At 39.1% G+C, this 71098-nt stretch overlaps 3 protein-coding genes and 1 long non-coding RNA gene across 5 annotated transcripts in view; 3 read left to right on the top strand and 1 right to left on the bottom strand.

Annotated features, from left to right (window-relative positions):
• Positions 1–14766, top strand: part of LRP12 (LDL receptor related protein 12) — a 52747-nt gene extending 37981 nt beyond the window's left edge. Inside the window, exons 5-7 of the mRNA XM_035317394.1 lie at positions 5222–6323; positions 6912–7044; positions 11547–14766. Coding sequence (XP_035173285.1) covers positions 5222–6323; positions 6912–7044; positions 11547–12410 — 2099 coding nt within the window. The 3' untranslated portion in view covers positions 12411–14766. The remainder of the gene's footprint in view (positions 1–5221; positions 6324–6911; positions 7045–11546) is intronic.
• A 6652-nt stretch (positions 14767–21418) lies between these two features.
• On the top strand, positions 21419–53281 carry DPYS (dihydropyrimidinase). The gene is made up of 10 exons (XM_035319036.1): positions 21419–21794; positions 25635–25793; positions 29375–29554; positions 30679–30868; positions 35781–35937; positions 36913–37054; positions 38971–39113; positions 48699–48906; positions 51549–51653; positions 53144–53281. Exons 1-9 carry the CDS (start codon positions 21540–21542, stop codon positions 51621–51623), a joined length of 1509 nt encoding a protein of 502 aa, XP_035174927.1. The 5' UTR covers positions 21419–21539; the 3' UTR covers positions 51624–51653; positions 53144–53281.
• A 6718-nt stretch (positions 53282–59999) lies between these two features.
• Positions 60000–71098, bottom strand: part of DCSTAMP (dendrocyte expressed seven transmembrane protein) — a 13247-nt gene continuing 2148 nt past the window's right edge. The window contains exons 2-4 of one of the 2 annotated variants that reach the window (XM_035319037.1): positions 66436–67498; positions 62516–62836; positions 60000–61782 (exon numbers count right to left, since the gene is read on the bottom strand). In XM_035319037.1, the coding sequence (XP_035174928.1) occupies positions 61699–61782; positions 62516–62836; positions 66436–67461 (1431 nt within the window). In that variant the 5' untranslated portion in view covers positions 67462–67498 and the 3' untranslated portion in view covers positions 60000–61698. Of the gene's footprint in view, positions 61783–62515; positions 62837–66435; positions 68305–71098 lie in introns of those variants that run through there. The other variant, XM_035319038.1, reaches the window with a different exon arrangement.
• Positions 64775–71098, top strand: part of LOC118162689 — an 11608-nt gene continuing 5284 nt past the window's right edge. Inside the window, exon 1 of the long non-coding RNA XR_004748565.1 lies at positions 64775–64788. This is a non-coding gene — a long non-coding RNA (uncharacterized LOC118162689). The remainder of the gene's footprint in view (positions 64789–71098) is intronic.

Raw genomic sequence — 71098 nt, 5'->3', positions numbered from 1 at the left:
TGTTTCCCCACATAGCCTAAGATTTGATTTTTATTTTTTTCTCCATCAGAATAAAATCAGTTTGTTAAATAGTTGGGTAGACTTCTGAGTAGCATGAGTATGGCAAGAGAGGGAAGAAATAGTGTGGTTGGTTATGTATTTTTTTGATTTATTTACATTTCGCACAGAAATTGTATCTTTTTTTTTCCTATCTCTGGTATAATCTCTTTAAATATAAAAATAAATCCTATATTTGTGATAACTTTAGCCAAGTACAGACATGGTTTTGTACAAGTGACTTTTCTCTTGAATAATCCAAGCATGCAACGTGAGTTAGTTACCAACAGTAATACCTTGAGACTGTTTTGTGTGCAATTTTTGCTCTCATAGCTGTTGACCAGAGAGAGAGGAGGAAGCCAGTCATGAATAAAGACTAGTTCAAAACTGTTTTCTGGCCTTATGGGGTTCTAGGATTTTATAATAGAATAATCATGGTGTTCTGAGTCTTCCTCATCAAAAACACCAGATTAGATTCTTCTTTGCTTTGGTAATGGTTTTGCGTTCTCTTACTCATATATGTTTATGCTCCATTCTCTGGCGTGCTCCAGATCTCTGCACACCTGCATTGAATTCCTGTCCTACATAAAACAATTCATATTCTCTTATACCTATCCACTGCCACCCATGTTCAAAACTACTCCACCAAGCCTCGGTAAAAGCACTGATCTTTTGTTCTCTAACCCAGCTTTGCTCCTGTTCTGTATTCTGCACTTTTCCTAATGGCTTTTTTCACTGTCAGAGCTCTTTTTCAAAACTAAAGTTCCCAGGAGGGCTTATCCCTGTATCATATATTTTGAAGCCTATGAAAAAAGTTCCCTCTATGCTTCAGCTCCTTGCAGTTTAGCAAGGCTGGGGCGAAGTAATGCAGCCATGCTTTAGATGCTGACTCAGCTTTCAGGACAATATTCCACCAGGATTTTTTCCTTACTGTCTCATCAAAAAACATGACTGGAAGAAACAGTTAGTGCCTAATCAGTAATCCTTCACTGCTGTTTCTGCTAACTGCCCACAGACGCCCTATGCTGGGCATTGGCTTCTGCCCCACTTATCTCACTGGCTCAGAGGAAAGGTAGAGTTCCTGCCTGGGGGGCTAGCAACAAGAAGAATGTTTTGGATAGGGATGTGGATTGGGTGGGGGAGGCAAGCCACAGGCTTAATAAAGTTATTTGAAAATCCTTTTCTGTCTTTTCCTCTAATCTTGAAACAGTTTCATTATGTAACCCCCCTTTTGGAAGAAGCTGTAACATTTCAACAACAAGTATCTTTTTTGTTTATGTTACTTGATTTCTTCTTGCTAGCATCATGCAATATACTCAGCTTAACACCTCAATAGATAATTTAGTCCACTGTTTCTGAATGTATTTCCAATAGTTTAAATGTATATTTTTAAAAATTATCCTTCTGAAACTGGCTTCATCTTGGTCCGTATGCTTGATATGATACTTGGTAAGTATTTTATATTTGAGGTGGTAGTATTGTGTTTCAGAGATCAGGGCGGTCCTCTAAAATTGTGAAGTGTCCTGTGAGACAACAGTTGAAAAATCTGCTTGAGTAATTGTGGTGGTTTTACCGTGCTAGGCGGCTGAACACCACAACCACTCTCTCACTGCCCCTCCTCAGATGAGGAGGGGAAGAAGTGAAGGAAAGAACAACTCACGGGTTGAGATAAGGATAATTTAATTAAAGGAAAAAATATTATTAAGGAAATATTATTATTAATTAAACAATTCAACTAAAGGGAAAAAAGGGAAAGGGGAAGAGGGAGGGGGAAAGGGAATAACTAAACAAAACAAGTAAAGGCTATGTGGAAGTGCAGAGGAAAGAAATTACTCTCTACTTCCCACAAATGAGCGATGCTTGACCACGTCCTTGAAGCAGGGCCTCAACGCACGTAGCCGGTGTTCGGGAGGAGGACAGACGTCTTCACAACGAGAGCCCACCCCTCCCCTCTTCTTCCTTTTTCCACCTTTTATTGCTGAGTGTGACATCATATGGTATGGACTATCCCTTTGGTTGGTTCAGGTCAGCTGCCCTGGTGATGTTTCCTTCTCACTTTTTGGCCCACCCCCTAGGAGGGTCCGAGAGAGTCCTGATACTGTGCCAGCACTTCTCAGCAGCAGACACAACACCGGTGTGATACCAGTTCTGTCCTAGCTACAAGTGCAGAGCGCAGCACTGTGTGGGCTGCTGCAGGGAAGGTTCACATCCCAGCCAGGCCCAGTACAGTAATATTTTAATTGCCTCTGCTTTGCAGTGTGAAAAGGAGGCTCCTGAAATGCCAGCTATGTTTTTGCTATATGTTCTGTTGTGCCATTGTGGTTTTCGATTTCTCCTCACTATTGTTATGCAGTAGTGCTCAGTTTAGCACCTGAGGCAGACTATCTATTTCAATGTTTCTAAGGCACTTCTTAAAGGTGGCATGTGATTGAAGAAAAAGGGGGTAAAAAAGTATTCCTTGTGTTGCGCAGATGCTATTTAGGTTTATTTTTACTGAAATGATAGAAACAGTAGAGATCACTGGCCTAAAAAGGACCATTAGGGAGCCTTGCATTTAAAATCTGTGTGGAAGTAGATAATGTCTTTAAGGAAAATATCCGTATTTCATTTTAAACAAAACCAAAACAACAACAAAAAATTCCATGCTCCAATTGTGGAAACATAGTTGACCATAAGGTGAAATTTTGTGATCGCTTTATTTGTCTTCCCTCTGTCTTCATTATGTGTACCCTAATGGGTCAGAGATTACTAATAGTCATTGATGTATAGTGAAAATAGAGTTAATAAAGGTAAAGAAGTTTATGTTCCTTCACACATGGAAGAATTGCATTAGTCCTTTGGCTACAACTGCAGTTGAGTTTTTGCTGATTATCTTGTCGTATCCCAAAGTCTTTTGAGGTATAACTTGCAAGGATAGTCTTAATTTGTACATATTCCTAGTTATTTTGTCACTCAATATTTGATTCGTAAATAAGATTTCCTGTTGTGATGACTCAAGGATCATTGGTTAAAAATGCTGACTCAGGGTCAAGAAGGCAGCTCTTTTCTGGAAAGTTTAAAAGACTACAGAAGAAGTGTTCGGGTTGAAATTGTATCTTGTTTCATTACTACAATATTGCCATGAATATTTACAGCTTCATGTTATATCTTTCTATTTAACATTTTTCAGATTCTGCAAGGTAGGAACGGTCAACTAGACTATAATCAGTACTTGAGCAAGTTTCACCAGGTCTTACACATATGATACTATATTGCCCTCCACCTATGGCCCACAATGATAGGACTGTCATGATCAGTCTAGGAGTGAATTCATGCGTACAAGTTTCACATTCAAAGCCCAGGATCATCCTAAGTATTTGCCATGCTAATATTACATATGCTGTGTGTGTATCAGAACAAGATCTAGTCATTTATACTAGATCTGTTCTTGTGTGGTTTTGTTGTTTTTTTATGAAATAAGAATTTTCTAAAATTTAATCACTGGCAGTGCCTGCTTTTCTATTTCACACTCAGTAAATTTGTTGACTTATATTCTCTTGAGCATTGATCTTAACATTTATCACCCTTGTTGGTTCCATATTTTCCTGTATTCTTTTTTTTAAAGCCTTAGGATTTGTGAGATGTTTCAAATGCTGTTATTGTTCTTGCATCTTTTTTTTTAAAGTTGATTCTTTCAAGGTCGCATATTTCTTTTTAATGCTTTTCAAGATACTGAAATTTAAAAAAAAAAAAAACTGATGTGACTTGACCCATCACAGCAGATCAGTTGCAGCAAGGGAAATCTGGACTTAGGTATGAGGAGTCTTATCACTTTGAGTGGTTCAGCATTGGAACGTTTAAAATACTTGATTGGATAAGACCCTGAACAACCCAATCATAAAATCATAGAATATCTGGAGTTGGAAGGGACCCATAAGGATCATCAAGTCCAACTCCTAAACGTTAACAAGTCCAACTCCTCAAACTTCACTTAGTGTTGTTATGAGCAGATTATTTGATTAGGTGGCGTCCAGAGATCCCTTCCAATCTGAATTGTTTTGTTGTAAAGCAAGATAGAACCTGCTTCTCCTGGGAAAGTTTGCATTTCAGTAAGTTCATCGTTGTCCCTGTCCTGTTTCTTTTTTAAAACCATAAGTACACTGTTATTTAGATTCAGTATGTATTTGTCTAAATTATTTATTGAATTACTGCTGTGTAGGACCATCTGCATTGCAGATTTTTTTTAATGCTTTTTGGAGGATTGACCATGGCAGTTTGTTTTATAGCCTATTTTACAGTCTGTACCATCATCTTTAGAAGTTTAGTGATTTTTAAATGATACGGGGTGTTTGACTCAGCTAAGTTGTTACAGAGATTAAATAAATTGCTTCTGAGGTATGCTTCAGTGTTCAACACGGATGGAACCTTAATAAATGAATCTTGGGAAAAAAAATATTGGTTACAAATGTGGTAGTAACCACTAGACAGCATTTGCATAAATAAAGGTGTCTTATTTTTTTTCAGAATTAAAAAAAAAAATCCATACTTTCTGGACCACTGCTTGCATCCTTAATGTTTAAAGCATAATTGTGTGCTTAGCCAAGTATGCTGGTGCTTTTCAGTACAGTCTTCTCTCTTGATTGCTGGGGGAGAGCCAAGAGGAGACAATGGGAGGAGAGTGAGGAGAGAAATTTCTGTCTTAGGTTGGGGGTAATAAGTGACCTTCAACTGTCAGCTTCTCTCTTGCTATAGATCCTTATGTACAAGGGTAAGGTAGGAACCTGTGAAGATGGGGGAGAGAACTAACTGCTTTTAGGAGAAGGAATTTGAGGAGGTAACTACAGGACAAAATGTTTCTATATTTAGCATGAATGAGAAGAGAAACAGTTTTTTTCCTGATTTATTTTTTGCACCTTAGAAGCTGGGTTTTTCAATCACTATAAAAGAGCATTGTTTTCTTACATAGGTTAAAGTTATTTAACTGAACGTAGCTAAGAATGGCGCTTATGCTGATGTCCTCACAGAACTTAGACTTGAAAAGCTGCTTTATCTTGAAACGTTGAAAGCTATGATGATTTACAGAGATTTTAAATAGTTGTTTTGCCATTGTCATCTACTTGATGCAGCAAATAAATATGCAACACAAACCATAAATCTTTTTTTTTTTTTTTTTAGTTTTTTTTATAACTCTTCCCTTCTTCCCCAGGAAAGTCTGATGAACCAAATTGTGATTGTGACCAGTTCCATTGTGCTAATGGGAAGTGTATTCCAGAAGCTTGGAAGTGTAATAATATGGATGAATGTGGAGACAACTCTGATGAAGAAATCTGTGCCAAAGCTAATCCTCCAACAGCTTCTTCCTTTCAACCTTGTGCTAACAATCAGTTCCAGTGTCTTTCTCGCTTCACCAAGCTTTACACTTGCCTTCCAGAATCTTTAAAATGTGATGGTAACATCGATTGTCTTGACCTAGGAGACGAAATAGACTGTGACGTGCCAACATGTGGGCAGTGGTTAAAATACTTTTATGGTACTTTCAGTTCTCCCAACTACCCTGACTTCTATCCGCCTGGAAGCAACTGCACCTGGCTGATAGACACTGGTGACCATCGCAAAGTAATTTTGCGATTCACGGATTTTAAACTTGATGGTACAGGCTATGGAGACTATGTCAAAATATACGATGGATTAGAAGAGAATCCACGGAGGCTGTTGCGTGTGCTAACAGCATTTGACTCTCATGCTCCCCTCACGGTTGTTTCATCCTCAGGACAGATAAGAGTGCATTTTTGTGCTGACAAAGTAAATGCTGCAAGAGGATTCAATGCCACCTATCAAGTGGATGGCTTCTGTTTGCCCTGGGAAATTCCATGTGGTGGAAATTGGGGTTGCTACACGGAGCAGCAACGCTGTGATGGCTACTGGCACTGTCCGAACGGAAGGGATGAAACCAACTGCACCATGTGCCAAAGAGATGAGTTTCCCTGTTCTCGAAATGGTGTTTGCTACCCTCGTTCGGATCGCTGCAACTACCAGAATCATTGCCCTAATGGTTCAGATGAAAAAAATTGTTTCTTCTGTCAGCCAGGAAACTTTCATTGTAAAAATAACCGCTGTGTGTTTGAGAGCTGGGTTTGTGATTCTCAAGATGACTGTGGTGATGGCAGTGATGAAGAGAATTGCCCAGTCATTGTGCCCACTAGAGTAATAACTGCAGCTGTCATTGGGAGTCTTATTTGTGGACTGCTGCTTGTCATTGCACTGGGATGTACTTGTAAATTGTACTCACTCAGGATGTTTGAGCGAAGGTAAGTAGAACAGATGGACTCAGGTACTTAAATTTTAAAAATGCTTTCATATCTGTTGTTGAAACATTACTCAAACCACTTCTATTCACATACAATTATTTTTTCATGTGATTTCTAAAGGTTCGTTTGAAAGGGAATAGAAGTATTCTGATCACTTAACTGTTTTCACATTATTACCCAAAAGCTTCATTTTTGTAGTTAATATTTAAATTCTGTCTAACAATTTTTCTTTTATTGTAGACTCTGTCATGCCATGATTACTCACTCTTCACTTTTTAAAAATATTTTTAGCATCTATAATGGTGTCTTTTATATTTAGCCAATGCTTTTTTGTAGGGATTTATTGTTGCAGGGGTGTTTTTTTGTTTTTGTTTTTTATGATCTGGACAGACCCATGGGACTGACTGCAAGGACTTACTGTATTTTGAACAAATTATACTGACATTTTAACAATTAAATTTCAATTAAAGTAATAAAATTTAATCTGCTGAAAGCTGTTGTTTTAGAATAGTCTGATGTAGTTCTACGCTCAGATTTAAATCTTTATTGTAGTTGTATGTATTATGAATTTTTTTTTCTCTTTGAAAGATCATTTGAAACTCACTTGTCACGGGTTGAGGCTGAACTGTTAAGAAGAGAAGCTCCTCCGTCTTATGGACAGTTAATTGCCCAGGGTTTAATACCACCAGTTGAAGATTTTCCTGTTTGTTCACCAAACCAGGTAAGACTCCAAAAATCAGGCAGACTAGTCAAAATTTAAAGATACTAAAATCTATTTTGCATTCCTTGTCCTTTTTTGTTTGTTTTATAGCATTTATTCTTCTTCCTTTCGTGCCGATAAGTATTATATTAAAGATGAGCTGTTGGACAACTCATAATAAGGGTAGCACCACACAGTTTAATTTCCAGATTTTTTTTTATTGTTGAAAGCCAGTAATGCACAGTATAGAATCATTCTTGCTGGAAAAGATAGTATAGAGTGATAGACCCAGCTGTATGCTCTGTATTATGTTGTGGAAGTTAAGATTGCAAGCTAGCACTTTAAAATTTGGGAAAGATTAGAGCATGCAAAACCATTTTACACACATCCATTGTGCATATGTGTTTAGGTATGATCAAGCCTACTATGCATGGAAAAAACGATGGTAAAGGCAAGGCTATAATATAAAATTAATGGCAAAGTAACAAAGTAAAAGTGAGTAAATAGGAGTTAATCGTATCTGGCCATCTTGATACTCACAGGTAGCATTAGCACAAATTTATTTGGCTAAGGAAAATATCTATCAAAACAGCTTTTTCCATAAAAAATATTTTGGCTTTTGGTTAAAATATTCTACTGCGTGAAATAGAAGAAAAGTCTAGGAATCTTGCTGTAGTGCTGTGCTAGTATTGGTATTAAGCTGTGTTGTGTTGCATTTAATACAGCAAAGTTTACTGTTAGCTAGTGTTGGTGAGCTGGTAAGAAAAATCATTACAATACCGTAAGGGGAGAGTTTTCTGTATTTTAAGTGGAACTGATTTCATTACACTTACTCTGCCATAGATTTCACTTATTATTTCATGCATGCATGTTCACAAGAAGCAGGACGTTTGAAACCTAGTAGTCTTGCTAGGATTACTTATGGTGATACAGAGCTAACACCAGTTATTGTGTCCTCATCACGTCCTGTGTTCTTTCTGAGTGGTGACCATGTGCTGTTCTGTGCACCTTCTGTCAACTTTGGGATGCGGCGATCATAGTCTTTTGCTTCCTTACTCTCTCACCTCTGTTTTTTCTCACTTGACTGACTTCTTTGTTTTGTGTTGCAATCCTTGTAGTCTGTTCTTTTTATGAAGTAGGTGTCTAGAGAAGCTGTATGTGATTGTACTGATTTCCCACTGATGAAGATACATGCTATTCTTTTATCTTTTCTACTGTTATCACAGAACTTCTTCATTTCACTTATCTTCATTTCATGCCTACATTTCTCTTCTTACTCCATCTATATGATCTTAATGTTTTAATTAAAAATTTCTTCAAAGGTAGATTGCATTACCCTATAGCACATTTGCTTACTCCACTGCTTAGGTAAATGGTACAAATTGGGGATTGTGATCCGTCACAAATGATTTTATACAGTAAAAGAAGAAAAAATGTTGCGGTTGGTATGAGAGACCTTGAAAGCAGACCCAAAACAAGATACTGTGAAAACTTCTCAGTAGATAAATTAGCAATAGAAAGGTCATTTGAATGGAAAACAAGATCTTTTTTCTAGGGCTAACTGAAATATTTTTGTAAGTACGTGAGCTTTGTAAAGAATGCTAATAATGCATGCTATAGAAGCATTGAATCTCACTGGATGGGTTATCATGTTTAAGCTTAAAAATAATCCCGTACCCCTACGGGTTTGGCTTGCTGTCCTCTTTCTGAAATTAAGGGTGTCCCTCAGATGTCTGTTTTGGGACCAGTACTGTTTTATATCTTTATCAATGTCAAAGACAGTGGAATTGAGTGCACTCTCAGCAAGTTTGCAGATGACACTAAGCTGAATGATGCAGTTGGCATCATTCAGCTTAGTGAATGATGGAAGGGGTGCCATCCAGAAGGAAGGGGTGCCATCCAAAGGGACCTGGGCAAGCTTGAGAAGTGGGCCCATGTGAACCTCATGAGGTTCAACAGGGCCAAGTGCAAGGTGCTGCAAATGGGGCAGGGCAATCCCAGAAATGAGCACAAACTGGGAAAAGAACTCAGTGAGATAGTTGCGGTGGACAAAAAGCTTGACACAAGCCAGCAGTGTGCACTTGCAGCCCAGAAGGCCGACTGCACCGTGGGCTTCATCAACAGAGGAGTGGCCAGCAGATTGCGGGAGGTGATTGTCCTATCTGCTCTGCCCTTGTGAGGCCCCACCTGGGGTGCTGTGTTCAGCTCTGGGACCCTCAGAACAAGAAAGCTGTGGGCATTAAAGGAAAATGAAAGTGGTCCAGAGGAGGGGCAGGAAGATGCTCAGAGAGCTGGAGCACCTCTCCTGTGGAGAAAGCTGAGAGAGCTACGGATGTTCAGCCTGGAGAAGAGAAGGCTCTGGACAGACTTCTTGCAGCCTTTCAGTACTTAAAAGTGACTTTAAATAAATAAATAATGGAGAGCAACTTTTCAAAGATTTTTTTTTCAAAAGAAATTAAACTTCACCAGTTTGTGATGCAGCTATTTTCACAAGTTTCTTGAAGTAGGGCTAGGTCAAGGAAGTTTGTTAAGACAGTGCAATTGCTATGCCCAGATATCTAATTCCTCTGGTACAGGCAACTTGAAGCAAAACAATGTTTCCTACACATGCCTACCCTGTATAGGTTTTTCAGATTTGGTGCATGTGAACATATTTAGGAATAACCAAGACTTTTGGATGAACTTGGTTTGCTCAGTCCTGTTTTTCATCATGAAACTCCACAAAGATTGCCTAAAGATCTTGATTTTTACTAAAAATCAAATTGCTTGATAGGACAATTCTGAAAAACCCAGCTATGTATTGGCTGTAAGTCAGAGGTTGTTACCAAGCCTTTTACAAAGCTATGCAATTATGGAAATTTTCTTTTATCTTCAGTCAAGTTAAGTTGAATTATCTAGTTATAATTGTTTTGGGTATAGTTTTGTTTTGTTTTATTTTAATTGAAATATAATGGAATTAGTGGCCATCTTCCATAGTAACACATAGCATGTAGATGCTTCTTAGTTGTTCAATGTAACCGTAATTTCATACTCAATTAAAAATACTGATGCAAATATTGATGCATATACAATAGTTTTGAAGAGTGAAAGAAAGTAAGTTCCTTGGTTGTTTTGATTTGTATATAATGCTTTGTGCATAAAGCTGATGCGTGCCTTCAGTACTAGATTTTCAAGCGTGGGGAGCGGTCTCTCCTGTACCTTTTGAAAGTAAGGCTACTGAACATACGTATTTATATGCTTGAATTCAAATGTCATTCTATGAATTACTGGAAGGGAAGAGGTAGATCAAAGTACATCAAAGTGTTATTTGGATGCTGTTGTGTATGCCCTGTGGCATCTGAAGGACTATGGAAGGGAGTTGAAGATGATGTCCAATCACTAAAGTTCATTGTAAGCAAAGTGAAATGTATACATATGTTACGTTAATCTTAGTTTGAAAAAAAAAAAAAAAAGGCTGTTCTGAAGAATATTCTATTTTGTTTTTACAATAATCTTCATTAAAAGGATGTGAATATGGATTTTATCCTGTAATTCAATGCAGCAATGAGTACTTCCAGAGCTGTGGCCATCTGGCAGATTTTCTACCCTAATGTTGCTGAGAACTGAGCTACTTAGCTGAGGTGGCATTTTCTCTAATTCTGAATAAGGGAACACCAAGTCAAAGGTGTTAGTACGATCATGTTACCTTACAACTTAGAGGTTGCACAAGATTTTAAGCAGAAAAATTCAGGCACATATTATTCTGTAACTGACTAGAAAATTCATACCAAAATTGAGAAACGTATGATTTAGAACACACAAGATAATTTTAATTAAACGGAAGCATGAAAGCATCTTGAATCTGGAATTAAATGATTATGCAAGAATGGGGGAAAAAAAACTACAAGCATCTCTGCTGGAGAGGTTATTTAATTTAATTTCTACTTTAAGCAGCCCCATGATAGTTGGCAACAAATGGTCACGTCTGTTAAATCTTGAGGAGTTTCTGGAGGATTTCTTCTTTAAATCCCAAACTTTTTGAGGCATGTTAATATGTACTTTCTCTGAAGTCCACAGAGACTACTTTATCTTCTTGATAAGACTATGTAAAAGATCTTGCATACCTGCTGTATCATACTTTCTGCACTGGATTTTTGGCTCTACTGTTCCATAATCAGTGTTCCATATTCAGGTTATAGTGCATCTTTTTTCACTTTGCCTTTCTTGGAGATCATTGATTTGGACAAAAATGTACCTTATATACTTCATTGCTTTTTTATTTCCCTTTTTCTTCTGTACATATTTCCTCTTAATTTCCCTGGTCATAACGTTTTCTTCTCAAGAGAATCCAGGCTTCTTTCAAACCTGCTTTATGTTTCAAATAACTTACTGTTACATATACCAGATCTTTAATATTAAAGACTGATTTTTTAAAAATATTTAAGACTCTAACCTTTGTGATTATATGCTGTTGGGCACAATAGTTGTCATTTTTCTTGCCAGCATATTGTCAACACTTCATTGTTGTTTGTCTTCTCATTCAGGCTTCGGTTCTGGAAAACCTGAGACTGGCAGTGCGATCTCAACTTGGATTTACCTCCATCAGACTTCCTATTGCTGGCAGATCAAGTAACATTTGGAATCGAATTTTTAATTTTGCAAGGTCGCGTCATTCTGGATCACTGGCATTGGTCTCAGCAGATGGAGATGATGTTGCCAGTCAAAGTACTAGTAGAGAAGCTGAAAGAAGTAATACTCACAGAAGCCTGTTTTCTGTTGAATCTGATGATACAGATACAGAAAATGAAAGAAGAGACACAGCAGGAGCAGTCGGTGGTGTTGCTGCCACCTTGCCTCAGAAAGTCCCGCCTGCAACGGCAATAGAAGCAACAGTAGGAGCATGTGGAAGCTCCTCTGCTCAGAGTGGCAGTAGTGGAAACACGGATAGTGGAAGAGAAGCAGCAAGCGTAGAGCCCCCAAGCACAAGTCCTGCACGTCACCAGCTCACTAGTGCGCTAAGTCGTATGACTCAAGGCTTACGCTGGGTACGCTTTACGTTAGGGAGATCAAGCTCAGTGAATCAGAACCAAAGTCCTTTGAGACAGCTTGATAATGGGGTAAGTGGAAGAGAAGAGGATGATGATGTTGAAATGTTAATTCCAGTCTCTGATGTAGCATCAGACTTTGACATGAATGACTGTTCAAGACCTCTACTTGATCTCAGCTCAGATCAAGGACCAGGGCTTAGACAGCCTTACAGTGCAACACATCACGGTGTAAGGTCATGCAATCGAGATGGCCCCTGTGAGAGCTGTGGCATCGTACACACTGCCCAGATACCTGACACTTGCTTAGAAGCAACAGTGAAAAATGAAACTAGTGACGATGAGGCATTATTACTCTGCTAGGTACGGATTGTTTAGGAAAGATTGTGTACAAGTTGGAGCAATATCTGTCATTGTTTTGTACTTCACAGTTAAAACTAGTTTTTAGTTTAAAAAATCCAGGACGTTATGTTAAAACTATTTTAGCAACTGTGTGGTTGATTAAACATTTCTTATACTGGATGACTTTATGGAACTATTAGAGTGAACGTTTAATAGCTCTGAATACACAGTATGTGTATCCAGTATAATCTGATTACTCTTTAAACTGAAGTTATCCCAGTTAGTTTCAAATTTAGTTTATCCTGGTACTTTAGTTCAAAACAGAAACATGGCCGCACAAGACTTAAATGGCTGCCTGTTTAACCCCATATTAACAGGTGAATTTGTACAGAATTATTTTCCTTTAGGAATTGACTCTGTTGTATTATTGCCAACATACTTGTAACTTAATATACTAAATGCTGGTAAGGATTGTTAATGTAAAATATGTACTTTTATTTGAGTTTATACATTTTGTCTAAATATTCTTGAATTTCATTATAATGTGAACTTATTTAAAGGGAGGAGAAACTTTCTCCAGGAGCATTTTTTTCAGAAGTACAAAATGCAATGATTTGTGAAATTTAGATACAATAGATAAACTGATGGCAAAAGCTTTTATAGCAGTGACTTTCCTAAACTGCAATCTAATATGGTACAGTCAATTAGTATGTAAAATCCCCAGTTGTTAGTCTTTCCATTTTGAAGTAAAAAAGGGCCGAAGATATTACAATATGTGTTAGTTCTTTAAATATCCGATATGTACAAATACACTACAGAGTAAGTTCCAACTGGTAATAGATCTTTCCCTAATACTGTAGGGTATAAAGCTTGTTTGGACTCAAGGGATTTGCACTAAAATCATATTAAGGTCTCTAAATGAGCTTAGTGCACAAGCACTATCACTTTAAGTACTATTATTGTCTAATATTGCAATGGCTATATATTTCCCATGGCTCTTTTCTTGGGGTGTTGCATTTTTGTTGCAATTGAATTTGCTTTACTAATTCCCTATTTATTCATTGTATTTAAAAACTGGTTTACTTGGTTGCAGACTGGTTGTTTTTTTTTAAAAAAAAAAAAAATCCCTTTCAATGTATTTTTTTATGATACTACATGTTGGAGCGAAACAGATCAATGGAGAAAGCTCATAACTTCCAATTTTGTGATAAGCAGGTTAATACATGGCTACTGGCTTGACAACAAGAATCTACACCTTTTAAAAACAAAAATGTCAACTACTGTTTTATTTATTCTTTGCCAGTCTGTTTTTATGAGGCTTAAAGATCCAGTATGAAATGTATTTGTGTGTGATTGTATGCTATTTATTAAATTTTAAATACTTTGTTGAATGTCATTTTAAAGCATGTTTAAAGTCTTGTGCATTTCTGTCGTGTTATGCTGTCAGGCAGAACTGACTAAAATGTTTTAATACGTATCAAAATTAAATTGAATTTTTGTTATGTTTTTGAGGTACTTTTAAAGATAAATCCAAGGTCTGTCTGGCTTTTTATTTTACTTTTTAAAAATCCTCATCTCTGAAGTACAAATCACATGCAGAAAAAACAAATAACTGAATGGATTCCAAAGTGTATATATCTTCTCCCTCTTCTCTTCATTCACAGACACTGGGATGAGAAAAATAAGTAATTTTACCATCTGGTTGATTTAATTCACAAGAGTTAGTAGGTAAAATCTGAGTTCAGGACACAGTTATGTAGATTTGTGCTTTTGAGGAGCTTATGTGCAATACAGTTGTAAAAGATTTTATTATAATAACCCATGCGGTTTCAAGTTTCAGAACAGATCACATCACGCTGGTACCAGTTCAGGTACAGATTGGCCCATAATTCCACATACCCAAGTAAAAGTCATCAATGGCCATTTTTATTCACATTGAATAATATCTAAATCTGTGGGTAATCTTTAGTCTGATTTCAGTGGCATTGCTTATGGAGCAGGCGATGTTGCAATATGAACATGGTAACACACCCTGAAATATATGTGAACAGTATGTCCTGGTATAAAATACTGGGTTTTTAAACCTTCCTAACGAATTATCATTAGAAAGTGGTTACAGACATGTTTGTCACTGAGGCAGATGCATTTTGAAGAGGTCGTCTTCACAGAATACCTTACATACATATGTAAAGTGATCTAAAGTGGTTCCATTAGATACCCCAAATAGCATGTACCTATGGACTCCATATTGCAGATGTAAAAAGAATACAATGTTTGATTTGTTTTAAAGGATAAATGCTACACATTAAACTGAGAAGTTGGATTTGATTGAGAATTTCGAAAATTGTAAATAAAATCCATATTTGTATGAGGCTAATTTGTCGCAGTGATTTTTTTCGTAGTGATTTTAAAGGGAATAATCAAATCTCCTCTGATTAATAAAGTACTTGATTGGTTTTACTTTTTTAAAAAAAAAAAACTGAGTTGTTTAAGTCCTGTTACTTACTTTCATTTTATTTTGGAGCTGCTTGAACTAACATTTTGTTTAAATGATTCTTGGTTTGGCTCTGCATCAGTGCTAGTAATATTTTGAAGAAAAGTTAATGATTCACTGTGGAATTATTTTCTGTAATAAATCACTTTCATCTGAAAGCTTTAAAGAATGTAGGTTGTTGTGAGGTAAATTTTTTTTCCTCGTGTAAAGTTTTCTCCTCATGGAAAGCTTTCTAGACATTGAAGGAGTTGATCATTGTTCCTTTTCACTTATCACACCTTTGTGGCACACCTTTGTGGTCATCCGATTTGCATTGAAGTATTAAGGGGGCTGACCGAGCCTCTGCCACAAGAGTTTGTTTTATTTCCAAAACCAAGTCCATTTTCATTACAGTTCAGCAAGTATTACTGATAAATCTTCTTTCAAAATGATTCCCAGGAGATAACACTGGGATTAGTTACATTATCTGTTGTTCTGATTCCTGTCCAAATGCCAAAGCAGGAACTTGTGGCAGAGTTTGGTTTCAACCTAGGCAAATCCCAGTTCAGATTTGGAACACAGAATTTTTCAGTGCGCCTTCACATTACATTCTTGCTGTAGGTCAATGTTAATAACAGGTTTTCCTGTTAAGATGAGTTTTTCCTTGATTTGTGAAATGTGGATGTTTACTGTCCTGTTTCATTCCCCTAGTACTCTTCAACTGCTGCAGTCATCTTCTGGAAGTACTGCACATTTTCCGTAAATCTTGTTTTAAGTCAACGGCTTTAATCTTTCTGCAGCTGTGATGAGTGAGGTTGGGGTTGCGGGGCTGTTATTTGTTTTGTTTTGGCTGTCTCTCTCTTCCTCTCATGTAAGTTTCTGAAACTAAGTAGTTGGTATCTAAATTCCTCCAGGATATTACCTACAACTGAATTGCACGAAGTGAAGTATGTTCTGAAAGCATGAGGAGTAAGTCTGTCCTTTTGCTAAGTCACTAAAAGTTTGGGTAAGCAAATCAATTCTTAAAATTGTTTTCCTTCTTTCCCTTTTTCCTTTCCCTGTTCTGATATTTATATGACTACTGTTGTTAGCTATCCCTTATCCAAGTAAATTGAGTTCTAACATTTTAAATATAAGGCTTGTCTGCATATTGGAACATCATACAGAGATGTTTTATGGCACAACATTCCTTTCATGTCAATATATTCGTCCAGTTTAGGCTTCCATTCACAATCAGTACCGCACTGTTGTGTATGTGATGAAGAGTAGGCTGGGGAAGAGAATGGAGTATTCACTAATTTGAAGTTGTATCTAACAAGGCAGATACACAAGACTTCCTACACAACTGATGGGGTTAATGACACAAGCAGTGTCATAGAAGCAATTTAAGTTAGTGATTCCTAATTAATCTCACTTGAAGAAAGGGCATTTGGAGAAAGCCAACATTAACAATACATAGCTGAACTTTGTAAATATCCTGGCACTGATTATTCTGTTTCTAATATCTTCGCCTGTGAAATTTTGGAGAACTTAGCTCTCAGCATTAGGTCCTCCTTGTGACCACGTTGCATGAAATTGTCAAAGTCAACAGAAAAAATAATAGGAAAGAACTTTTCTTCACTTGCCTTGTTTGAAAGGTAATTCTACATTATAGCCACCCTGTATGCTGCTTCTGTGAGAAGTAAAGGGGTGGAAGACAGGAGGTAAAAAAACAAAGAGGTAACTCACTGTATTTTGAATTACCAGAAGGCATAAAGGAATAATTAAAATCGGTAACATGTGACTCGTTTGTATTTGGAGATGAGCAATGGTGGAAGGCGCACACAGACCAGCCCAAAATAAATGAGAATTAACTGTTCTGGTTCAGGGGGACCCTCCTAGCAATTTTTTTTAAATGCAAAATGTAAAGGACAAATGAAGAAGCTAGTTTAAGAGTGAGATCCACAAAATAAGGATATGTTGTAGATGCTATCCAGCAGGATTAGGTGTCTGAGTTCATAGCAATCTCAGATTTTGTCACAGTGTTGTTGACTTGTGATATTAGAGGTATGGCAGAAAAATTAGCAGAATTCCGTTCATACTTTTGTGGCAAAACAATCGTGCTTCTGAAAGTCTGGCTTCTGAAAGTCTGTCAACAGAAATGCAGAAATAATTTTTTGGTGTTTCTCGAAGTGTAGAAGATTAAGTTCACTGAAAGTGGTATCCTTTCTGTTAATTTTCTTGCATTGAAAATCTGGTTCATAATGCAGTTTGCTGTCAATGGAGGGAACTTGCCAAAATGGAAAATACAATCAATAACACATCTTCATTAGCTGTGCTTCTCCACTGCTCAACATCAGTCTCTAGTTTCTTTAACCAAGCATCTTCACTATTTGTCCTGAATTCTATTTGTATCTCTTCTATTTTGAGAAACACCTCTGCTTTGCCATCTCTTATTTGAAGCTCAATGCCAGTAAAAATTTTTGGGTTAAGAAAGATCAAGAGCGCATGAGGATAAGAGCACTTTTCAGACATAGGGCATCATAGGAAGAATGTGAAAACGGAAACAGAGGGGATAAAAGTAAGAGGGGGTAATTACACCAGAAGACAGAAATGAATAACTAATGCTGGGAGGTAGAAGTTAAAGGCTCCATGGGAAGAAGGGTGAGTGTATGTCTCAGAAGACTCACAATAGATTGTCTTTATCATAATGACTTGTAGGTGACGTCCTGTAAGTCTTCTGGAAGTTTACAACCTCAGTTGTCTGTTTCTTGCAAACCTATTCTTTAATTTGCTGAATTATTTGGTAAATAATAGACAAGTCTATAATAATAGACTGGATTTTCTTCAGGGTTCTTTATCTTAAATCAATTAAACTATTAGGTTACTTAGAAGCCTCTTTGATCATACTTCTATGATAGCCACACTAATCAAGACGTTCCCCTGTAGAGATTTACAGGATTATTTGCTTTGCTGAAGACCACAAAAACATTAGCCTAAGATGCAAGTTCAAGGTTGCAATGGATGGCTTTCTGCAATGACTTTCTCTCAAATGACTGAACTACTATGATATTTTAGGATGAGTAAACATTACTTAACAGGAAACTCCTCTGCGTAGTGCAGAGTTGGGCACTGACTACAAAATAGATATTTGTATTGAACTGTGCAAAGTGAAGGGCAGAAAGAGTAAAATGTTTTGTGGGTGGGTGAAGGTTGCAGTACCAATCAGGGGCCAAAGTCCCTGTTGGAGCAGCAAGTACTCAATGATAACTAAGAATACACAGCCAGTTGTCTTCTCACAATATTACAGGAATTATTTCTATCCCACAAGTGGTATTTCAGGCCATTCTGTCCAGGGACAGATGAGCTCTGAAATACCAAATATTTACCAAATTTACATAAATGCAGCTGAAGCAAGATTATCTTGTTTGTCCAAATGGACAAAATAAAAGGACTGCTTAGACAGAATGTCATTATCTATTTAATGTGTTCAAGCCAGCTATGGGATAGATTCAGTTTTCTTATGCACAACAGTATAAGGTCTTGACTCAATTTCCTTGCTAGTTTGTGTGATCAGCAGCTCTGAGCTAGGCTTGGAGTTCAGGTAGGAAGATTTTTGCACTTAAGAGCAGAATCCACAAAGCCTAAATTAGCCACGGGTAAATTTCAGGAGAGGAAGTGGAGCTCAAGCTCAATGCCTTTTAGAACCTCTAGAGATGAGTAGAATTTTGAGCCATGCCTCTAGGTGTCCTCAGCTCTTTCCTGCACAACATAGAAAAGGGAACTGAATATCCTGGAAGCTTACCACAGTGTGCTGTGATGTGGTTGGTGGGCCTGTCTTCAAATTTCCCTCTGCTCTGTCTGAAAGAAAGATTCAGGCTCACCACTACCCTATGAGCAGACTTGGAGGTGATGAACCAGTTCTGTCATGTAGAAATTCATTTTGTATAAATAACTAAATATTCATTGGCCACGAAGAAATACTAAGAAAATTGACCATTTTCAATTGGTTGTTTGGGCACTGAGTGGGGACGTTCTGCATGAAGTCTATGCCAATAAATGCTTAACTTGTTGACACTGTTCCACTCAAAATCATTAACTATTCAGTGGAGCAGGCCTGTGATCTTGACTGCTGCACCCCATGGGCATCCAAGGAATGGACCTCTGTCTTTGCAACCCTCTGTCCTTGGTTAACAAATGTCACTACATTTACATAAAGTGAAACTTTTGTATCTGAAAGTTACCCATCCCAGATCCCCTGCAGCCCAGTTATTCAGGTGCCCATCTGCACATTGGGAGAAGTGGGTTTGCTGTCTCAGCAGTAGCAGAGATTCAAATTATACCCATTATTCCATTTCAGTGCCCACCTGGACATATTTTCTTTCCTTACTCTCTAGTAGTCACAGCTCCTGCTTTAGAGAGCCATAACTTAACTTCTTCCTGGGCCTTTCTTCCCTTGTTCTTCATCTGACTAATTGTATAGCAGAAACTCAGATGTTCCTGGCTCATCAGTACCAGTATAATTATTAAGCCAGTGTTGCTGTCTGAATTCTCATCACTGCCATTTTACCAGCTTTAAATACAGATGACGTGGTTGGTGCACGTTACCTTTCCTGCCCATTCAGTGCTCTGCAGGTAGCCCCAGGAGTCTTGGGGAATTTCACTTTCTGTTGTTCTTATTCTCTGCTCTTCTTTTCCGAATGAGTTTTAGCCTTTCCTATTGCTGTGTGATGCAGTGAACCCCCATGGGTCTCTGTCCTGAAAATACAAAGGTGGAGCACAAGAGGAGCCATTTGCAGACAAACAGATACAAAAGCTAACTTCTGGTACTGCTCTCCTACCCACTTGAGAGAAGGAAGGTGGCATGCTGATGTGAAGGTGAGCACTGTGTAGTGTGCCACATCGCATTTCATTTGTCTAAAAGTCTTTTTGGTAGCATATGGGTGCGTGGCCCTCGTAGACAATATTCTGTCTTTTGAAGACATTGTTGGCCTGAAGGAGGTCGAGGGGATGAAGATGCTCGTGTTCAGCAGGCTCAGGGACACAGTGAAGCAGTGTTGCTGCTAAGTAAGCCACCCCCATGTTACTGGAGAAGAGGGAAGACCCATACAGCAGGTGTCCCTGGGGTGGTGCAGGACAGGCCATGCTAGAGACGAGCTCCTGCCCTCTTCCAAAGGGAGGCTGTCCCCAGGACTGCGCCTCTCCCATGGTGTACATTCATATTTATCCTGTGCTGAGGACAGAAGGAAAGATGCAAGCTAAGACCGAAGGACAGAGAAAGCTAAGGTGTGGGGAGGACACTGCATCCAGAGCAGTAAGGGCGAGGCAGTGTTGTGTCCATGGGGAACGTGAAATTAAAAACAAAATAAACGTGAGATGCAAACCAATTGTAGGGCAGTAAGAGTATTTCTAAATAGGTACAGTGTGGTTGTTTCCTTTTGTTTGTCCAAGTTTTCAGATCATTTTCTCTCCACTTTACTTTTACTTTCCCACCTCTCCCTCTGGGCCAAGGCATAAGCTGCCCTTCCAGCTGGGCTCATGACAGCCCCTTTCCCAAAAGCCCTCTGCCAAAGTCTCGTTCCTCCTCCCACGACCCTCCTGGCCCAAGGGGCCACCACCTCCCCCGTGCCCTGGCCAAGGTGCAGCGGAATGGGGCCATGGGCCGTGACCGGGCGGGGCCTGCCAGCGGTTGTGTGGGCAACAAGGCGGGGCCGGCGGGGGCAGAGCACGGAGCAGCTGCCCTGAGCACAGCTAGTGGGGACAGCGGGGGCAGCGGGGGAAGCAGGGACGATGGCGCAAGGCAACAGCTGCCGGAAGATGGTTTTCATGTGGTCCTTTGATAATAGCCATGTGCCCCCAGCGATCGAGGACAAGGTGAGGAGAGGCATCGGTGGTGCCCACAACTCCCTGAGGGGCTGCCCTCTGCCCCCTGCCAATGGCCGTTGTGTTTCTCTGAGTACTGGCATTTGGGGGGGCAGCTGCGCTTGGGTCCCCAGGGTTGTGGGCCTGTCCCCTAAAATATCTTCTAAAACATGACTTGGGAATGGCTGCTGATGGCTTGTGCCCTCTGGAGGGTACTTAGGAGGCCCCCAGCACACTGGGCTGTGGTGACTCAAGTGAAGCTTGGTCCCTGCTGCCCTGGGCTCTCAAGGCCCCTCTGCTTGGTCCCACAGGCTCCTCAGCCACCTCCGTGGAGAGCTCAAGTCACCCTTGGGCTCCCGAGCCAGAGAGCTCCTGTTACCCTTGGGTGGTCAAACACAACTGCATAGAGCTACGGTCACCTTTGGGCATCGCAAATCCATGAACAGCCAGATTTCCCAAATGGCCGTCATGTTTCAAACGGGCACAGGGCAGGACTGCAAGCAAGTGCCACGAGAATCTAGCCGGACTGTCCCAAAAGCCTGCCTCCCCCTTCCCTAGGTAAAGAGAACTACAGCAGAAATGGCCAGAAGCAGGTTGTCTGCTTCAGCTCACTGCACGCCCTTGGTCACTGGTGCCTCCCCAAAGGCAGTAGGTAGGTGGAGCTGCCAAAGGCCAAGGGGGCAAATCCTCTGATTTCTGTTTAAATAACCCTGTGTGTTGTGTGCTTAGGGCCACTTTCAGATAGCACACGGCTCTGCGAGAAGGGTGGGCAGTGAGGTACTCTCCGGCAAGAGCAATTTTCTGAGCTGAGTCTTATCATCGCCTTCTAGGCTCCCATGCCAAAGCAGAGACTTCTCATCAAAGGGGGAAAAGTTGTGAATGATGACCAGTCTGTGGAGGCTGATGTGTATGTGGAGGACGGAATTGTGCAGGAAGTGGGACCAAACCTAAACCCCGAGCCCGCCACTGGACTCACCGTGCTGGATGCGACTGACAAGCTGGTGATCCCTGGAGGCATCGATACTCATACGCACATGCAGTTCCCTTTTATGGGTAGCAAGTCAAAAGATGACTTCTATACAGGAACAAAGGTGGGTGTGTGCAACTATGTCAGTGCACATGTGCATGTCTATGTGTGCAGCTGGGCTTCCTTGGAGATGTATCTGCTGATTATGTATATTAATGCTAACAGAGAGAAGAGAGTATCCATCAAGTACAGGCAATTGTTGCTGTCCCTTGGTTGGGCTGTTGTAATAAGCAGTCAGGGTACACAAAGGTCCACCTTCTACCAGCATGTTATTTTGGGTTCCTTCAGAGACCTTACTATCTGCAGGTAGCAAGTGTAAAGAACAGTCATTTACCTTGGCTGTCGCCATGCCAAATGCAACACGCCTTCATATGAGCTTCATACTTTTCTGATCAAAGGTTAACCTAAAGCAACAGTTTAACTCCCCCAGTGTGTTGGGAATACTTCTGTGGTAATCTGATCTTTCTCCTCTGTTAGCTTGGGGGAATGTAAATTTTTCATCTCTCATTCACTTCTCTACTTACTGTCTCAGTGAATATCCCGTTCAAATACGCTTTCTAAAAATATCTAATTTCTCCCACTTAAGTGCTTAGAGTTCTATTTTCAAAATTTTAGCTGATCTCATTATATTACCTGCAGTGTATTAGTTAATAGTATTAACAATGCCTCATCTCTATACAGTAAAGATACTCATAGAGAGCTCCCTGAAATTTGTAAGCTCTTTTTAAGTGCTTTGCTGTACAGGCTGAAATCCTTTGCCCACGGAAGGGATCATGTTGCCCTGTGAAATGGCTTGTCTGTTAGCCAGCATCCCCAGAGAGCCTGTTATAACCTGCCCCTCTCATGGCAGAGCTGAGGTTTGCTAAGAATGAGAAGAAAGTGTGTCCCTTCTAACTAAATAATTTTCACTGATCTTTTTCTGTTGTGCAAAATACTTATCTGCATCTTTAAGATAGTTGAAATACATTAAATTCAACTCATTCTAATGAATGGTGTGATATGAAAACCACTGAAGTCTTACAAGCCTTTAAACTTTGCACTCCTGCTTAGATTGACCCTATTCTTCCACAGGAAATTTCATTTCTTTCCTGCCCTGTCATGTTATGAGGGCTTGAGCTGGACTGTCTAAGTGGATTAATTGTATATTTTCATACTCTAACAAGGATTTTTTTTTTTATTTTTTTTTTGAATTTGTCACCCAGAGTACTGGAGAGAGAACTACGATCTGTATATTATCCTTAAATTGCTGTCAAGTTTCTTTCAATAACAGTATTTACTCCAATTCAAGATAGATCTGCTGATGTTGCTGCTGTTATTTGGAATAGAAATGTTTTACACTGCATAGCTTTAAGAACTAGAATTGTTCTTCTGAATGCCCATGGAAGTTATGGTAGCTCATTAAAATAGGGTGTAATTACTCAGCAAAACTTTGACAAAAATTATTTTGTCCATCACAGCATATCCAGGCTTCTCTGCCAAACGTATCATGTCTCTCCAAGTCAAACATAAAATGAGATAGAAAAAGGAAAAATATGCCACTGAATCTCAATCTCCAGAACTGATAGCTGGAAAAGTATTTTAAAATTGATCATTGCAATTTTTTTCCCCGCACTCAGTATCTTCCTTAGCTATCTGGTAGAAACAAGGGAATCTGTTATTATATAGGCCTCACAACACATTGTAGTTATTGAAATGGCTTCCGCAATCTGTTTTTGGTCTTCACACTGCTTTTTGTGATACATGGATAGAAAGAAACCCCAAGTCCACAATGTCTGTTCTGCTTGTCTACAGACATCACAACTCAGGTTTCCTGGCTGAATGCAGTGCAGAATTAGATTTCTGGAATACTTACTTTACATGATTTACACTACAGAAATATATTATATTTCAGAAATATATACAGAAATATATTATATTATTATTATTATTTGTGCAACAATCCTTTATTTCTCTTTGAAGACGATTCTTTAATGTGCCTCCATTGACATTAAGAGAATCAAAGATTTGGACTAACTCAAATTTAGGTGCCTATGCTATGAAATCCCAAATTATGGGAGATGAATTCCATGCTAACTTGCAAAACGAAAGTAAGAATTTGAATTAGCATGTAATTTATTTTATTATTATTTTTTTTTGAATAATTATTTCCACTGAAGGCATTTGGCACAGAAGCTCTAAAACACAGACTGCATACACAAAACAGTATGTCCTTAGTCACTTGGTGACTAACGGAAGATTCTAGATCCAATCTAGTGATCTGATGTCACAAAGTTAGATATTGGATTAGATTCTTGACCCAGGCCAAAGTGTGGAAAGTGTTCAGAGTTGTTTTCCCAAGGTTGTTATCTAACATATCTTGGCAGGAGAATCAGAGACAATGTGGTATTCCAACTATCACAGAAATGAACACAGTGATAAGCTAAGATTTATCCATTCATTCGAATAAATAAAGGCACAGAAGATTTCTATTTACAAGTGTTATAGGAAAAAGGAGACTTTGGTAGGAATTGTGGAACCTGTGACTTTTTTGTTGTTGTTTTGTTTTGTTTTGCCTGCAAGCTTACAAATACTCTTGAAGTTTAAATCCTGTTTAACAATTAAGAAACCAAGATGTTTTATTAAAAAAAAAAAAAAAAAAAGATGACAGTTGGAACAACTTTTCTTGGAGTCAATGTGTTGTTTAATTCATCACAGAATCACAGAAGTTTGTCATTCTCCAAACTTTTTTTTTTTTGCTAAATGTACTGACATATTTGCAATTTTACTTCTGATTGCTAAGTCAAGACAATTGTTTGAAATATATTTGAAATTTACAAAACACAACCATTTATTACCAAAAAAAAAAAAAATCACTTTCATGGGGGCAAGCCAAATATTTTTTCCTAATTAAAAGAAATATTAGAACTTTATAAAGAAGGATTTATGAGCTTTAATGAGACAGAGTCAAATAAATATATTTTAGAGAAAGAAGGAAAAATCTGGTTGATTTAGAAATAGAATAAAGTAGCATGAATTTAAACTGTTTGTATTTTGATCTGAATAGGTTGTACCTGTTTTGCAAAGGGATGTTGTTCAGAGCAATAAGACAATTTCTCTTACTAATTTGGAAGAGAGAAACAATTACAACAAAGAAATTCCCTTACTGTACCCATTTCCTCTCGTCCAAGATCTGGTTTCTGACAGTGACTACCAAAGTTCCTTCAAAGGAAGAAAAAGTAATATTCAATTGTCTGTAAAGGAGAATGAAAGTTCTCCATTAAAAGTCAATTTTAATCCTCATAACTAATACAAAATGATATTTTATATACTTAGAGGTATCCATATGGAGGCTGTAAATATCTCATCCTTTCTGGACATCTTCTGTGCAGTTTTCCAAAATAGTACCCTTCCAGTAACAAAATTAATTTCAAAACACTTTTTAAATCCTTCTGGTGTTAGACAGGAGTTTGGGGATTCTCATACTGGATTTTTATTTTTTTATTATTATTATTATTTTTTTTTTCCATTGTGTATCTGTCCCTTAATGCTTTTCTGTTACACGGACTTGTTTTTTTCAACTAAGTAGACTCTGAGTAAGCATATCTCAGGTTGTCTGTGGTCTTTTGGTCCTCTTTCTCTGTGATCCCATCTGCTTAAGAATACTCACTGATGCATGCTGCTGACTCATTTCCAAATCTTTGATTTGATTATAAGTGCAAAAACTTCCTTCTCAAAGGAACATCCTTCTCAAAGGAATCAAAATTAATGTCAACAATCATTTTGCAAGTTCAGACTTCACTCAAGAAAACTGCATTGACTTTTGGCTTTTCAGTGTATCAATATGTAACTGTTAGGGAATCAGAGAGGGTAGGAGGAACTATGCATTTTTGTCACTGACTGCTAAATGTTAACTTTTTTCTTTCAGGCTGCTGTAGCAGGAGGCACCACTATGATCATCGACTTTGCCATTCCTCAAAAAGGCTCCTCTCTTATTGAAGCTTTTGATTTGTGGAAAAGCTGGGCAGACCCGAAAGTCTGCTGTGATTATGCATTGCATGTGGCCGTTACATGGTGGAGCAACAAGGTAGACACAAACGCTGATTTTCACTTTCCTGAATTCGTACCACATCTGTGTTGAATAAGTCCTCAGGTGGTAAATGTATTTGCCTGCAGTGTTATAGTTAGCATATTTTTGTATGTGCAAACTACATTTGGAATAGTCCACACTTTATAAAAAGTATGTGTGTTCGAAAAGTCTGCAGATAACCTACATCCTTAGATAATATTGCATGAGATTAAAGGAAAAGGAAGCAGATTGTGCAAAGTCAAGACCAGCCAGACCAAAAAGGACAAGCTTTAATTTTTTTTATTTTTTTTACCTGAATACTCAATAATCTACATTCATGTTAAGTCTTGGGATTTGGGTAGGGATTATGTATTAATAAGAGTATATATGAAAAACATGGCAATTAATTTTATTTGCAAAGGAGTGACTGCAGTAATACTTCCTTAAAGTAAAACAGAATCAGAAGCAAGAATTTCTTAAATGTGAGATTATGCAGAAAATCTTTTTGGAACTTAAGTATGGGAGAATCATCCTCGTTGTGTGAATGTTTGCTGATTGCCTGGAAGTTTTACTGAGGAAATGAACTTTTCATGTACTTGACCGATGTTATACAAGACCACTTAGAGAACTTGCATTGGTCATAAACATACTTAGTAAATTCCATTTTTAAGTATGAAGTATCAGTACTTCCTCTAATTTTTTATTTTTAAAATATGTAAACCAAAGCCTTCACTCTGCAAACACTCCATCTTTGGTATTCTGTGCACTAAACACTAAACAGACTGACTCCAAGTTCTAGCTTAAAGGAAAGACATGCAATAAATTCTCCAATGAAGTTTGAGAAATAAGCATTTGAAATAGCCTTAGTAGAGAAAAGTAGAATTACACTGAAAATTCTAGTTAAACTAGGGAAGTGTAAATCAGTGAAATGCTCTGTTTTGTCTTAAGAAGTTTAACTTCTACTTTTAAAGGCCAAGACTGAGGAAATAAAAAGTCTGATGTTTTGTAGCCATAAAAGACCTGGATAAAGTAGTTGAGGAGTTTGGTATTTCATATCCTTCTCATTTGCTATCAAATCCTCTCTTGGTTATAATCATTCTTTAGAATGCCTTCCTTTAGTATTAGTAATTTGTGATAAAGAAAATAAGTGAAAAAGAAATGCTTTTTACTTCCACATTTATGCCAGAGTAGGGCCTTATGTCCAGTATTTTTTTATTTTTATTTTTTTTTTGGATAATTTCCACTAAAGCTAATGCTCCCACCCCTCTCCCAGGTGAATCCCCAGATTTTTCCTTAATATTTTTTTATTAATCTCTCACCTTTCTTGGGCAGATCCAAACATATTATTAGGGAAAAGATGAAATACAATGTTTTAATTTTTCAAAAGAAACACATCAAAACCATAAGAGCATCAGAGATACACACCAAGTACTGTCACCATCATTTTGATGGGAAGGAAAATCAAAAGTTAATTAACAGATAGTTTTACCTAACCAGCTCCTCAAGAAACCTTTGGGCTAAAAACTGCATCATTCTTTCTTCCTTGGGATATACAATTTTGTTTCACAAACTCGAGCAGAAGCAGGGAATCTTATCAAGAAGTGCATATAGGAAAGAAAGCAGGCTTGCATATAGAGTTTTGCAGCTATTTAGTTTAGGGACAAAATATTTCAAGGGCTATGTGTGTGTCATTTAGCATTAGAACACAGCTCTAGAAGATAAGAACCTTTCTGTCACTGTCATTTGTCAGGAGACTGTTAGGATTCAATTTTGAAAATCAAATTTTTACATATTTCCATGCTCCTTGTTAGAGGTTGGATACATAGATGTTGATATTGGACAGAGTGTTTTCAATATCAGGAGGTTTTCCCTGGAAAAAAATTATACTTCACTGTCTTTTTTAAAAAGCTTTCCCTTCCAATCAGTTTGCACCTCTAATACCTGCCCTATAGTTGGGCTGGTTTGTATACTTTGAGAAGCAATTTGATACAAGAGGATAGTATAAATAAGCCTTTAAATGTATGACTTGGACTGTTAGGACTGAGTATATGTTTGATGGGTGAGTAAAGGAGAGGTGCCTGAGGACTGGAGGATAGACAATGTCACTTTGGTCCTCAAAAAGGGCAAGAAAGAGGATCCGGGAAACTACAGACCCATCAGTCTCACCTCTGTCCCTGGAAAGGTGATGGAACAGCTTGTTCTAGATGCCATCTCCAAGCAATTGGAAGAGAAGAATGTTATGAGGAATAGTTAGCATGGATTCACCAAGGGGAAATCATGCTTGATCAACATCGTTGACTTCTATGATGGCATCACCAGCTGGGTAGATGGGGGAGAGCAGTGGATATCATCTACCTTGACTTCAGCAAGGCTTTCGATCCTGTCTCCCATGACATCCCGCTAGCAAAGCTGAGAAAGTGTGGGATAGATGAGTGGACAGCGAGGTGGGTTGAGAACCGGCTGACTGGCCGAGCTCAGAGGGTGGTGATCAGGTGCAGGGTCTGGCTGGAGACCTGTGACTAGCTGTGTTCCCCAGGGGTCGGTCCTGGGTCCGGTCTTGTTCAACATCTTCATCGATGAACTTGATGAGGGAATAGTGCCCACTCACAGCAAGTCCACCAGTGATACAAAGCTGGGAGGAGTGGCCAACATGCCAGAAGGCTGTGCTGCCATTCAGCAAGACCTGGACAGGCTGGAGAGCTGGGCAGGAGGAAACAAAATGAGGTTTAAGAAGAGCAAGTGTAGAGTCCTGCACATGGGAAGGAACAACCAGAAGTATCAGTACAGGCTGGGGGATAACCTGCTGGAAAGGAGGTCTGTGGGGAAGGACCTCCTTCCTTCCTGGAAGGAAAGAGGGTCCTGGTGGATGACAGGTTGACCATGAGCCAGCAGTGTGCCCGGGTGGCGAAGAAGGCCAATGGGATCCTGGCGTGCATTAAAAGGAGCATGGCCAGCAGGTCAAGAGAGGTCATTCTCCTCCTCTACTCTGGTCAGGCCTCACCTGGAGTACTGTGTCCAGTTCTGGGCTCCCTGGTACAAAAAAGACAGGGATCTCCTGGAAAGAGTCCAAGGGCCACAAAGATGATACGGGGCCTGGAGCATCTTCCTATGAGGAAAGGCTGAGAGACCTGGGTCTGTTCAGCCTGGAGAAAAGAAGACTGAGAGGGGATCTCATACCTGAGGTGTGGGAGACAGAGGGATTTGGCCAACCTCTTTTCAGTGATTTGTGGGGACAGGACAAGGGGTAATGGACACAAGATGGAGAACAGGAAGTTCCACACTGACATGCGGAAGAACTTCTTCACAGTGAGGGTGATGGAGCACTGGAACAGGCTGCCCAGGGAGGTTGTGGAGTCTCCTTCTCTGGAGATATTCAAGGCTCATCTGGATGCCTACCTGGGCAGGCTGCTCTAGGGAACCTGCCTTGACAGGGAGGTTGAACTCGATGATCTTTGGAGGTCCCTTCCAACCCCTACAATTCTGTGATTCTGTGATTCAGTAAAGGCTTGTTGTTGGTTCATACTTTCAATTTATTTGTAGAAAGTTAACAGGTAAAATTTTATATTGCTGTTTTCTGAGAATTGCTGACTGTCTTTCAGGTTAAGGAAGAAATGAAAAGTCTTGCTGAGAACAAAGGTGTCAACTCCTTCAAGATGTTTATGGCCTATAAAGATGTATACATGCTCAATGATGAGGAATTATATGCAGCCTTTTCCTACTGCAGGGAACTTGGAGCAGTTGCTCAAGTCCATGCAGAGAATGGTGACCTAATTGCACAGGTAAGCATTTGTCATTTTATCCATCAAATTCAGGAATAATACTAATGCTGTTATCTAAGCACTTCAATAGATCATTGTAAAGTAGGGAAAGGCTTTTTCCCCTATTTAACTTCCAGGCAACTAAAGAAAAATATCTTGGCCAAAATCCCAAATGATGCTTGTGGTAGGCCAAGAAATTATAAGCTGGAGTACTGGGTTCAGGACAGACAGGAAGCAAATGGACCTGTTCTAATGAGAGTTATACTTGCAGAAAAACATACATACTTGCAATAAAATACATATATTTGGCTGATGAAGAAAGCATCAGTCAGAGACTGATCATGGGACAGGTTGAAGTGGGAACACTTGGACAAGCATTTACATGTCAGGTATATTATACCTGGTCTTATACCTGGTCTCTCCAAACATAGTCATCTCATCTAACAGGACCAAATCCAGAAGTACAGAGGAAGCATCTCTGGGCACAAAAGTTTAAGGCCCCTTTGTGCGTGGACAGCCTCACTTTGTACTTAATGCTAATATCTCAGTGATATGTAGAGGCACTTGGAGTACACGTACAGTCTCATATCTTTGAGTTTCTTCAACTATTCTAGTCAAAAGTGCTTTGACTCTGACCATGTCCCATAGCAGAAATGAATTTATTGCTAAGTAATTCCAAATCAGCCAAGCATAAACTCCTGTAATAATATAGGAACAAAATCTTATGCTTCTTTAAACCTCAGAGCCTCATTCAAGAGGCTCTTGATGTGTATCTTTGTGCTTAGTAAGGATCTTTCAATGTTTTCCTAAAGAGGGGTCAGTATTGTCATCTCAGTTACTGGCTATGATCATTTTTGATACACAAATTGATACAGAATTAGGATTTTCAAAAGTAGTGATTTACCTCTGAAAGCCAGTGAAGCATGTTCTCTCAAGTCTTAGTCATTCTGAAATCTGTGTTTATTGAAAGATATAGTGGATTTCAGGTAACACAACAATAACTCCTCTGAAATGGAAAATATCCTAATTGACTTGTTCTTTCTCAAACTAACTATAGTGTCTAGTTTAGGATCCATTTGGCTGGCTACATGTTCATGACACCATGGTTGCACTTTAACTGACTCTTAAATGTTTTTTATGTCCAGAATTCTAAGAAGTTGCTGTCAATGGGAATAACTGGTCCTGAAGGGCATGTTCTCTCACGTCCAGAGGAAGTTGAGGCCGAGGCTACCCTGAGAGTCATTACCATAGCAAATGCTGTAAACTGTCCCCTTTTTGTTGTTCATGTAATGAGTAAATCTGCAGCAAGGGTGCTAGCCAATGCACGAAGAGAAGGTAAAAGTTCTAATTCGTTTATGCTTTGACCATGGTAATAGAGAAAGGGGCATTAATGTCCTACTTAGCATGGGTGCCTTAACCCTCAAAACATCGGTGTACTTGGAACAGGATGTCTAAACTGCGTATGTTTTGGGGCCCAAAGGGAGCTAAGCAGTGTGACATAACAGCAAACGGGATTGAGCCTTTCCTTCTCCCCAGAACAACCTTTTTGTCCTTCATGCTATATCTCCACAGTTTAAGTGATGGACAGGCCAGCGTTGCATTAAAAATTATATGACCAGTCCAAGACAATTGCCATTCCTCTCCCTTGAGTTACAGACTTCAAGCCTTTACCAGCCATTTAGGTGAGAAGTTCTGCAACAGCAACCACTCCATGTTTTTACAGACAGTGCCATTATATAACCGGGACTCCTATTCACTAGGCACTTAGAAATCATGGTGATGCTGACAGTGTCCAAAAGTCTTAATTCCCTCCAGGGAAGGGTTTCTCCGGTCATACACTGCAGGGTTCATAAATAGTTCTGCCAGAGAGGGGAGCCTGACCCTCTTGGCCAGCTGTTGGGCAGGCTAAAAGCAGTCTGTAGGCTGTAGGGATTCGGGTTTTTCTACATACTCATCTATCTGTAAGTTCACCCAGAGGTGCCTGTGGAACAACAGCACTATGAAGGGACATTATATGAGTGGAATGAGTAGGACAGAGGCCATGATTTAGGGGGCCGGAGCCCTTATGGGTTATCTGTCCCTGTTATCTTTTCATCTGACCTTATATGAAATACATACAGACCTCAGTTTCCTCATTTCTTGGCTTTAGAAAAGTTTCCTAGCAGCATAGATGATTAATACTAAAATGCAGAGTCTGAGATCTCGGACAAAAAGTGCAATCAACAGCAGCCTGACATTATTGTGCTAAAATGGATGGATACATTTATGTGGAATATGTATTGATCATGACCTTTATACTAAGATTTTTCTGTAATTCAAGTTTATAAAATAATCACCAGCATATTGTTTAGAAGCACATTTTTGGTACTGTGCTATGTTAGATTTCTCCACTAGATGACAGTGCTGCTGATAATGTGGATTGTATCCATAAGTTTACTGTTCTTTGTACATCCATAGGTGTGGTGACAACGTTAACTACAAGAAGCTGTAACAACACTTTAAATACTCAGATTAAAAACAAAACACTGGCTGTGAACATAAAATACCTAAGACAGGAGGTGGTGTTTTATAACACAGTAATCAAGTAAAAAATTCTATGTTGATAGTAAATACTGTAAGATATTGTTAGGCATAGGAGTAGTCTGCAGTGTCAGTATGATAAATGACTTTATATCAGTATACTTCTTCAGTGTTTATAAAGAAATTGAAACAACTTACGCTTATTGTTCCGCTCTCTGCTGGAGGGACAACACTTTAGGGCATAAGCAATCCAGGAGGTTCCTGGAACATATTTATGACAACTTCTTTCTCCACTTGGTGGGTAAGGAATTGGCTGGATGATCTTACTCAAAGAGTTGCAGACAATGGCTCAATCTCCAAGTGGAGACTTGTGAGGAGTGGTGTTCCTCAGGGGCTGGTATTGGGACTGGCACTGTTTAACATCTTTCTCCGTGACAAAAACAGTGGGATCGAGTGCATCCTCAGCAAGTTTACCAATGACACCAAGCTGGGAAAGCCTGAGAGGTGGGCCTGTGTGAACCTCATGAGGCTCAACAAGGCCAAGAGCAAGGTCCTGCATCTGGGTCAGGGAGGTGATTCTCCCCCTCTGCTCCACTCTTGTGAGACCCCACCTGGAGTGCTGCATTTAGCTCTGGGGTCCTGTCATAATTTTGGCTAGGACAGAGTTAATTTTCTTTGTAGAGGCTCATATAATGCTGTGTTTTGGATCTTTGATGAAAACAGTGTTGATAACACACCAGTGTTTTAGTTGTTTCAGAGCAGTGTGTACACAGAAATTTTGTGCTTCTTATGCTGCCCTGCCAGCGAGGAGGCTGGGGGTACACACAAAAGCTGAAGGGAACACAGCCAGGACAGGTGATCCAAACTGACCAAAGGGATATTCTATACCATACAGGGTCATGCTCAGCAATAAAACCTGGGGTAAAGAAGGCAAAGGGGTGAGGGGTGGAGTTGGGAATGAATGACATTTAGAGTGATTTTTTTTGAGTCAATGGAGTGACATTTTGAGTCACCATCCCTAGAGGTCTTTAAAAGACGTTTAGATGTAGAGCTTAGGGATGGTTTAGTGGAAGATTTGTTAGCGTTAGGTAGGAGGTTGGACTTGGTGATCTTGGAGGTCTCTTCCAACCTAGACTATTCTGTGATTCTGTGATTCTGTGGCATTTGTCTTCCCAAGAAACCATTACTCATGATGAGTCCTGCTTTCCTGGGAGTAGACCTTAAAGTGGCCTTGCAGTCCTGCTTCTTTCAGATCTTAGCTGGTTACTGAGTACCTTTGCCCCATATGACTTCATCCTAAGTCCTTTGGAAAATTTCACTAGAATAAACACACAGGGACCAGTTTTTCAAGCCTGTAAATTTTAGTTATTGTTTCTCAAGATTATAACTCTTTCTGAGTTCTGATAAATGGTAAAATAAATTACGATTTTGTGTTCATCTTTGTTATAAAACAATTTATATGAATAAAGGTCTTGCAAGTCAGTTTCATGTGTAATGAAGAAGTCACCAAATCTACAGTTATTTCCCAGCAGCTCAGAGATGCCAGAAAGACCAAACAGAAGAACACTTTCTGCTTAATATTTTTGTTGAATGCAGGAAAACATGATAAATGGAAAGACCTGGTTTGTTACATTACTCCAATTTTATGCCTGAATTGGCAGACAGAAGCCAATTGAGCTAAAAGAGCTTTAATGTGGAATTTCATTGTTACTTGGATTAAAACAGAATGTTGGTATTATTGCACCCTTCAGTCTGACTAGTCATGGCATGGCCCAAATGAAATGCAAGAAATTGCACAGTCAGCAGAATGTCCAGATATAGTCCGTTGAAGCTGCAGTGTGCATAATCAAAGTCACTTGCGGAAGTGGCTTGTACTGTTTCCCACTCATGGGAACAAGGGGGGCTGTTCAGGTCAAATTCTGACTGCAGAAATACCGTCATCACCTGCAGTACCTGGGTTAGAATCAACTCAGCATATACAGCTATGAGTTTGAAGACTATCTTTCAATTTTTATGTCATGAAACTGATGTAAGAAATTATTTATGGAAACTAAACATTTATTCTCTTCCTACCATTATAACTTTTGACATTTATAGCTATGCCCTAATGATATATAGTTCAGGTTTTCTTTGTATGGAAGTTTCTATGCAGGTAAGTGGTACTGGAAGCTTAAAATGCTTCAAGCCAAGGCATCAGCACAGGTACATCAGTTCAGTATGTCAGAGCATGCTGAGAGCATTAGAGCAAATTAATAATGCTAACGGGGAGTCTCTAGGTTGTGGTAGAAGTTGTACTACGTAGTACTTGGAGTAAATGCAATGTACGGTAATGTCAGAGCAGGTCTTGAAACCTTGGAGAAATAACTGTAGAACTATATAATTTAATATAGTCTTCAGAAATTGTATGAGGCCTTCTTGCAAGTCTAGCACAGAAAATTTAAGAAATTATACTACCACAGTGGGAAACTTTTACAAGAACTGAGCTCCTCAGAAGCTACCTATGCAAGTGTAGCAGCTCACAGAAATACCAGAACCTAATGCATAGCAAGAAATCTGCAATGGTTTGCTTTGTTGTTTTCCAGCACTACAGGTGAATACCTAACTTAGACAGAAAAAAAAAAAAAAAAAAAAAAAAAACACTGTCTAGTAGCACCAAGCAATGACCAGCTGGGGTAATGTAATGATAGTTCTATTAAAAGTTGTCTGTGGTCACTAGAGTGAAATCTGAGATCCATCGTAAGGTGCACACTGTTTTCAGAAAACAGGGGCAGGAGAAAGCTCTTGCTAGAATCCAGCAGAGGCTGCCTTTAATAAGCACCAGGCAGCCTATGAGTGGGTGCGTAAGGTTAGCTTGCTCTGTTTCTTTGGAGACCATCATGGTCAGTTGGCACTATCTTCTCTCACATACAGAACAAAGTGGCTGGACCACCTCTTCAGGGAATGAAATATTTTGTTTAATCTCCCATCTTGTTCTGATGAGTTTCAAGCCCATGTTTCCTAGGAGGGGAAAAAATAAAATAAATAAATAATAATAATAAAAAAAATTAAATGTATTAGCTCTATCCAAAAGCTAAAAAGTTGGTTTTGACTGGGGTCCTCTTCTGAGAAATCTAGAATACTGTGCCATGTAGAATTAAAGTCTGGGAAATAACTTTTAAAATTGAAGTATTTATGCTTTTTTTTATTATTATTATTTTTGAAATGTTTTTACACTCTTTAGATTTATGTCTTGTGCCACATTTTTTTCCTGGTTAGCAGGCCTGCAATTATAGTATGACAGTTATAAAGGTCTGTTTGCTGTATATATTGACTCACATTGTTACATCAGCAATAATTTCAGAACATCAGACAGGTGCTACCAAGAAATATATGGATCTTGAATGTAATTAATGCAGCTGAGGACTGTGTTCCTTTTGCAATTTCTATCACACACCTAGTAAACAATGTGTAAAACCCATTATAATATATCTGTCAACAATTTAATTAAAAAACTTGCCAAAGCAATGCTCTTATGAGAAAATATATTGGGAAATTACCAGCAGAATATTCAGAACAGAGATGCTGTGTTATAGCTTATTTTATTATGTCCCTCCATATGTTGGTATTTAATTTGAAACATTCATTCAAATTCAAATCCATTACAACCAAAAAGATCTGAAACAGGAAAAATACAAGATATGCATTTTTATGTTACTTGATGATGATACTATTCCTTTGTGTTTTTCAGGAAAGGTGGTTTATGGGGAGACTATTGCTGCTTGTCTTGGCACTGACGGTACCAACTATTGGAATAAAGACTGGGCTCATGCTGCAGCACATGTCATGGGACCTCCTCTGAGACCAGATCCTTCTACTCCTGATTTCCTCATGAACTTACTGGCCAAGTAAGCAGATGAACAAACAGTGACAGCTGATGCCCAAATACTCAGCAATTTTTTTTCTGAGTGTATAATAGCAGGTTGATGCCCTGGAGATTCTCTCAGTACATAATGTTGTATTATCAGGAAGGAGAAATGGAAGGTGAAACCATAGATAAAAACATTTTTGTTACAGATATTAGAAGCTGTTCAGATTCTTTTTTTTTCTCTGAACTCTTGTGACCTTCTTTCCCCACTTGATTTTAGTCAATAAGCTTTGCCTTGCTAGTTCTGCAGCAAAAAAATGAAACATAACCAGGGGAACAGTAAGCCTGTATGTTGGCGGGAAATCTGTAAAACGTGGTCACAGCTAGAGGTTCTGGCTTTTCTTGTCAACTCATTTTTTTCACTTGAAGTTTGGATTCTACATAGAAGCTAAGCCCTCTGTTTTCTGGAGGCAGATACGTCTTGTCCACTTCATACTGTCTGCTTCAGAAGGAATTATGAACAGAAGTATCCTTCAGATATCTGCAGTTAATGAAATGTGTTTTGCTGGTATATCACTTTCCAATAAACCCTAACTCCACAGAAGTGCTGAATTTGACCTAAGAATCTTTGAATGTATGCCTGAACACAGTCTGACTGGTGGTAGTGCAAATCTAGGTTAACTTCACAGGGAGTGACACGCCAAAATTGCTCTAAGTGAGGATGAAATTTACTCTTTTGCTCTGGGTGAAGTGGGACAGTCCTCCATTTGTGGGACACCTTTGACATACCCAAATTAAAAATGTGGTTTTTGTGCTTAGTGTCTTTTGCAGGTTTTCTGAAGAGAAGCTGTCTGTCACTGTGAAACTACTCTTAGAGGCTGGAACAGAAGACTGGCTGACAGGGTATTATCAGTTTTTCCTTGCAGAAAGGATGACTGGATCTACCCAACAGATTTTCTTGTGTGGCACTGTCTGGTACATGATCCAGTTGATAATGTACTTTGTTTCTTCGTAGTGCTGACCTGTCTGTGACAGCGACTGACAATTGCACTTTCGACATATGCCAGAAAGCTCTGGGAAAGGATGATTTTACCAAAATCCCTAATGGAGTGAATGGTGTGGAAGACAGGATGTCAGTCGTATGGGAAAAAGGCGTTGTAAGTATATCAAGATATCTGAACAAGGATGTAATTTGTATCTCCAACAAAAGATAACTTTTCAGCAAAATAAGTTCCTCAGTTTCATCAAATGTATTTATTACAGGGCAACTCCTTGATTAAAGACCATAACAGGGTCCTCACTAACTCACGCTTTATGGTCCTGGGAGATGGAAAAGGAATCTTGCTGCTTAAAAAATAGCACGTGAGAATCATCTCCATTGTTTACCAGCAAAGGACTGCTGTTGTTTCAGTGTTAGGGCACAGTGGTTGGAGAACTTTCCACAGTAGGCGTCTGCCTGGCAACTTCTATTTTGTGTTTTCAAGCAGAAGAAACAAGCTAGAGATATGAAATGCTTCTTATTTATGTCTCAGTCATATGGTGTGATGAGATGAACACCTTCAAGTTCTATTGACTTCAGATTTTCAGTGCCATCATGAGAATGCTCAGTGCTTCCCAGGACAATGTCTTTTAGCCTCTAAACAAATATAAATATGAAGGCTAGTGACCAGGATTTTTGGATATGGGGTAGTCTGGTGGGGGAGGATGTGGGCTAATCTGATGAGGGATCTGCTGTGTACTGGGTGTTATGATTGCTCTGGCTGATAAAATACAAGTTCTGGAGACTCTTGTTAAACTTTTTTTATTAAGTTCTCTCACAGCAGGGAAGTATTCTGGCTATGCACTACAAAGTATATTTACTTGTCATAGTAAAACTATCTACATTACACAGTTGGTAAGGATGTGTTTCAGAATCTCTCTTATTTATCTCTATTTGGAATTCAGCTCCCATTTGTGTGTACAAAGATGACATCTGACTGTCTTCACCTTTGGCATATATCTAGTGAGATTTTATTTATTTATGTATTTATTTATTTTGTGGTGTGAACTGTAATATAATCTGATCTGTGGTTAGTGTGAACATAAGACTTAAATATGTACACCAGTGCTACTTTTGAACAGTGTGTCCTGTTGGGCAAGGTAATTTTTCAAAGGATTTTTCAGTCAGTAATATCCTCCATTTTCTTATCTGTAAAATACTAAACAGCTGTGAGAATTGTCTGGACAGATTTCCAGAATAGCTTCTTTATGCTTTTCTTCTGCAGCAACTGCTCACAGGCAACCATTCAAACATGATTTTATGACATTCAAATTCCTATACTGGCCTATGCAGATCATTACTGCCAATATAGCTGGCTTTCTAAGCAAACAACAGTCACAGATAAAGTAATTATGTAGCAGTGACCAGTCTTGAAACAGGTGTACATGTGTATCCATTATTGTTTGCCATTTCCATGATGTGTCTCACTCACAAATCAGTCTTTTATAGTTCCTGATCTCAAATATTTACGGAAGAGTACTACCCTCTGCATTATTGCTGCAGAGGATTTGCAGATCTCCTTTTCTATATTACATACCATGCCTTGCCTCTCCCTTCTAAGTTTTCACATCCACATTATTAGTCAGTCTGATGTCCGCATTTCTTTAATAGTGTATCACCATTTTTCAAAACCAAGATACTCATGAAATGTTATGTCTCCTGAGGAAACTGCTGAACAGGACTACAGAGTCAAAGTCAGCTAAATAAATTTTATTCCAGTTGACTTGTAACTATATCCACAGCTTTAAAGTTATCTTTTTTTTTTTTTATTTTTCTCCTTTGTTATGAGGTAAACTTGTATAAAGTTACTTTATTCAGTGAAAGTACATTACAGAAGGTATATCAGAGAAAAATAGTTATTTTTCTTTTAAACTCATTAGTAAATTGATGTGATGTTGTGATTTTGGCAGAAAGCTCTCACTCATCCCAGCATTTTCAACAAAACAAAACAAATCAAATCAAAACAAAACAAAACAAAAATTTCATCTCTTGTTTTAAAAAGTAGTGAGTTTACTTTTGTGTACTCTTCTTCAGCACAGTGGAAAAATGGATGAAAACAGATTTGTAGCTGTTACCAGCACAAATGCAGCAAAAATCTTTAACCTTTACCCAAAGAAGGGGAGAATTGCTGTGGGTTCCGATGCTGACATCGTAATTTGGGATCCCAAAGCTACCAGGTATGTATGCATAGTTGTTTCCTTCCATCCAACCTCTCTGTAGGAAACAATATCTCAAAGCATTTGTATAGCAATAAGCCTTTAGGGAGAGTTTATGGTGTTTTTCAACAGCATTTGATGTGAATTATTTACAGGTTATTTATTTGGCTCCTACAGTAGTGTATGTAAGTAGAGATTCTTGATCTCTAGATGAATTAAAAAAAAATAAATCACCTGAATTGCTGACCAAGTGCAAAAATAGCAAGACCATACATTATACTACTAGTGTTTGGTATCCTTACAGTAAAAATAACCACTTTAGGATCTTAGAGTAACTCTAAGTGTTTGAGTATGTTCAGCTTCTTTCCACTGCAAAAAGCAGAGAGGAGCCTGTGTTCCTAAAGAGTGTACCATTACCATCTTGTGTTTTGAGCTTACAGCTACTTCAAACATATTCAAAGGTAGTCAGTATGGTTGGTGAACGTGTGGGGTCCTGAACTCCTAATGTTTCTTCCTAGCTGATGGAGTAATAGTAGTGGTAGAGAGAGCCATGAGTGAGATTAGGTTTGAAGCTGTACTTGCTTACACTTTTATTTAAGGAGTTTTCTGGATTTGTGCACAGGCTAGAGTAGATCTTGTCACACCAACAACATGTGCACGAAAGTTATGCTGATGTCTCACCCTGTGTGACCTGATGCCATGGTATATTTATGCTACAAAGGACATGCACTGTCTTTTTGTGAGCCTCAACTCATACAGCACACTCTGCACTACAGCTGATTCCTGTCTTCAGGTATATTCACACCATCAGCCAGATCCATAATCAGGCCACTATAAATATCTCAAGAATCTCTCTTGGGTATTTCTCTGGCTCTTACAGCTATCCTGGTCTTGTCTAAATTGCATGGAAACGGTTTGAGAGCAGGCTGTCACAGAGAGAGCTCACTGGGGGAGGTGCTTTTATCAGCTGAGGTGCCTATGGGCTGTGCATGTACATGTCCACTGTTTGACCTCCAGGTGGATCACCTTAAATCTGGGGGTGTTAAACAGCTGTGTCCAACCTCTGACTGAGTTCAGCCATACACATGCCAGCAGCAGGTCAGGAGGTGTGCCAGGCTGGTGCTTTGGTCTCAGGCTTAGCTCTGGCAAGCAGTGTGAGCATACAGAGCATGAATGCCCTGAAAGCACACACTGACTCTGCCAGTTGAAATTCCTTCACTGGTGTCATCTAAACAGTGGGTAAAATCCATATAAGAAGGCAATCACAAATCCCAAAGCTCAACACTTTTTGGGGTGCTGAGCATGATGGCAGCATAGACAGCTTTCATCGAGTTATGACAGTGTTTGGTGTTCCTAAAACTTGAGCTGTTGTAACTCATAGATGGCACTAGATTTTCAGCCTTTGGTTTTAAAAGACAATTGAAGACTCCTCTGTTGGTAGAGGAAAGTTTGGAAACATAACTGGGCAAATCTGAGGCTCAGAAACCAAATAGAGATAAAAAGCCCTTCTCCTAGATTTACCTTACACAAATGAAATTTTCCTCACCAATCTGCTAGATCTTGAATTTTTGATAATGAAATTTTCACTCATTTCAGCATGCCCATGAGTAGCAAAAGCACCCAAACTGACAGGAAAAAGCATCCTGTGTTTTAAGGGGCAAAGCTTGAGGACATGGAACTTGCTTTGCAGAAGTCCCACCAAAAATAATAATAATAATAGCAATAATCTGGCAATACCAGCAAAAGAAGTTTCAGGATTGTCAACCCCCATCAACACAGAGGCCTGCCCAGTGCTGGGTCAAAGAGATTTTGCTGCTGAGTATTGAACAGTTCATGCTGAGCAAGCATATTTTGAGATACTAGCAATGAGCTATTTCGGGACAGTGGAGCTACAAAGTCTGATTTAAAAAAAAAAAAAAAAAAAAAAAAAAAAAAAAAAAAGATTCTTTTCTGAACTCGCTTCTGCTCTGCCTGAGGACAAATGAAACTAGTAGGATAGCAGAGTTCTGACATTATTCTCAAGGTGCTTTGTCAGCTCTTAAAATTCTTTATCCTTTTCCCTCCCAGGCATTCCTTCTGCCTCCCTTCACTCTCTCCTGAGTACTATAATGGCCTTTTGCCCACTGCAGCTGTGAAGATGCAGTTTTTCTTTAAACATTTTCTTTTTTTTTTTTTTAAGAATTAACTGTATTTTCTTACTGAGCAAGCTGATTTTAAGTTGAACTGATATTTTTTTCCTCCTCCTGATCTGGTACTGTTCGCGTTGTTTATCCCTTTGGCTTTGCTGGGAACAAGCAACTGTGCAGGTACAATTGTGTGAACTATATGAGTAAGTATAAATAAATCTAGTCCTTGTCTATTCATTTCACTATAAATCCTGAAGAGGGCACAAACAGTCCAGCAGAAAAAAACAGATCTAGCTAACAGACTTCAACCATTTAAGATATTACACAAGGTGTAACCTCGTATTCTGTTTTTGCATCTGGATAGTAATTTTTCATATCGTGATAAGCGTGTTCCTCTGTCTTGCAAACTCCTTCCTGTTTTGGGCATGACTATTTTTCTTGTTTGTAAATATAAATTTTCTAAGAGAGGAGAACGTAGTTTTCTAGTTCTGGCTTGATGCGCTGTTGCTTCAGTCTTAAAATGCTGTCTGATATTAGCTTAAAGAATTCGGCAATGGCTGAAATGTTGTTGTAAAGAACTGGTATTACCACAGTCTGGCAGAGAAAGTCTATGGGGAAGATTCTAAAGTCATTCGGTAAGATAGTGAAGCTCTTCAAAAAAAAAAAAAAAAAAAAAAACAAAACAAAAAAAAAAAACACTTAAATCACTGCAAAATCAGTTGCTTTTCTCCTTCAACATCATTGCACAATTACAACGTGATGGGTACTGTCTGGGCATTCAGGGTGTTCCCTTTCAATGTGGCAAAAGCCTAGTGAATTCAGCCCTGCAATATAGGAGCAGTTGCTATTCGAGGTTCCACTTCCAGCATTCTGCTGCTTTTGCTGAGATTTTATTTATATAGCTTATCTTCACTGACTGGCCTATTTCTGTAGGCTTTGCTGGTAATTTTTGCAGAAAATAAAGTAAGAATGATTGTATGAACAATTACTAGTGTATTTCAGGGCTTCCAAATAGTGGTTTTAGGATGTCCACATGAAAGCAAACAGGGTTGGAAATAAACACTTTAAATGTATAAATTCATTAGAAATTGCATTAGAAAAGATGGATTGTGAGTTCTGAGAAGTTAGGTCTATTTCTCAGTTTCCTTATAGTCATTGCATATTTATTTAAGAACATGCAAATTCTGAAGAGACTAGTTGTTATTTTGCAGCCATGTGCTACTAAATATCATCTTGTGGGCCTCAACACTCTCAGCATCCCAAGTACAGCCTGATATTCCCAAGTACAGCCAAGTACAGCACACAGGACTGTTTTGTGAGAACTCCTTGGAAAAAAAAAAAAAAAACAAAAACATCAGCACATCAGTGTGTCCTCTATAGTTGACACCTTTGGCTATCTGAAATCAAGTAAGAAAACAAAATCTCTAGGGTTTGTTTCAGAAATAGTTGACAAAGAATCTAAATGCTGCGGTACCCAATTCAGACTGTGGAAAGAGCTGAACACCCCTTGTAAAGTAGGGACAGAAGACACTAAACATCTCAGAAGAGCTCCTGGCTGTTATAAGGACTCAATAGACTCACTGTAGCCTGTCCAGAGCCTTGCAAAAAAGCTGTGGATAAAGCCCTGAAGGCAGGATCAGAACTAAATTTGAAAACATCCACAGGCATAAAAAATTATCATCATCATCATCAAATGGGATTTAACTGTCTAAGTCCAGTTAAATTATCAAGCCACTTCTTTATAACAATATGCTGTCTGAGAAGTCCTATTCACCATTTATTTTCCATTTACCAAATATAGCCTATAAGTTAGGCTACCTTTGAATGTCAAGGCAGAGTTGCCTATGCAGGTAGCAGTCTCTCATCCTTTTTTGGCTCCTCTGGGGTGGTCCTCCTGGGCCCTTGTCTCACTTGCAGTCAGGTCTTCAGCCTCAGAAGCTTAAGTGGGGACAAGTTACAACATCTAAAGACTCTATGCCAAGCAACTGCCTGTAATTTTTCATACAATGCAAGAGGGAAAAAAACAAAAAACAACAACAACAAAAAGTTGTTAGCAGATGATTAGAATGAATAATGCTGTGACTGTCTTGCTCTTTTGATGAATGAGCATGATATTGAATACTGAGTATATGGATAACTGCATCTAGACTCAATTAGGGAAAATGAAATAATGTAGCATACAAATATGTGTGCATAGGACAAGTAAGTTCTGGCATTTTCAGTAGCTCTTCTTTTGCACAAGTACAAGTCTGTGTATGCATGAATGTATGCTATTTCACTAAAATCATGGAATTCCTGTCAGAAACCTGTTATCTCAGATCAAGGGAACATGGAGAAAGAAACAATAGACACAAACTAAAATGCAGGAAAATCCATTTAAATATAAGAAAGAACTATTTATTTATTTGTTTGTTTGTTTGTTTATTTATTTACTTTCTGTGAGTGTGATCAGACACTGGAAAAGGTTGCCAATAGAGATGGTGGACTTTCCATCCTTGGAAGTATTCAGAACCTGCCTGGGCACACCCCTGCTGTGCCAGACCCTGGCCAGAGCAGAAGGTTAGAATAGATGATCTCCAGAGATGCTTTCCAATTTCAATGCCTCTCTGGTTCTGTGAACTGTAACAAAACAAGTCTCTATGAGAGAGCATGATGTACGTTTCCCTAGTAACTTGCTGTCTCACAAAATGTCAGCTGCTCTCTTTAGAGAACTGAATCTTAGAAATGTTACCAAGGAAAAAAAAAAAAAAAAAAAAAGAAAAAGAAAAGATTCTTTCTTATTTTCTCCTTATATAAGCTTACCTTCTTCTCCCCTGTGATCACTTCCAGATCTTCTTTAGTCATTGAATACTCATTTGTATTTTCCTCTCTATCCTTTCCTACAAGCTTAATTTCTCATTACTGTTTTCCTTCCTGCCCATCATATAGTTTGACAGTTTCCACTTCCATCCCATATCACCTTGTAGTGATTGATAGGAACAAACTGATGTTATTGTTGATAAATGAGTTGCTTACCATAATCAGAAAAATCATTCTGTTGTAATTCTCTGCCCATCTTAACATGATGTATCTTAGGAGATATGAATGCATTAAATAAAGATCCCATCCCTCAGATATGTCTCTCTGACAAGGAGCTCCTAAACATTAACATCCTGCCTCTGCTTGTAACTGTTATTTTGTCCACAAATCCCCTCACTTCAGGTAGCTACTCAAAGACAATGCTTATTTAGGCATATTCTTAAGAGGTTAGGGATACAACTTTACTAATAGTTGCCTACAGAAGTTGGTATGTGCAGTTATAACAATTCATTAATTATAAAGTAGGCCATGGGCTTTTTTAATCCACATAGGCTTTTAACAAACATTTGCACATAGATTTTAAGGTTTTCTTTTTCTTCTTTTTCTTCTCTTTATTCCTCTCCTTCCCTTTTCTATTTAATACTTCCATCTCTTTAACAAAGTCCAACTTAATTATCTATATAAATGAGTGGTGTCTCAGGACAGCACAGGAAGGTGAACCAGAGACTTATTTTTGTCTAGAGTTTAGAAAAGCAGGTTAACAATATGGAGGATGCAAAGGCAGGTGAAAGTAATGTGAAGGGGCATCTCACAAAGGCTAATATTAACCTCAGCAAACTGCATTTCTCACCTGCCCCCAGCTCTGAAAAGCTGAGAGAGCTTACTGCATTGTAAGCACTGGGAGAAGTTGCTTACATCTGAAATACTCTCTCTTACATAAGTTGGTTTTCTATAGCAACTGTCTGCAAAGCAGTTGTTTTCAGCAATGGGCTCAGGTCATTTTAGCTTCCTTTATTCCTATGTTTTCACTTAATTAAGTAATTATAAAATCTGTGTCCTCCCTCTGCTGAGATGTTCAACAGCTATTCTTGCCTAAGGGCTGTTGACTACAAAATCCCTTCATATTCCTGTGCTTGGAATTTTTAAAGAAAACTGTGTGAAGTATGCATCCAGTTCCCATTAAAAGTAATTAAGTTCTTCATTTTCATATGCCCCTCTTGAAAACTACAGTGATCCAATCCTCACAGCAGTCAAAGTTTAGGTCCTAGAGCTCACACTAGTTCGACAGATCCACCTTCACTGGGCTGATTTAGCTTCATTTCCTATGCATTATGAGGGGTAGAAGATATCTTGTAAGTCAAGATTGCTTCCCTTCATCCAGTTGCCCCTTTTGCCTGACTATAACTTACTGTATAGTATTTCAGGCTCTGACTGAGGCAGAGACATGTTTGTGATGCTCCTAGTTTGTGTTTGACTTGAAATGTAATCTAATACCCCTAACTCTTTACAAAGATTCAGGCTTACCAAGGGCCAATCTTTTGAGCTGACCACTTGTACTGCCTTGAATTTCACCCTACAGCTTTCTGCATTAATCAAATATGATGCTCTCTTCTAAATTTCAAATGTCAGTTTGTAGTTTATTTAGATATAATATCATAGGATTGGCTGTAAAGTCTTTTTTCACATACTGAATAAATAAATACAAGATTACCAGTCACTGAATTGTCACGCACACAGAGAAAATTTGATAATTGATCTTTGACTATAAAATAATTGCTTCTTGACTGCAAATAGTTGGACAGAAGCAATGGATTGAAAATAAAGGACAATCTCAGAAGCATGTCTTCTTCTGTACTAGGGGAATATCATTTTTTTTTATTGATAGCCTGAGACCTCTTTGCAAGACAGGTGTATCAAAAGCAGCTGAAGTGAATTAAATGAAAACACTGAGATAAGTAGGAACAAAACAGAGCCTGATGTCTCTGCAATATCCTCCTCATATAGAGTTTTCTTTCAAATATTCAAGTTATCATTCTGATCTGTTTCCATTTGAGGAAGGGTTGTTTGGAACAAGAGTCTCTGTTTATCATGAGAATTAGAGAATTTTAGGAAATATATCAAAAAATTGTCATTTGGATTTTTGGAGTCAGAATCTTCTTTCTCATGTTAAGTAACCCATTACGTCAGACATTTCTTAGGATGTTAGAGGCAACTGTTATGTTCTACTTCACTATGGCGTCAGTCTTACTTTCTCAGATTATAAATAGTTTTTAGTGTTCTTGCCATTAGTTGAGGGTCAATAGTATTCAAACTTTCAGAGCAAACACTGGAATTTCACTAAGCTTCCCAGCAAGCTGCCTGTTACTGAAATGGCTGATATAGCAGTAAACAGTGTGTGGCATAAGGTTGTTGAGTTGTGAGCTCCAGATCCAAGCATACTGTCTTCATTTAAATTCATTGCTCGCTTCCTACTTGAAACTTTCCCTGCCATTGATAATGTCAAATAAAATTGCTAAAAACCTAAATGCAGATGAGTTTTGGTGAGCTCCATCAGGGAAACTGCACTTCACCTTCAAAAAGAGCAGCAAGATCTAAGCCTTGGTTCAACAGAAGAGTTATAAATGGGTTCTATACAAGTTTGTTGTTGAGACTAGCTATGGGAAATCTCTTTTGTCATATTGCAGGGCTTACCTGTACAAATGGACGTCTCTTTTAAATGCATTAATTTCCATTAGTTTTGTAACCTTTTAGGAAGGATATACTTACCTCTGAGGCATGTATACCACTGGTGATCCTGCTCTAGCACATTTAAACAGCTCACATGTAGAGCTGAAGCATCTTGCTTATTTTTCAGTTCATTTGCTCAAAGTACTTTTTTTCCATTTCCCTTTTTGCATCCCAGTGCTTGTGTGCAAATAGATATGATGTATACCCAGAGAATGTTCAAGATAATTATATTACAGTTGTTGTTACTTACTGTTCTAGCAATTGGACCCATAAGTGTAATGCAATAAGCTGGAGAAATATGTTCACCAGCTCTTTGCAGAGCTATTATAACACCCATGGATAAACTTGTTCAACAGTATTCATAGGACTAGTGAATACTAGAGAGGTCTGACTTCCATTGCTCGCTCTTTCTACAAGATGATGCTGATACTGGAGAGCAGGCAAGCATAAGTTTTCTGTCAAAGCTGTTCTGAATAAGGAAAAGTTTTTATTCCTCTGGGCAGATTGGCCATAGAGAACATTTTTAGATATACAGCATTTGAAAAGTTAGTTGCCACTGAGATTTAAATGTACTTAACTTAAATTTAAATTTACCTTAGTTCAGCGTAATTATATGAAAGGCAAAATATGTATCTTTCTGATAATTATAACTAATCACTTGAAATATTTGATACTTGATTACCTTTGAAAATGGCGTACTTCAAGAAAGATAAAGATTTTGCTGTGGTTTTCTCATTTTAATAAATATGTTAATTAAAGTTTTTAATAATTCTTATCCAAATAAATTGATATTTTGATCTATTAGTATTCCATATTAGTTTTTATTTTGAAAATTCTTTTTCTAAAGATGTAATCATTGGAATAATGTTAGCGCTATACATTCATTATAGTTTTTTTTACCATGTGCACATATTCCCATTCTGGAAAATTCTGACTGCTCACCAAAAAACATCCTTCCTTTCAGAAATTACAGATAGTAATAGAAATAAAAACTTTCCAAATTTAAAATAAATAAATAAAGAGATTGGAAATAGGAAGCTAATAAAATTAATTAAATTTCAAAATCTTGTGACATATTTTAGATACAGTAGATAGTAAGTAGCTCAGTAGGGAAAATAGATAGTAAAGGAAGTATATGCAGTCCGCACTTGCAAATGCTAACGTCAGCTCTAGTGTTAATTGCCTTTAATGTAGCCAGTTAGGGTTGGAGAAATTTGCCAGAAAAATGGTGAACATAAAGAATGAGGTCTATGCATAGACAAAGCAATGATACCATAGCTCAAATTAATACTGTTGAGGTCTAAAACTATAATTTCCCTAGTACCGTTGGAAGAAAAATATGTAGGAGTGTGATGTCATTCTTATTTGAAAGCATAGAGATATTTGGACTGTCAGTCACTGGATCAGTCCAATTCACTTTAAATGTTACCAAAATTCATTATGATCTACCAACTTTCCAGTGAAATGGTCTTTGTCTTATTTATGAGTTACAATCTTTGAAAAACTGCAACCATGCTTTCCAAACTTGAAATTTCAGGTAACTGTACCTAAAGGGTTAGAACTTTTTCTGACCTTATTGTACACAGATATTTGCTTGACAAGGCAGAATACAATCATTTTATTAAAATAAATATTATAAACTGATGTTTTTTTGTTTTGTTTTGTTTTTTTCTAATCTTTTTCTAGTGGAAAATTTTGTGTTTCAAGGCTAAAAAGTTCTGTCCTTTTGACTCTCTCTTCATTCTTTTGAAATGCAATTACTGTTCAATGAAATGTTAATGCTCTATTCTATTTTTACAGCTGTTCCATGATGTACTCTACAATGTCATAGTTTAATAATGCTGCTAAATTTTCCTCCTCTATCAATTTCTTAAAATTTCGTAATGAAGTACAATGCAAAGATTGTAGTAATTTCAGTGTGTTTTTTGTTTGTTTGTTTGTTTTTTAAACACAGGACAATATCTGCAAAGACGCATCACCAGGCCAACGACTTCAATATATTTGAAGGAATGGTCTGCCATGGAGTCTGTGTTGCAACAGTTTCAAGAGGCAAAGTGGTTTATGAAGGCGGAGTTTTCAATGTCACAGCAGGAGAAGGCAAATACGTCTCCCGTCCACCATTCCCTCCATATGTCTACAAACGAGTCAGGCAGCGGGAGAAGGTTAATTAAACTAATAAATCTCTGTAATGCTTTCTAGAACATGAGGATAACTAGCTCTTGGGAACAGAGGTTTGGGGATTCAATGGTAATTTCCCTTACTAATCAAAATCTGCCAAGGTGGGAGGAAATGAAACTAAGGGGACTCAATTTTTATTGCTCTTCATATTACAGAGAAATATCATAGACTAGTTCCTTCTCTCCGGGTAGCTGGTACAGCTTGTAGACAAAGTCTGGGTACTTTTAAAAATAAGTCCCACTTGCAATAACGTTGGACAAAATATTTTGCTCATGGGTAATCTGACTACCTTCTAGATTTAATCACTGATTTCACTGCAAATCACAGAGGCTCAGCATCATGCTCAGGGATAAAACTTACACTGGAGGAAGAGATCAATAGTTTTATAACTCCTCCATGGATCAGATATTTAGAGCTAAGCCCTGTAGAATGCTGAACGTTTGGCTGTGTTCCAGCAACAATGTGTTAAAAGCTGAACATGTGAAAAGTGCTGGACCAAATTTGCTGTTCAAGCTCTTGTTCAATCTTTTTTTTTTTTTGAAGAGAAATTTTGCAAAAGACATGCAGGTTGAATTTTCAGTGCCTATTTGCCATGCTGGCACATGTGAAGAATATTTTTGAGGCCTTAGTGTTGCTTATTATAGATAGGATTTTCAAAAGCACCCAGACAATATCTGAAAGTCACAACTTGAATAAGTAGAATTCACTGCAGGATCTAAAAGTTGAATTAGACAAGCATTCATGCGAGAGCTGGCTCTTTAAAATACTTCCAAGATAATACTGTGCATTACATCCCTCTGTTGTCTTGTTGGACTACAAATTACATGTCAAAATGGCTGAGGCTTTCCTCCAAAGACAGCACTTTCCCAGGAGCTGATGGGGGCTGTCTGCAATTAATAGGCATAATACACTTCAGTGGATAGGCAGAGAAGTCCATTCATGAGCATTCAGTTTTTCCCTGGGAATTTAGAACAGAAAACAGATGATTGTATATTTGGGCTTTCTGAGCATAAAAGAACACATTTTGTCTTTGTCTTTTATTGTGAAACCAAATTTCTCATTTAAATCTGTCACACCTTTTCAGTGTGAATGAAGGTTCATGTTTGTGGGAGAAATGAAAGGGAAAGAAAAAAATCTGTTCCTGGACTTTCCAGGCCTACTGCATGAGCGAACCAGTACCCCAAAATGTGATTTTTTTTCTGGAGAAAAGATCTTCCCTTTCCATGGAACATTTAGTTGAATTGAAACAATTGCTCCAAAAGCCATGCAGCTCCATGGCCAGTTGCAGGCTAAGATTGTCACAAGCTAAACAGTGAGAACTCTTCATCTACAGTAGAATTATTCTGCCTTTTTAATCTCAATAGATTCTTGTTGCTGTATTCCTCTCATCCTTTGGGTCTGTCTTCAGTGGGATATGTCATACACAAAGTTCAATGTGACAACGAATCTGTTTAATCCACCAGACATTGAAAATATTTGGTACTTTGTTAATGAGGGCTGCCTATTATTATTGCACATTCTTTGTTGTGCAGTGTTGGTCCCTTTAATTTTAAATGCAAAATAAATGCCATGTAATGGTAATAGAAGCTAGCTATTGAAACCAGATTTGTACTGGCATTACATCAGCAAAAAGTTAGGACATTTCTCTTCATGTAAGAGAACATGATGCAGTTATTAAACAATAATTAGGTGCTTCCCCAAGCATAGCTAAGTTGTAGTGACTCCAGACCCTGGCATCTCTGCTGAGGCATCTTCTCGCTTCCCATGTGAGAAGAAGATTAGTGCCAAAACTAAACTAAAATTGAAGATAAATTTGGCAATCATAGAATTATAAAAGACTTCAGTGAATGCTGTCATTTCTATTTCTGATCAAAGCTAGGGAGAATTTTTCCAGAATCAAAACATCAAGTGCAAATTGTTTTCAGAAGTGATTTTTCAACCAGCTCAACCTCCTGTAGTCAGCATCTGGGATGGTGGATGGAAGATACCCACATAAGGCAGGAGTGGCTTTGTTTCATTGATGTTCATTTAACTCTCTTATCTGTACTAAGAGCATCACTGGGAAATGTGATTACCTTAATGAAGAACAGGCTTACAGTGTGGACGGGCAGTGAGTCAGCTATTCTGGAGAGCTGCTCAGGTCTATTTGCTCTGTACCTCTTCCCCCTGGGATATCCTGATGAGTAGCCAAATGAATATGTATATACAAATATACGGAAACAAGCAAATACTGCAGATAAGTGGTTTTTGTTTTGTTTTGTTTTAAATTTATCTATGTGGCATAATCTCTGGGATTTTGCCACTCCAAGAAGTGTTTGAATGAAGGGAGGCAGAAGCATCAACAAAATGAGGTGAAACACGATCTGTTGCTTGTTAGAAAAAATGGTTTCAGAGTTCTTTTGTTACAGTGATGAACAGACTAAACCACCTGCCTCCTGATGAAAGCTGAGAACTGAACATTTTAGTATGAATGTAAGGAACATTTTCAAAAGAAAAAATTGATGGAATCATTGGGTAGCATAGCATTCAAAGCTGGGTTATATCAGGACTGCTATTCGCATTGTGTAGAGTTAGCAATTACAAGAAGACAAAATAATACTGAAAGGTTTGAAATGCTTCATTGCAGGTCTGTCAGCCGGTTGCTGTTAAGAGAGCACCATATACAGGTCTGGTCTCAACTACACCCATCGCACCAAAATAATAGCTGCATTCCCAAGGTTTGTTCTTGCAGGTAACTGTCTATTTTGATTAGTGAAAACTACTTTACTTAATGCTTCTCTGAAATTTCAAGAAAAATGCAGCAGGTCTTCTGACATGTGACACGCTTGTCTGAAATGAGCCCTCTCATAAAAACGAGTGGCAGCTCAGGTATGGAAAGCCTCTTTCTGATTGGAACCCCCATATAAAAATTTCCACTGAGAGCACAGATGGATTTTAACTGTGAAACTGAAAAATGGGTATGAAGGCTCACAGAAAAGCTGAGCTCAGTTAGGCCATCCCTTTTGAAGCAGCAGGAATAAAAGTACAAGCCTTAGGCTTGCAATTTTACAGAAAAGCCAGAAACAGTTTGATGTAAAAAAATATATATTCTCTAGTGTTCCTTTCTTACAGACAATAAAACTCCATCAACTGAGCTGTTTGGGTTAAGCTGAGAGATCTGTATTGCAAGGACAACATCTGTCTTCATGCAGTAGAGGTGCTGCAGTCAAAGCCAGCTGTGATCTGATGGATGGCTGAGCTGCTATAAGGCTCAGAGCTGCTAACAGTGCAGTAACAACCAGTGTTACCCCCTCACTCTTCACCAGTGTCCACAGTGCACAGCCTGGTTATTGACATTCCCTCAAATGTGTAAGCCCTGGTGCTTGGTACATCCTTCTCTGAGTTGATTTACTTGATAACCCAACAGAAAACAATTAGATTCCTTTTTCTGGGTTAGTTTTCTGTTGGCATAGTGAATTGAACTGTCTCGTAGAAGAACCTAGCAAGGACCGGTGCTGAGCAACATATGGGTGGCAAAAGGCAGCTAGTGAGAAGGGCTGGGTAACAGCGTCTCACTCTTTAACTGTTTACAAGCTGCAGAAATGTTTCAGGAAAAAATAAAAGAGCTAGGTACAACCTTCAGAAAGCACAACTGGGGCATGATGCTGCTGTATGCCAACTGCAGCTGAAATATTTTTCTGCTACAGTAGGGGGGGTTGATTATATGGGTTGGGGGTATGGTGAGTGGCAGTAAGCATGACAAAATCCAGGCTGAATTTTTGTGTGTATATAAATACCAACAGTGAGATCAGCTAGCTTGAGAAATAAATTCCCAATAGATGGATGTAAAGCCCCAGTTCTCACCTCACATAAAATGGGTCTGTTCTTGGTCTGTTCTTAATTAATGAGGACAGGAACAAATCTGCAGTGCTGGGAGGGTGAAATTAGCTTCTCCACATTTCATTGTATTATTATTTTAAAGCACCCTCACAGGGAAATTCATCTAGAGCATCAGTAGCAGCAACAGAGTGCAGCATGCTATTTGTTTTCCTCTGTCATAAGGGAGAAAGCTTTTGTAATAGAGAGGACTAAAGGCTAAAGCTGCAACAGAGTGATGGAGAAAGAATCATTCTTTCTAGCTCCTAGCACTCTTTCTCTATTATTACCTCTCTGAGTGACAAATTGCAAAGCAGAGATTTTCTTTTGAAAGATTATATCATATTGTCTTTTTCTTCTCTGTAGATAAAAGCAAATGAAAATGACCCTACTGTCCTCACCAAAGCAGTGCATGCTGGTTCCAACTGTCAGCTCACAATCAACTTTGCAACAGCCAGCATGAAACATCAGTAACCAATAAACATACTGGGCTTCCTGCATGAATGTTGTCTTGCAATTTCTCTTGAAAAGAAACTTTATTATTAGAGCTGGGAAACTCTTTATAGAAAATGGCATAAAAGTAAAATAATAGTTACAGTTATAATGTGGCAGCATGTCTGTAGATTCTTAAAAGTGGGTAGATTTGGGGGCAGTTCTTAATATTTGTCTTTAGAGGGTATCAGTTAACTTATAAAATAAAAGCAATGAGCAATGACTTTTAAACATATTGCCTACATTTTTGCTTTGTTAGCTCACAGGAGATGAATGCTAATTCTGTAATTCATGTATTAGGAAGATCTCTGTATGAGATGCAGAGAATTCTCTTACCAGATACTGAATTTGATTTTACTTTTCTCCTTCCTGGAAAGGATCAGGTACAGAAAAATGTTGATTCAGGGGAACTGTCACTCTTTTAGAGCTGCAGTTACATCTCTCTGCCCCTGTCATTAAAGGAGTTCTGAATACTGCCAACTACACAGCCAAGTGTTTATTGTTATGGCCAAGTGTGTACTTGGTTATACCTGTGGAAATCTATGCTAACCACACTGGTGAACTCATGTTCTGGCTTTATGGAGGGACTCACACCCATAACTTAAAGGCTTATGAAGTGAGGTTACCAGGGCCAGAAAATAATGCTATTTATTTATTATTTTTTTTTTATTGAAAGTGTGAGTTTATTTGCAATGTAAGTTGTACTTTGGGAGCAGGGGGGGGTCTGTTTGTTTTCTTGTTTTTGTTTGTTTGTTTGTTTTATAGGACAGGATTAAAAACAAACAAACAAACAATAAAAACCACTCATTTAATTTATCTCATTTCTTCTTTGAGAGATTCTTAGAAGCTTCTTCTTAACCTGCATGTTACCATATTTAGACAGGTTTTGAAGCCTAGAATTCTGTTTAAAGAGCCATTCTTTTTAAGCAGCTGTCTCTGGGTAATATTTAAGAGAGAAATGAGGCCAACAGAAAAACAACTGTACAGGGATTTTTTTGTCCTGTATGTAGAAATGTTATCTCTAGGTTCATACCTAGGAGCACAGCACTATAGCCTGTACTTCTGTGCAACCCATAGGTCAAACAGGCACAGAAGGAAATTCATCTTTGTAAGACATACACAGAAAGCATATGATAATTACTATTATTTTTTTAACTTGACAGTGCAAGGCAGACTTGTAGTTCCTGCTAGACCCATAGGCATGCAATGCTGTATGAACTTGTAGAAGAAACAAACTCCTACTATCTCAGTACTGTTTGTGTCTCTAAATAGCAAAAGAGACTTTTCTTTGTAAGATGATAAGGATAATCATGGAGATGTTTAGGAAGAGCTGTCACAGGTTCCCAATTCTCAGGCTGTCTTTGGGGTGACAGAACAGCAGAACTGGGCATCCAGCACAATCACAATGACTGTTATAGTGTAGTGTTCCATGTAGACTTCTACAGTGCAATGGCTTTTGTCTGAGTTTGTTGTCTAGTCTCTCTTTGAAATCAACAAAGAGAATGAGGTGCTGCTCTACTCATCTCCGCAGCAAGATCTAAAACAGACTAGATGAACCTTTTCAGAGTTGTTCTCCTCTGGGATGAGATGAGCAGTTTTCTTGCAATGCCAATTTGTCTACTCTGATTACAAAGAGGATACAGCATGAGGGATCTGCAGATGTCTATCCTGCAGCTGCCTTTCACTCACCTCATCTTTGCCTCTAAGAACTGGAACTTTCTGGTAAGAAGGATGCCTGGCTTATGTTTTGTTTCATCAAGTATGCAAGAAATTTGAGAAGAGGAAAGGGGAAAAATCAGGTAGGAGAAAAAATACATTTCTACTTCTAATGGTAATTTAAATTTGTATGAAGTCTTTCATCTGAGTCTTCAGTGTTTAACAATTATTAGAGCCTTGCAATTGCATGGTATACCTGTGAGAAAAATAAATATAATAATTGCCCACTGATGAGAACTATGCATGCTCAAAGCTCTGAAATCACTGAAGAGGTTGAAAATGTGTAGTTGCCTGTTTTTTAACATCCAGTGTTGGCTTAAGTGTGTTGCTCAAGGCCACAATGACTCAATTATCACAGAAATGAAACCCAAGAGTAAAGGCTGCCAGCCCTTTGGATACCGTGGATGTGCCCAAGACTTTTAAATGTCCTTTGGGCTTTTGGGAATTCTACTGAGATGAAAGTGATACAAAAAGCTGCAAATCATTACAGCCTAAAGGAGCAAAGGTAGTGATTTTTCTAAAAATGGATGTTTTCACAGTATGATAGCAGCAAGTAGTTTTATGAGTTATATAAACACCCCACTATGTATACTGAGCTTCCTAAACCATGAAAGTATATTAACCATGGAAAAAGTACATTATCTGTTAAGGTTTCCTACACATTTTTATTAGATAAGAAATGAGGAAGCTTCTCCCTGTACCATTAGCAAGGAGTTGTTGTTATTTTCTGCTCTGTGTCATGGTTTATACACCTTATAGGGAGAATCCTTTGGATTTTGTTCTTAACAAATGCCTACTATTCAAATACAATGACTGTTTTAAGTATTGTGCAGGTGTGGAAAAAATATTGGTGTATTCTGAACTGAATTTACACCAATGCATCTGCTTTATCTACACATCCTTGAGCACAAAAAGTTATTGATGCCAGTCAGGTTTGTGAAATTCATGAGTATTTATTTTCACATGGCACATGCTGGCCCTAGTACACGAATTCTGCCATTAGCCATAAGGTGCTAAGTAGTAGCCCTTGAAAAAAAAAAAACATGATGTCAGAAGAAATTGAGTTGTGCTATCCAGACACAACTACCAAAGCTAAGACTGTCACACTTCAAATCCCTGCAGTCTTTGTTCTTCTTCCACATATGATGGGCACACTATAATGGTGGGATCTTCACTGGGATATAATTTTGGAACTCCCCAGGTCTGTATCCCAAGACACCAGTAATGACTGATAGCAGAGCCAAAATAGTAGAACTTTTTTTTTTTTTTCTTGTAGGTATAAAGTTAATTTGGGATGAAATATGATTATAAAACACATTTATGTCAGCACAGTTCCTTAGCTGAAGCAGTGGAAGGAGCACTGAATGGTTTCTCAGTCCTGCCTCAGTTTCTGTACCCTCCCAAGACTTCTGAATTTGTCCTACAACCTCATCTCAGCTGTCACTTGCAAATTACATTTGCACTAAATTGTGCTGGGTCTGTGCTGTAACCGTTCTCCTAAGAAAACAGCTGCACCACAGTGGCTTGGAGAGCTGGTTTAGAGATGACTTCTGCAGCCCACACAGCTTCCTTGGACCTTTTATAGAGAAGTAAAACAATTGCTTTCCTGCAGATGTTTGAATCCTGCCTCATTTAGGCACATTCCTAATCCGTCTTCAGCCATTACTGAGAAAAATGTTTGATTTCTTTTATCCTTCCATCTGCCCCTTGGTCACTCAGCTAAAATAGACTATCTCTGATTGCTTTGAGAGGTAGCATTGCTGCCTTAAAACCCCTTTTCTCTGAAATATTAGATCTCAAGATAGAGGAGCTTGGGATCCGTTTTGCTAAGGCTGAACCACAGAACAACCTTGTCCCTGCTTGGCACTTCTCATTGGGATTCTGTTGGTTTCCCTCTGTTCTTGTACAGAAAGGTTAAGATTCAAATACTTTGTAAAGGGAAAAATATATATACATATATATGTATATATATATATTTATTATTTATTTTATTTTTATTTTATTTTATTCATTTTATTTTTTGTCCCTCTCCCCAGCCAGCCAGAAATCTGGGATCTTCAGTAGCCCATTCTCTCTGGTAATAAGGATTCTCGGGGTGGGAATAGCACTTAAGGAGATCATATCCTGGCACAGCTGACACTGTTTTCATCCCCACAATTTTCCAGAAATCCTCCTATGGCCAGCAGGGGTTTCTGGCCTGTTTCTCTTCTGGCTGTCCTCGCATGGCTGGAAGAGCTCACGGCTGCGGCACAAGCACCTGCACCAGCAGCGCGTCTCGCTCCGGCCTGAGGCACGGGCAGATCGCTGCAGACAGCAGCAAAAATACTGGGGCGTAGCTTTACTGGGCCGCTGGGGGGCAGGGCTGGTATTATGTATCTGAAATGACATGAGAAGGAAGCTACCCTTAGGTACAGCAGCATGCATGAAGCCTATTTGCATATTTTGAGGTCTGTGGTCATTAAATCGACAGTAGCATCCTCATTATCAGGCTTTATTTCATCAGGAGCAAACAGTGATCCTTTGATCCTCACTTTCCCCCTGTTGAAATGTAGAACAGAACTAGAAGAAAGGGGTTGACTACTCTTTTTTTATTCCTTATATGATGAAAGCCAAGTGAATCGGTGTCACAATATTGACAGAGCAGGGACCAGGGTGAAAGCAGTCATAAACCCAGCATCCTCTGATTTAGCACACATGAAATGCTGTAACAAAATCCCAGCATGGGAAAAAAAAAAAAAAAAAAAAAAAAAAAAGCCTTTACACTTTCACCATAGCTACGAAGGAAACCAAATTTGGGGTATGGGGTGGTAATGAGGAGAGTTCCAGAGTTCCATAAGCAGAGGCTGATAAGATATGGCCTTGTCAGTTTTGTGCATCAGGAGGGTCAGGAGTGCTAGTATGTCTCTCTGAATTATCTTCACAAGACAATCAGGTCAGCCCTTCATTAATTTTGCAAACCAGATTTGATCCAATTGGTAGATTTTTCACAGTAAATCAAACAACATCTACACTAGTGAATGGTGTTTTGAAAGGAAGTTGAGTTCTGCTGTGAACTGGGGGAAGGAGAGGGATAAATGAGTCAAAAGTCAAATCCAGACTTCTCCTCGGACTTCTGAGTGCTGGTGGTGTGTGATGCATTTCTGACAAGCCCTAGAGAGGTGGTTAGAGAGAATGCTCAGTAAGAGGAAAGATGGCAAAATTTTCCATTAAGCCTATAAATTAATAAATAAAGCCCTTAATTTCAAATGTACCTGCAGTTCATTTTTGCTAGGCAGAAAGAAATATATATATCTATTTATATGCTTTTTATATGTGGAGAACAATGATCTACTGGAGCAGAAGAAAACATGGCAAAAGAGGAAAGAGGACTCAGAATGACAAAGACAGTGGAACAGAGCCAAAATAAAATGCAGGAAATGTGAGGAGAGGGTAGGCAAGAAGAGGAACAGAAATAATTGTGGAACTGAAATAATTGTGGATGGAATACAGTCTTTTTATTGTAACTTGTAGCTCCCCCTTTTTTTAAGAAGAAAAATGAGCAATGTAATCATGTGGTTTAAGATTATGGTAAACAGTGGGGCCGAAGGGAATAGCTGAGCAACATGCAGAGGAGGCAGCTGAAGATAAACAAGACACCAAACTTCTCAAGCTCAGAGGATTGAAACAAATGGGAGGAAAAAAACTTTTTAAGGTCCGTAGAGAATGAGAAGTATGTCTGTGTGTAATGCCAGGGGAAAGGCAGGCCTGCCTTTTCATCTGCGCAACCAGAGGACCTCAACTTAGTGGGTATTTCTTTCTCTTTTCTCCACCACAGAGCAGCTGAAGGAATAGACTTAGTGCTGTAGGTCAGGGCAAGAAATATGCTAACACTGAGATGAATCCTAATGTCTTCAAGGCCCTGAAGGGAAATTTGGCTTAGAATTCAAGAATAATGTGTGGAATACACCATTTTTCCTGGTACCCCAGGTTTAGGGAGATGAAGAAGAGCAGACTTAGCTCCTTTGCCTGCCATTCAGCATGCCTTCAGCACCCAGCTGTATGCTTACATGTATACGCACTGAGGCAAACAGTGCATTAGGCTACTCACATGCATAACTCCAATATAAGTGTAATGGTGAAATTTGTGAGATGGCATGTTAGTGCTGGCACAGAACTTTCACAAATTAACAGAAGTTTCTGCAGTAGTTTCTGTTACAGTCAGAGAGTGGCTGAAGCTGGCAGCCACCTCTGGGGATCATAAGCTGCAGCCCCACTGCGCTGAGTTGCTTAGGGCCATTCCAGTTGTGTTCTGACTGTCTCCAGGAATGGAGATTCCATAACCTTTCTGGATATGCTGTCCAGTGTTTGACCACTTGTACTGGGTCTGGCTGGGATGTTAACTTTCCCTGCAGCAGCCCACACAGTGCTGCGTTCTGCACTTGTAGCTAGGACAGAACTGGTATCACACTGGTGTTGTGTCTGCTGCTGAAGTGCTGGCACAGCATCAGGACTCTCTCTGACCCTCCTAGGGGGTGGGCAAAAAGTGAGAAAGAAACATCAGCAGGGCAGCTGACCTGAACCAACCAAAGGGATAGTCCATACCATATGTGTCACATTCAGCAATAAAAGGTGGAAAAAGGAAGAAGAGGGGAGGGGTGGGCTCTCGTTGTGAAAACGTCTGTCCTCCTCCCGAACACCGGCTACGTACGTTGAGGCCCTGCTTCAAGGACGTGGTCAAGCATCGCTCATTTGTGGGAAGTAGAGAGTAATTTCTTTCCTCTGCACTTCCACATAGCCTTTACTTGTTTTGTTTGTTATTCCCTTTCCCCCTTTTCCTTATTCCCTTTAGTTAAATTGTTTAATGAACAATAATATTTCCTTATTTTTTTTTTCCTTTAATTAAATTATCCTTATCTCAACCCATGAGTTGTTCTTTCCTTTACTTCTTCCCCTCCTCATCTGAGGAGGGGGAGTGAGAGAGCGGTTGTGGTGTTCATCTGCCTAGCACGGTAAAACCACCACACCACTCTGAAAATAATATTGTTTTTATTATGCTTAGGTGATGTCCCAGACATCTTCCTCACCGTTGCATTTGGAAATAGCTTCCAGGGGAAGTTGTTTAATCACCTTCCCAGGGGCTGAGGTGAGGCTGAACAACCAGTTATTTCACAGATCCTCCACCTTGCCTTTCTTGAAGATTGGAGTGACATTTGCTTTCTTCCAGTACTTCTTGCAGATCACCACAACCTTTCAAAGGTAACTGAGAGTGGCCTCACAATGACACCAGCCAGCTCCCTCAACACCCATGGGTGCTTCCTAGTGGGTCCTTTGGACTTAGGCGTGTCCAGTTTGTTTAAGTGCTCTCTCACCTGGTCATCTTCCACTGACAGTGAGTCTTCCTTGCTCCAGACTTTGTGTTTTTCAGTTTTTCATGTGGAAAATAACTTCTGACACTTGCTGCTAGAAAGTTTTAAAGTCTTTATTCATTCAGACAATAGAAGTGTCTATCAATGGCTGTCTTGGGACCATGCACTTATTACAGAGGAACAAAGTTTGCTAATCTTACGCAACCTAAAGAAGGAAGTTGGCAGTGGCTGAAAATCAAGAATATGCTGTATGTTGAGAGGAGTTTTAGTTTTACACTGACACCGTTTCAGAAAACTATTCTTATGCCTTTATGCTTTTCCATTTTTATGCCATATGAAGGTTACATCACCAATGTTGGTTTAAAAGGCAAAGGACTCAGTATTGGCTCAGTTTTGTTTCACTGAAATCAATGGTGCCTTTAGCACCATTATTAAGCCAGTTTTTGTCACTTCTGCAAATTCCTTCAGACTGCAAGATTCAAAGCACTGCTCATCCCTGCTTGTATGTCCTTACACCTCAAAACAAGCTTGTTTGCACCCCCTGCACCTGATTCCTTTGTATTCTCTCGCCCTTATGAGCTTTCTTGCCTCTGCCCATGCCACATTGCCTCTCGCATGATGATCAAAGATACGGGACAATCTGCAGTAATGCTACAGCCTACCAGCATGTGAAAGTTGGAGATAAGACGAAGTGAGGAAGTCAGAGGGGGAGACTAGGGTTAGAAACTTCTGAGAGAAAAATAGGAAAAATTAAATGGGGGAGCTGAGGTAGGGGGGAGAGTTCAGCTGAGGTAGGAGACTGACAGGGCATAGAGCATTGGCCTTGTGGAAGAGACAGCCACAGTGTCTGGAACTAGTGCATAAAGCCAGGGATGGGAAAGAAACATGTAAGTCCACTAGTTGAAGTTCTCAGCCAGCCCAAAAACAAGTGGAAAGCCTCTGCTTTGTCTTCCATTTTCAGTGACTGGCAAGTGTGAAGACAAACCTGCTGCTTCCATCATGTCCTCTGTTAGCTCAAACAAAAGAGGTTTGTTCTGTAGTCCTAAAAGTTCCAAGCTCAATTCCTTCCAAGCTTCCAATTCCTTCTGCACAAAAATGGCTATCTAAAGAATCAGACAATTCAGATCCCAAGCTGAAAAATGACTATTAATGCAACCCAGAGCTCCCTGTGATGGAGAGCACACTGTCTCCCGTGGCTTCTTTTCCAAAGTTTTCCAAAACACTGCTGACCATTAGCCTGTGATCCTATTTTTATTCTTTAAGAATGAAATACTTCAGGAAAATACTTTCAACAATGATGGATGCAATGCACAGGACCCTGTGGAACTCCAGCATCTCAGCTTTATCAAAAGATTCACTTTGTCTCTTTCACACCACATTGTCATGTACCACAGTCCTTTCTTTCTTCTTCACAGCCTCTCTTGCCTTGAGTATTGGAAACCAAAAGTTGAGCTGAAAAGACAGAAGTACAATGCTAAGACATAGTATTACTGACTTACAAATCACCCAGACACTAGCATCCTGTATTGTCAGCATTGAAATCTATAAAAAAAAAACAAATAAAAGAAAAAATATGTATGTGTCAGCAGGTGACTGCCTGGATGTGCCAAAAATATATGCATGCTAGTTTGTTTTTTCATTAGTGCATATATACATATAGATAGAGGGTGAATATTTTTGCAGGCAAAAACTTCTGTTTCCTGACAGTATCTGCAGTCCCACTCGCACTGTGTTACTAAAACAGAAATATATTACCTTCCCTGTTGCTAAATAACAACTTTCCCAACATTAAGGGGCTTCTCACAAATGCTTAACATTTCCTACCCAGACTGTAGGAATACTCTTTGTGCTGGAGGTGCTTAACATACATTCATGAAAACCAAGTTTCTCTTCTGGAGAGCTCTAAGTCTGAGGAGTATTTTCTTGCCAGCACATGGCCGTTTGGGTGCATTCATTTTGTGTCTGTTACGTGTGTATTGAAGGGCAGAACCAAACAACCATGTGATATAAGCTTACAGATATACAAGCTGTCTCTGGCCTCTGGCCTCTGCAGCCAAGCACTGGGGAAAGTCCATTAGTACATCACTGAAGTTAAGTGTTTAAGTACTTCCTGGATATGAATCTGGCTATAATGCTGGGAGAGGGAGGCTTTTTTTTTTTTTTTCCCCTCATGCTTATGTCTTACCGTTCTAGCAAATGCATTCTTCACAGTTTTCTGTTGCAGCTTTGCTCTTTTCTTGAGTAATTTTGCATGTAAATAATGTATCCGTTTTATCTCAGCATCAGGATAGAACGAGGTTGACACAAGTATTTTAAATTGGGTCAGGAGGCCAGAGAATAATCCAGAAATTATTAAGAAGAAGATGATGATTCCAAGCTGGATCCATGTGGTGGAAAGATAGAGCTCTGGCTGAGGAATGCAGTTGTGCTTAAACAGGGAGATCTTGAAAGGATCGTTCTTTACAACAAACTCTCTCACCCCAATGATGAAGTTGTTCTCATTCCTCTGCACAAGAAAAGGTAAAAAAGAGAGTTGATTACAGTACTGGTTCCCTCCTTTTCTCATATTTCTCCTATTGGATATTCAGATTTCCACAGGACCATTAATTGCTTAGTACATCCGTTGTCTATGAAGGACTGCTCATAACAATATATTAGCTATTTTAAAAATGTTTCAGACTGCATTTTCACCATTTTTCCTGGCACATTGTTTGGACTGTTAAGAACTTACCTTCTCAGTGGATCCGGCAGAAAAAAATAAGCTTATCTGTTTGTAGTGGCTTAATATTGTGTGGTTTTTATTTTGTATTTTTGTATTTTATATTAATATTGGAGCAAGCTGGTCTAGTGGAAAGTGTCCCTGCCCATGGCAGGGGGGTTGGAACTAGATATTTAAGGTCCCTTCCAACTCAAACCATTCTGTGATTCTACAGTTTTGTGAATACATTCCCACTCATGAATCTGCTCAGATCCTCTCTTAGAGGGTCATTCCTTCTTCCTTTTTCTCCTTCTGAGTAAAACAGAAGCATAGAGCATGTTTATTCATTTGGTTGTGTCTCAGTGTTTGATCAGCAGTCCTTCTACATCCACCTACATAGGTGCTCTGACTACAGGGTTATCACACAAAGCTACCTCTCATGTGCTATTAGGTGCCTTTGCTCAGAAGAGCTGATGTCTTGCACTGCTTACAGACTGCAATGCTGAATGAGAGGGACTAAATATTGCTACTGGGACCAGTATTTCATACTGGCAGGTAGCTTTCTGCTCAGTGAGTAGGAACCCTGAGTCATCCAGCCGTCTTCTCTGACCATGTCTGGGGGATACATAGCTCTTCACAGAGGCCATGTACTTTTGTTAAAAAATTGTTAGATAAACCAGGACACAAAAGTATGCCACCCATGTGTTTCTGGTGGAAAAGTAAGGGGAAATAGGCTCTGTCCTGTTCTAATCTATCTCAGACACTTGCATTCTTTAACTGAACTGATGTCTAAGCAAAGCAAAACTGCATTAGGAACTCAATATGAAGCAGAGTACAAGTACATGCACATCTTAACTCTGTACCTATAATAAATATCTCAGGAGACTGCTGAGTCTGTCCTGCTCACCCAGGCAGCTTTTTGGGCTCTTCTTCTGATTAATCTTGAATTTAATATTATCTGCAGGTATCTGTGACTATGCTTTGTCCCTCCATTCAGGTCAATAATGAAGAGGTTTAGCAGTACAAGTCCCTGTATCATGCCCTGGGGAGCACCACTAGCAACTTTGTACCATTAACTGGAAACTTGAGCCCAGAAGTTCAGCCAGTTTTCAGTCCACCTGACTCACTATCCATTTATCTACAGCATGCTTCATTGGTCTGTCAGTGAGGGTGTTGTGAAAGACAGTGTTGAAAGCCTTACTAAATGCATAATACAGTGTTCTTTGCTGCTCCAGACTTCCCTCTCGTCTCAGAGGCCTGGGACTGGTGAAGGTCTCCTCCCACTAAAGGCAGAACTGAAGAAGGAATTGAGTACTTTGGCCTTTCCCATGCTCTTTGTTACCAGAATCTCTACTGCACTTAGCAGTGGGCCCACATTTCCCCTACTCTTTCTTTTGCTGCTGATAGACATACAAATCCTTCATGCTGCCCTTCACCTGCCTTACCTCTTTCAGCTCCAGGTGGGCTTTGGCTTTCCTGACCCCATCCCTGCAGAATCAGAAAGTGTCTCTGTATTCCTCTTGGGTCCCCTGCTCCTGCTTCCAAATCCTCTATGCTTCTTTTATGCATTAGAGTTTTGTCAAGAGCTTGATTACCTGCTTGTCAGGATGGACCTTTCTTGAGCTTGGAGGAAGTGAATTTTGAATATCAATGAGCTCTAATGGACCTTTCTTCTCTCAAGGAACATATGCCAGGAGACCAGGACATTTTCCCACATCCGGTTTGGTGATGCTAGAGCACAGCTACTGTGTAGCAGCAGGGTTTGTGTGAAGGGTAAAGCCCTCTTGGCATGCATAGCAATCTGCCCTTACAATATATCTCACATTAGACTGACTGAGGAAGTGATGAAAGCTTCTCTGCTTTGCATGGTCATCTGACCTCCTCAGGTTGGGCCTGACCTACACATGCTGATCAAACAAGTACAGTCCATCCAATGGTTTTACACCTACTTTCTTTAAAGTCTGGGTATCAATTAGAAGTTGGCAATCTATGTCCTTTAGGAAACAAGTGTTTTTCCACTGTCACATCCTGGGAACTTTTGTTTTATGTCTGCCATACAGATTATGAATTTCTCCACTATTTGTTAATGTAGAATTGTTCAATAATTTAAATTTTATCCCATGGGAACATTTGATATTTCGATATGTCATAAAAATATCAATGTCTGAGTTATGCCAGAATCTGGCCAAAGACCTGACTTCATTTCAGCTCATTTCAGCAGGTCACATTTGCCTGAAGCGCTCCCATGTCTCTAGCTTACTTCTGCTTCATGGTTCAGTCCCAACCAGATGAACAAACCAGGACCAACAGTCTGCCACAACACAGAAAGCAAAGCCTGGAACGGTTTAGCTGTGTGTCATAGAAAAAGTGGTCTGTGTGAGGCAGACCACTCAGAGACACAAAATATCACATATGCAAAAGTGAGGAAGAGAATCTCTCCGTCAATGGCCTGTTCTGCTAACTTGTCATTTTGAGCAATGCCCTTATTTCATTGAGCACCTTAGGAATCTTACTTTCTGGATCTGCTTTTGGCAGATGAATTTTGGGGGGATGGGGAGAAATGAGAATGAATCCTTGTTCTTATGAGGTCTAAAAGAAGGTAGTAGAATGTTACATAAGAAAAGATTGATAGAATAAAAATATATATCACATTGTATTATGTATATGCCTTTGGGAAACACTTTAAACCTGAACTTTCAAGCTCTCAAAGGGGGCAGCTTTCCAGTGCCCACATAGCACCACACACGTCACCCATTCCAGTGCTGGAATTTCCTGCCTTGGAGGTATTCAGAACTGGACCAGACAAGATCCTGAGCAATGTGATCTGACTCTGAGACTGGCCCTGTTTTGAGCAGGAGGTTGGTCTACATGGCCTCCAGATGTCCCTTCCAACCTAATTATGGTTCTCCATGCCACTGCTGTTCCTGCTAGAAAAATCTTCAGATTCAGCAATATGCTATTATTTTGTGTGCATGCAGCCATGCCTTCTGAAATGATGATCTCCTCTCATCGCTCAGCTAAGGAAAGGCAGGCATCTTGTACATCAGTGTTACAGTGGTCTTTTGATTTTAAAAGTGCTACTTCACAAATATCTACATTGCAAGCTTCCAATTTTATGTTTCTGGTCTTCTCCACACATATATAAATATTAAATCCATTCTTCCTATATTAACCATTCTCTAGAAATATGATGACACTTTCAAGAGTGCAGAGACTTGTCTGGTTATATCCAATATACATATCTATAAAGGCAATGGCCCTTTTTGAAACAAATGTATGAATTACAGTGTCATGGAAGAAATGACAGTTCGTTGGCTCTGCTTTTGCTTCTGCAGCTGCTGAAAATGAAGGAGAAATTTTCAACACTAAGCTAAACTGCGAAATACAAAGTACCGATAAGTACTTACTTGCTGAAAGAGGCTGAGCTGAATTTCCAGATCGGGTAATTCTTGGAGATGTTTATTCACAGAAATAATTAGCCAATAAAACAAATAATCTACTGCAGCAAACAGAAGCCAGATGCAAAGATGAACAATTACAGGGATAAAAAAATACTGTATGTGTTTTCTCTCCTTCCTTGTGAGGCAGAAAGATGGAATTATCACATAATCTTTTCTTTCTTTTTTGCTAAGAGGCAGAAGGCCTGGTCTTTGCTGTTGCTTTTGAAGCTCATCAAATGCAATGAACTGTTTTGTGATATAAGTATTCTTAAACTTGACACCATGAGAGCCCACAAATTTTTTGATAAAAAGGGCAGTTCCAAAAGAAACTAGAAAAATCCCTACTATAGGCAGTACTTTCTGGCCTATATAGGGCAATATAGTCAGCATAAAAGATATCTGGTTAGCAACTCTTTGGATTTCTTGTTTTGTGTCATTTAGCTCTTGTTTCAATGCATCATCTGAAATTGAATAAGATGGTGTAAACTCATGATTTAGCAACAGTATATCTTTAGGCAGTTCAGTGGAGCGCTTGGCCTCCTCATAAATCCATTTTATTGCCTCAACATAATATTTTATCAAGTCAAATTGCTCAAACTCTAAATGGCAGGTTATACTGTCTGCCAGAACCTTCAGGTTGTGAAAAGTATTTTGGATATTGCCAGCCACCACGACACCTGTACCAGCAGTAATAAGAGCGTTTCTTCCTTCTCGCAGCCCACAGGAGAGAAGGAACAGGGCGCTGAAGCAGCGCAGGTGCTTGAAACAGCAGAGCGCGACAGAAAGTGAGATCCAGATGAGGCCAGAAACCAGTAAGGGACCCAGAGGCTGGTGAGCCAGGGAGAAGTGGATGCCAAGGAAGAACAGAAGGCTTGAAAGGAAGCCAGCTGCAGAGCAAACAGCAAAAAGCTGTATCAGATACTTCCAGCCTGGCTTCCTTTCTGATACAAACACTCTCCAGGCATTTTGGGCTGTTGAGACAAGTGCTCGCATCTCCTTCTTGTAGTGCCTGACACTGTAGTGGCCGAAACTGGAAAGAAAGGAAAACAAAAATATTGTTAGTTACAGGGTGACACTATAGAGAGTAACACACATTTAACTGACTGACTTTCATGTTATGAAAAATGCAGGTCTGACTCACGTGGGGGCTGAACTGCCCTGCATTCAGTCCCAAATCTTAGTCCTCAGTGTCATATATATATATGTAAGAGACAATTATAAAAGTTATTCTATCTTTTCAAAGTGTTTTTGTCATTTTAGGTTACCTAGCCTACCTCAGCCCTCAGTGCTTCCCCTCAGATGCTTGCTTTGCTTTACAGTAGCACTGGGAAGACAGAAAGGGGAGCGAGTATCCCCAAAGGAAAGTCTCCCCATAAAACCCCGTGCAGAGCAGTGTGGCCCGAACCTTTGGGGAGCAGCGAAATGGGGAGAGCAGCATATAAAGGCTGCCCAGGGACAGGGAATGAAGGTCTCCTTCATCTGGAGGTAGGTCAGTACAGAGGGAAAAAAGTGTCTCAGAGGCATTATTCCTTCGTTGGGTCTCTCCTGGGATAGCACAACTACGAATTGACCCATATACATGGTTAACTCTAACTGCTCATTCTTGTCACCCTTTTTCCTGCCTACCAGCATGCCCATACTGGAAATTAATTCAGTTTGATTGGAGACAGTATTTGCCCCATGCTTGCATCTTTCCTTCTTCTCTTACAATATATTTATAGGGCAATTTTTCTTTCCAAAGTTGCTAGACTAATTTGTATGCATATTAGCCTTTTAACATACTAGAACAAATAAGATACTAATTAAATAAAATAAACTGTTGCAATTTTGCCCCATAATAAGGAACAGTTGTCTTCACAAATACATCCTAAAGATATTACTTTATCTTTTGTTTAGCTTGAACACAGCAGGTAGCCAGGAACTAAACTATTATTTAATACACATACTGTGTTTTCCTGGCATTTGACTTCATGAATTCTGCTAGCATTCACTGTACCATTTCCTCCTTCCTTATTGTTATTTATTTGTTTTGTTTTGTTGTTATTGTCAGCTCTGCATGCGACAGGAGGGAAGGGTGACTGGACCAGGCAGGTCCTCCCTAGTGCTGAAGGCTATCCTGGAAGGTGCTCTGTGGTGATTTTGGTGCTTAATAGCTTCCGCAGGGATTGAAGGTGGGCAGCAGCAGAGCGGGCTCAGTTCCTGGCACTGTCACTGCTTGGGAAGGCTGAGGAAATTGCTTCCCTCCAGGGCCTTGGCTGTAAATAACAGCAATTAGTAGCGCCTTCACAGGAGAAAAATTAGTTAATTAATGTCCACAAAGTATTCAGGTAGAAGTCACCACGTCTTTGGGAAAGTGGTGCAGGTGACATGGGGAGGAGAGGTAGCACACAAGGCACTGGACTACGACTTTGCAGGATCCTTAAACACTGCCTACTGCTGCATCTTCTTGCAGGTCAAAGGAAAGTAACCCTAGACAGTGAATAGACCTGGAGTTCTGTTCTTATTTAACAGGTCTTAAAAAAATCAACTGCAAAAACCCTAGCATTTACATAACGTTATGCAAAGACTTCTGTGTGAGAAAATCTCACATTTTGAGTTTTGTTTTGCAGCATTGATTTCACAGCTGTTCTCAAGCATAGTTTCTGCGTGGTCTTGTGTGTTTGTATGTATGGTTATTGTTTATTCCTGCTAATATTTATAAGCATATGGTAAATAGGCTGCAAATTGTGACAGAGTTTGGCATGGCTGCTTCTAAGAACTGACAAAAAAAGAGTCAAGAACAAAGCTGCAGAATTAACAAAAGCCATACTGCTGGACGAGGAAGCTGGGGACTTGCAAAATATGATAGAAGCTGAAAATATTCCAAAAGCCTCCTTTACTAGACAGATTTAGTGCTGTTACATGCTTGCATAAGGGATAACTGCACTACTCATCAAACACATGGCAGGTTTGTCCCTAACCTGCCTGAACCCAAAGTTTTAATGCAGAAAAAGCATCATAAGGAGCCACTGACTTCTGGAGCCAGTGACACAGATGCTCAAGTGTCTCTGCACCATCACTGAAGGTTGGAATTTTTTCTGACCCCTGCAGAGCCCATTCCTGAGCTCAGTAACTACAGGTTCAGAGTCCCGACTCACAGCGCACATCTCCTGGCTTTTCTGGTATCTCTGTTTCCCCCAAAAGACATCAGCAACAGAAGTAGACACTAAACACAGAAGAACACAGAGGATGAAAACTGGAGGCCTACAAAATTGCGGAGACCAAAAATTCTTGCATCAGCATGCACTTAAACAGCTGTGAGTGCTTTGGAAAGGGAAATAACATCCTGGCTCAGAGTTAGAAATAAAAGTTTTTGCTCAGCTAAAGAGGCTAATTCAGTGCTTAAAGAAAGAATAAACCTTGAGAGCCTTCTGGAATGATTCCTTTTGAAAACATAACTCACAAAAGCTCTCCAGAAGCTGCTAGGTATAGATACAAATTCCAACAGGAGGATGACAAGAAAAAAAAAATAATTTCAATTGCAGTCTGAAGCAAAGCATTTTTTCTTCTGTCCCATAACATATACTAATGTGGCAGCTGCTACCACTATTAATGTAGCATAAAGAATGAGTGTTGGAAAGCAGTTCCTTGCTCCTAAGTGCCAGTGTCTTTCCACCATAGCTTCTTGTGATGTACACCACAAAAGGGAGCTGGAAACTCTTGAGCCCCAGCTCTGTCTTTGAATCTGATTTTTCTGTAGGGCCTATGGGGAACCTCTCCAAGCCTTAGTTTCCCTTTCTAGGAAATGCTTACTCAGATCTGGAAGCATGATGTTCATCTACCATATGGCATGCTGGCAGGAGTAGTTATCAGAACAAATTCTTTCCAGCAAGAAGTCTGGTCCATACTTCTTAAGGCTTGTAACGTACTGAGATTAATGCAATATACTTAAGAGTTTTTTTTTTCTAGTTTCATTTTAAAATTAAAGAGGAAAATTTTAAAGAGTTTTTAAGATCATACTTATTATATTTCAGATACTGGCTCCAGTTTTTAAGTAAGTAAAAGATAAGTGCATAGCATTGAGAGTCCCTAGAAAATGTCTTTCCAGCTCACCCACAAGCTTTCTGTTAGAGCTGTGTCATTTTCATACAACACTTGTTCACGCCATGTATGATTTTTTCTCTGCCTGCTATAGGTACTTTTATATAGTGATTGTCCAAGCAGTATGGGCGTCTTCACTGCCAGTTTGGTCCTACCCTAGCCCCTTGCTCTGCCTATTGTTTGCTATGGTTACATAGGCAATCCTCATATTTGCAGGGAGTATTTCTGAAACCATCTCTTCTGCTTGGTTAGAGGTGATTACTGGACGTAAATTTCCAGTATATGGATAATCCACCAAGGCAAACTCTTTGCCAATTTTTACTATAATGGAAGAAGTGTCTTCCTCCTAAAAATGTATAGATGGGATTTAGTAATTTAAAGAAAAAAATTGGATTTACTATTTTAAGATGGGATTTACTAAGATTGGATTTACTAAGAAGGAAGGAAGGAAGGAAGGAAGGAAGGAAGGAAGGAAGGAAGGAAGGAAGGAAGGAAGGAAGGAAGGAAGGAAGGAAGGAAGGAAGGAAGGAAGGAAGGAAGGAAGGAAGGA

This window comes from Oxyura jamaicensis, chromosome 2 (genome assembly GCF_011077185.1).
Source record: "Oxyura jamaicensis isolate SHBP4307 breed ruddy duck chromosome 2, BPBGC_Ojam_1.0, whole genome shotgun sequence".
Lineage (NCBI taxonomy): Eukaryota > Metazoa > Chordata > Aves > Anseriformes > Anatidae > Oxyura > Oxyura jamaicensis.
The sequence above is the reverse complement of the archived record's forward strand: the minus strand, read 5'-3'. Positions and strand labels throughout refer to the sequence as shown.

Coding starts and splice junctions, on each gene's coding strand:
- DPYS (XM_035319036.1), top strand. CDS start 21,540: ATGCCAAAGCAGAGACTTCTCATCAAAGGGGGAAAAGTTGTGAATGAT. Junction 25,794..29,374: donor TTACATGGTGGAGCAACAAG/GTAGACACAAAC, acceptor ACTGTCTTTCAG/GTTAAGGAAGAAATGAAAAG. Junction 39,114..48,698: donor TGGGATCCCAAAGCTACCAG/GTATGTATGCAT, acceptor TTTTAAACACAG/GACAATATCTGCAAAGACGC.